Raw genomic sequence first — 72,089 nt, 5'->3', positions numbered from 1 at the left:
CCTAAGGGTCAAGATTTTTTGAAATTTTTAGATTATGGTCCAATTAAGGTTCCTATGGACCAATAAGATTAATCCAAATGTAGGGAGGAGATAAATTGAAGAATAAAAGAAAAACCCCCCAAAAATGAGTAAATACTCACATAAGATGAAGAGTGGACTAAGGACCAAAGAAAAGAATTAAAAAACTAAATTTTGACACCTCTCAGAGAGTGGGGATCTCCCCTCATGAAGTAGGTGCCTTTTTCTCATCATTACCCCCAATTCTTAATCAATAAAATGAGATATTTTCATCTCTCATCTCTCCTGTTTCAAAACTAGATCCAAAAAGTAAGCTGAATTGACCCAAAAATGGTCAAAAATTGACCAAACTGATCTGGAAAATTCTAGAATCAGTTTGCTTGGTTAGAGGCTCACTTTTTCCTAAGCCTCCCCTTTTGTAAAAGCTTAATGGTGTTTATGCACTGATACTCTACTCCTGTCCTCCTGAGCCATCTATAATAATTTTTTAATAATTCAATTGTTTTTAGCCTAATCCTCTCCAAATTGAATTGGTGGCCACTATTGCTTCAAACAATAGTAGAACCCTCAATCCCTCAAGCCAAAGGGGAGCTTACTGTAAGCTCCATGTAAGCTAATTTTCTTACTTTGTTTACGAATTTTAATGAAAAGTCTATGGTTTTCTTGATTTTTATGTTTTGTAAATGTTTGAATTAAATTCAAATGCTATGCCTTTGATGAAAAGGCCACCCCCTTCTCTTCTTTACATTCCAACCTTTCTCAATCCTAGAAAGATTAACTAAGGGATTAATTAAACTCTTCTTATTGTTTACTCTCTTGAATTTAGAAAATTGTGTAGATTAGAGTTCTATAAATCTAATTTGGGTTAATTTAAAGTCAATAAAGAATGATAAAAATGAGAAATGGTCAGCCATACAAAGGAGGTTATGCCAAATTTTCTAGAATTTTGTGGAAAAGAAAGTTTATTTTTATGTTATTCCAAAAGTGTAATTCCCACCATTTTTGCATCTAAAAGAAATATTCTAATTACTCCATGTACATATTCACCTATGAATATGCATGGATATCACTGATATTAATTATTAAATTTGATTTTTATGCATAGAAAGATGCATAAAGAAATTTTTATTATTATAAAAGTGTTATTCTTATTAAAGTTGATTTTTATGCATAGAAAGATGTATAAAAGAATTTTTTATTAAAGTTGATTTTTATGCATAGAAAGATACATAAAGGAAATTTTTTTATTATAAAAGTATTATTCTTATTAAAGTTGATTTTTATGCATAGAAAGATGTATAAAGAAATTTGTTTTATTATAAAAGTGTTATTCTTATTAAATTGATTTTTATGCATAGAAAGATGCATAAAAGAATTTTTTTATTATAAAAGTAATATTCTTATAAAAATTGATTTTATGCATAAATAGATGCATAAAGAAATTCTTTTTATTTTAAACGTGTTATTCCTATTAAATTTGATTTTATGCATAAATAGATGCATAAAAGGATTTTTTTAATAAAAGTGTTATTCCCACCATTGAAGTTGATTTTTATGCATAAATAGATGCATAAATAATTTTTATATCAAAATTAGAATTCTCTTAAATTCTATGTTTAAATTCTATGAGTATGTGATAAATGAATAATTAAATACTCTAAGAGAGAAATTTCTATCGTTTTATATTCACACGGATTGTAAAAAGAAAATTCAAGAAATCTATCGAGATCAAAATATTCAGATAAATGATTAATTTATTCTTCATTGGAATTCGTAACTAATTTAGAAATCAGTTAAGTGAATATTCAAAGAAAGAAATTCAGCAAAATAGTAACTGAATTATCAAACCTTTTCGAGAAAGTTCAGGAAAAATCTTATCCGACTTAAACCTTGAATCAGACTATGACTAAGACCAAACTCTTTCGTCAGTTTCGAGGAAAGAAAATGTGATCAGTTTAGAAAAATACACTCAAAACTCCTGCCAAATCTGAAACTAAGTTTGAGACCCTTCGAATTGATATGTGGATCAAGTTTATAGAATTTAAGGAATTCTGGTATGAAATTTAGAATTTCGATCAAGAAGTTTTGGGGATACTTGTTCAAGAAATATCCCTTGTATTCAAAAGAAAATCAAACTGAAAACTTGTATAGAAACCTTGTTTTCTTAAAGGACTGTCTTACGCCAGAATGCTGGAGGGAGCATTTGGTATATGTTTTTCTAAGGGAAGTTCGATTGCAAAAGTTGGCGGGGAGTGTTCTAAGGACAACTCACGTGGCAAAGCCTGCCCAGGTTGAAAGATCCCTGTCCCCTCAACGCAACGAATTTTGGGGTGCTAGCAGGCAGAAGTAGCACTTCTTGCGGGGCAGGGTCCCTCACTTGAGGCCTCACCCACATATATCTGGACAAGAGACTAATCCCTCGGTTCTTCCAAAACCGAGCCCGAAAAAACTTCCCTCGCCCGAAAAGTGTTAAAAAATATGGCAAACACCTTCACTAAAATGATGTGTAGGGAACATACCTTGTAACTAGCACTATGCACTAAAGTCATAGATTATGGGCAAATGGATACAAAGGTTATTATGCAACCTTACCATGATGTAAAAGAGTCATTTAGGAGCTCAACATCAGCCAAAGGGGTCGTGATCCCTTGATTAGGTAGCATTGGTGTGATTAGCAAGATTCTAGGGTTGGTGGTCACTTTTAGGTGCTTGAATCTAGGAGGGAAGGTGGAGATGATTTAGATGATGATTAACACCTAATCTTGAGCTTAATCCTCATGTACTTCAGCCTATATAAAGAGGCTCTCATCTATTGAAATCAACACATTTTATTGCCCCTCACTTATGTTGTCATTATGCTCATCATTATGCTAATTACTTCTTGATTAGTAGCTTAACTTCATCTTCTTCATTTCTATTCAACTATGCAATGGAGCTAGTGTTTGATCCTCCTTAGGATGGTTTTTTAACATGGTATCAGAGCTAGTACTAGCCCATTCATCTAGAATCAAGCCCCATCTTATTTGCTTAGCAAGAGATTAGTGAAAATTAGGGTTTCATTAGCTTTTATGGGTTTCCTAGAAAATAGGATCTAGAATAGCAGCTGAGTGGAGGCCTTGGTGCTCACAAACCACGTAACCATTGCCAAAATCCTTTTGTGGGCACTTCACCAGCAATATTGCTAAGGGGCATGGCACCTCAATTGCACCATTCATAGCTCCACGTCGCCGGCAACTTCGTTTTCCCCAAAACAGGCACGTTTTTGATAGGCGACCACTAAAAGTATTGTTGCAGCTCACACACATCAAATTGGTCTAATTCCTCTGAGGTGTGGCTTCATTGGAACCTAAACTTACTCCTCCTAAGAGGGTTTTGCAAATGATTGAGTGTGCTTCACACACCAAGCAAAAAACCAGGGTGCTGTCCAGAACTGCCATAGCCAGAAAAGGTACTTTGGTAAATTTGAGATTACTCATTGATTAAGTTGCTTAAGCAAGTGTTTGTGGGCTCTAAAATTATCTAGACATACTGCTATTCAATGCCCTTGAAGATTTTTAGCTTATTCTTTGTGCAACTCCTTCAAATATTGACTCCAAGTGAGCTCATTTCTCTGCATAGTGAGCAGAATATTCAACTCCACTAATCAATGATTAATCTATCATAATCCTTATCATTTGGTGCAATAAGTGGTTCATACATGTCATTAGGGACTTGCTACATCCCCTTATTACTTCACACTTAATTTGCCCCTTGATTAGGTGTCTCCCTTGCTTCCCACAAATCAATATATTTTTTGGTTTTATCTTTTGGAAAGCATATGCTAAATAACTTGATTTAGCACTATTCTTTGGTCTTAATCTCTCTTGTAAAAGGGTAGACACTGCCTCAATCATCAGAGGTAAGACCCCCTTCATTCCATATCATAATGGCTACCAAGGATTCTCCATCAATGCGCTTTAAAGGTCATGGTTTTCACACATGGCAAACCCGCATCAAGTTAATGCTCATGAAAAAGGGGCTCTTTAACATAGTAAATGGGAATGAGAAGAAGCCAAGGACTCTTGCTGATGTTCCTTGTTGGGAAGTAAGAGATGACAAAGCTCGTGCCATCATCACATTGGAGCTTGATGACACTTACATTCATCATGTGGATGGATGCGAAACTTCCAAGGAAGTTTGGGACCAACTCACAACTCTATTTGGGGCTCGATCTAAAAGTTCAAAGTTTGGTTTGCTCATTGAATTTTTTAAGCTAGAAATGAAGTCTGGCACATCCCTAGCCTCACATTTGAACTACATGAAAGGCCTATTAACACAACTTGCAGGAATAGGTCTTAAGATGGATGAAGATGTCTCCATTGGTGTATTACTTAAATCTTTACCTGAAGAATATGACCATGTGGTCACAACCTTGACCAATATGCCAATATCAAAGCTTGTGGACATTGAAGCATCTCTTCTTGAGGAGGAGAGAAAACTAAAGACCAAGCAAATGGAGTCTCCATCGTCATCAACCTTGTCTACTGAAAATGCTTATTATGCAGGATCTAGTAGGTATGGCAAGAACAAAGGCAACTACAACAAGGGCTACAACAACAACAATCTCATTTGTGACTTTTGTCACAAACCTGGCCATGTAGAGAAGAATTGTTTTGCCAAGAAGAAGATGCAACGAGTCTACATCATGGAAGAAGTGCAGCAGGAAGAAGACCAAGAAGAAGAAAAAGATGAAGACAAGGGCCACCATCATGAGGCCCTATCTATGATTAGATCAAATCATTTATTCTAAAGTGCTAAAAGCAAGGGCATGCCCTATACACATGGGTGTCCTCTTCACTCATACATGTAGCCACGTCTTGTCACACTCTTCTAAAGTCGTCCCATACCTCTTTTGTACGCATGACTAAAGCCTCTGAGTTCACATTGGCATAACCTATGTATGGCATTGCTAGTCAGACCACGCTCATGCATGCTATCACTGAGCATTGGGTGGTTAATTAGGCTCATGAGAGTCAGCATGACCAACTGCATCATTGAGTGGATTCAGTGTTTGAGGAGGGGTGTTAAAAAATATGGCAAACACCTTCACTAAAATGATGTGTAGGGCACATACCTTGTAACTAGCACTATGCACTAAAGTCATAGATTATGGGCAAATGGATACAAAGGTTATTATGCAACCTTACCATGATGTAAAAGAGTCATTTAGGAGCTCAACATCAGCCAAAGGGGTCGTGATCCCTTGATTAGGTAGCATTGGTGTGATTAGCAAGATTCTAGGGTTGGTGGTCACTTTTAGGTGCTTGAATCTAGGAGGGAAGGTGGAGATGATTTAGATGATGATTAACACCTAATCTTGAGCTTAATCCTCATGTACTTCAACCTATATAAAGAGGCTCTCATCTATTGAAATCAACACATTTTATTGCCCCTCACTTATGTTGTCATTATGCTCATCATTATGCTAATTACTTCTTGATTAGTAGCTTAACTTCATCTTCTTCATTTCTATTCAACTATGCAATGGAGCTAGTGTTTGATCCTCCTTAGGATGGTTTTTTAACAAAAAGCACGGGCGATTCCTCTGAAATAAATTTACACTAACGTAGTCAAGAGTCTTAATTAACTGGAATGATCTGACTGAACCCATAAGTCCCATAATTAGATCAAGGAAAAGACTTGCACTTGGATCATAGAGACCAATGCTTTTTTTCTCATTTTGAGAGGCACAGCCGTTGATTCTTTTTCATAGAACAAATTTTATCCAGGATTTACTTCATCTATCATACCATAACAGAATTGAGTCTCATTTTAGGGATCCATCAGTCCAGCCTACTAACCCGATCCAGTCCCGTGGGTTAGCCAATCGCCCAACCACTGTAGTGATGGGATCCATTTAAGAATTTGGTTAGGTTTTGTCTCGGGTACTAGGGAAAAGAGTTCCCAGGCCCCCTAGCTAGATATTCATGCAAACTTCTTACAACTTAAATCGGGCCGAGTATGAAACCATCCGTGATGAGGCTACGGAAAAAGCTTGTAGGGCCATGTCATTAATGATGTAGGTGAATCCCATGGACAGCTATACAGGGTGCCCTTGAACGGAATTGCAAAGGTACATGAGGAGAAAGAGGAGGACTAGGCCTATTATGTCCATAGAGAGATGGAGAACTACTTGAAGGCCCACCAATCCAAGATTTGTAACTCGTACCTACTCACACAAGTTCTAAATCATGTAGCAAAAAGGCCTCTCCTAGAGTCTAAACCAATAGAGCACTTACAGCTGGCACTGCTACTAGAACAACCAACATTAATATAGTTGAAGATATGCAAGAGGGGCGTGCTCTTGATGGAGACCCAGGCAATAATGAAGGAAATCAAGAAGGGGAGAAAGAAGAAGACAGATAAGAAGATGAGGCGAGTAATTCCAGATATAGCTGACAAATCGCAAAGATTAGAGGCGGAAGTGGCCCAGGAAGTCCAAACATATCAAGCGGCATTGCAAGAGACCACTATCAGCCAAGACACACCCCCAAACAAGAAGCAACAGTACACACGCTGAGGAAACACAAGGCGTTGAGGCGGCCACATCTCAAGTACAAGAAACAGAGGCCCCCAATGAAGCAAGAAAAAGACAAAGAAGTGCAGAGCCCTATAGTCCAAGCAAAAGAAGGTGGTTGGAAGATGAAGAAAGAATACCCCAGCTGGCCTCCCTATAGAAAATGGACTATCAACAACAATTCTTGCAAGAGACCATAGAAGGACTAGATGAGCTGCTCAACCAACCACAGGCTGGGCTCAAAGAAGAAGCAAGCGCAAGTGCAATCTAGGAGCACAAGAACAAAAGGTCAAGCAGTGCCACCTCCTCACAATGCACATGCTCCATGATCGTAATGCCGACCTTTGGAAGCAGGTTAACGATGCATGCACACAAGTGCAAACATTAAAAGACCACTTGACAGCAACTAAAGCTACCCATAAGGATGTAATCACATGAAAAGTTTGAAGGCCATGGAGGAGCAAGAGAACAGGTATAAAGCCCTAGAAAGCAATAACATGATCCTTAGCCAAACAATTGTACAAAGAATCAAGGAAAATGTGGACCTTAAGGCAACATTAGAACAAGCTAAGGAGCAGCTTTAGAAAGAGGTCACCCACATCAATGAGCTCACTACACTTCATGCCCAAAAAGTACAAGAGCTCCAAACCAATGCCAGGGACAAAGAAGAAGAATTGCAAAGCTGTCACCCACATCAATGAGCTCACTACACTTCATGCCCAAAAAGTACAAGAGCTCCAAACCAATGCCAGGGACAAAGAAGAAGAATTGCAAAGCTACATCTAGCAGCTAACCTCACAGCTAAAGGCAGTGGAGGAGAGGGCAACTCCCTTACAGCAAGAGAGGGAACAAACAAACAAGGCCCATGCAGAAAAGATTAGAACACTTAACGACACAATGAGTGCAAGACAGGTTGAAGTACAAAGGAAAAAGTTGGCCCACCAAGAGGAAATGACACATCTTACACAATAACTACACAACATTCAGAGGCTGGCTTCCCAAAGGCTCCAACAAATCACCGAAGCTTAATAAAGAAAAGCAACGGCCAGGCATGCCCAAGAGGACGCAACCAAAAGATTTAAGGAATTAGATGCTACAAGGATGGTTCAGGAAACTGCAATTTCAAACCTCCTCAGCAACACTTACTCTCGCTTACAAGAGTTAGAGCGTTGGCTGGTGATCCAAGATAGAAGTCAGCGGCCGGAGCCTAACGATGATCTCCGCCTCCTCCTTGAGCGTGCCTCCGAGTTGGGTCCGTGTTGCCAGTAACTCCTCGGGCCCCCCCTCAAACTCTCACCTTGTTTTTGTCTACAATAACCATCTCTTTACTTTAGTATGAAATAAATCTATCTGAAGATATAGGCCTAGGATTACTAACCCTAATTAAACAAAATACTCAAAGAGATGTTGACCCTACCATAATAATAGGAGTTTTGTAGGGAGACTTAGTATTAACTAATCCACAAGACATCTTCTTCTACCCTTTACATCCTATAGTGATAAACCTTCATAGTTGGTGTCGGGTCCTCCAAAATTCAGAAATTTAAAATTCAAAAATTTTGGACAACAGTGTCAAAAAATTAGACTTGTTTGTCCCAGATGACATTCCTGAGACACCGACCAACTATGAGGTAGTAGCACATAGTTACCTGTGGATTATAAGTCATGGGTGGCTTGAAGTATATAACACTCACCAGCATCTAAACTTATGTAAGTCCACTTTATATCATCCTTTTGGCATTCTAAAGTTATACTCTAATACCTACAAGCACTTAGAAGCCATGTTAACAAACGTACAATACAATTTTGATGCTACCTACATTGAATATCCCACTATCAATTCCGAAGAGATCCTGACTTACAAGAATTTATAAAGTCTTACAAGCCTAGCCACCCACCCCCTAACACAGGTTAGGGTCAAGAAGAATCCTCTTCCTCATCTTCAAAATCAACTTACCCTGTTTATTCTAATGTCGCCTAGTAACCTACTTAACCCCTATCCTAACACGCCACCTACTAACACATCTCAAGCTAACTGCATTTTCTCAAACTTCATTCCTCCACAGATTTTCCCACTAACCCTCTCATCCCCGAGCAGATACTGGCACCTCACCCATCTCCACAACGGCACTCTCAAGAGGTACGAAATCCTATTCCACATGATAATATTGAGGCCTTCACTGATGACACCATTTTGGAATCTTTGTTAGGAGCAGAGTATGAGGGTTTCATTTTTGCTCGCAACCCTCTTTTGAAGCCAAAATTAATGTTCAAAGTCCTCATGTAGATCATTCCATTCGAGCCAACTAGATGAATCATGCCAGAAGCCTACTCTGAGATCACCCCAACAAAAGAGCACAATGTGTCATACCCTCTCTAATCTCCACACCCTGATTTAGAAGAATCAATTCCTTTGGCTGGAGAGGGCACATTATGGGAAAATGTGGCCAAGCACACAAAGTTGGCAAACCCCTAGTTAGCTGACCTGTTGGAAATAAGGATCGTTACCTTCATGATCAGCTACTGCTTTTGCAGCAGGTGGAGGAAGGCACACCCTGTACACACAAGAGGCGGGTATGCCACCACAGTCACCGCTGTTGTCTGAAGACCCAAATTGGAAGATTTTGGCATACAACCGACTGGTGGAAGGAGTACCCTGATAATTCCGGAATACAACCAGGTCTATATGGACACGCCACCAACACAGCGGGGTCGATCCTTTATACATGCCAGTTAAGAGAAGATGGACACCACTGGAGTTTCAAGAAGCCAAAAGGAGCGACTCACATGTTTGCTACAACTTCCCAATCTTCGTGCCCGCAACATTTGCAAACATAGAGGAGCAAAGATAGCAAATGCTTACATGGATAGGGGCATGGAATTTTAGACCCATAAATTGTGGCTAGCGTCAGATTTTTAAAATTGCTAGTGGTGCTGATTGATCAACCCAAGGAGCCCTACGATGACTTTGAAGTTGAACAATTGAAGTTTGAAATGAACCAAGGGCCATTTGGCAGGGGCATAATGCTCTACTACCACCATCTAAGATGTCTTATGGGCTACATGCATGTAACATTCGAAGACATGGGGAACAATGCTCGAATACTCTCTCTCTCTCTCTCTCTCTCTCAAGACACAAGGAAGAGCTCCCTATAGCACAAAGGGGTTTGTTTCTTTTCATTATGAGAAAATGTCTTATATACATTTGGCCCTTATTCACACTTGGGTGCCCAAAACTTACTTAACTAGGCCTTGGGTGGCTAATATCTCATAATTTATAACTTTTATAGTGCCGTTTCATGACACTTATTAATGTCCTCAATTGGTGGATCATGTTTGTTAATCCAAAATGGGATTAACATCCCCCCTTTCCTAATGTAGGTTCTGTACATAGAACCTGGTACCGAGGTCTAAAGACCTGCCAACAGAACTCATGTTGGTAGAAATTTCTTCTTGATTGGAGCTTTCAGAGTGTGCGTCGGAACGCTGAGTGGGATCGCCAAAATCGTGTATCCATCTTCTATGCTTGTATGATTCATGCGTGTGTGGGAGAGTGATTGCCTTATGCAACGGTGCGAGCGACTCTACGTTGACAACGTGGAGGTGGAGCTTAGAGGTTGGAGCTTAACAAGTGAGCTTGGAGGCCTCACTCAAGGGACTCAATTTTGAAGCATTGATAAGTTCCCCTATGACATTTGTGATCTATTACTCATCCTTTAGGTGAATGCATTGAGTTGTGGTAGCCCATAAAAAAGTTACAAAAGAAATTTGGTAGCAAAACAGTCTAAGTAGAGAATTTAAGATTTATCGATTATTAGTTGTGAATGTTACCTTTACAATTGCAGTATAAGAGGTGTGTATGGCACCATGCTATTGAAGATTGCAAGTTTCCTATAAGTGGAGAAGTGTTTACAAGCATTATTTGGTAAGTTGCTACAATCATGTTTAACAGTCTATCCTAGATTGTCACAACCGAGAAGCTAGACAAGAGTAACTTCCAAGCATGGAAGGTCAAGATGACCAATTTCCTTATATGGAAAAAGTATATTGGGAGTTCATCATCACAGGTGATGAAAAGAGTCAGAGATTACCGAAAAAAATCCCACCCCATAGCAAGGATGGCATGAAAGAGCTAGAAAGGTGTTATATTAGTTGTCTGTTAGGAGGAAGAGGCCACTTTAAAGCACAATGGGAGCCAGAGAGGCTGAGGTGGTTGGTGAACAAAGAAATCAAAATGTAAATAGCATGGAGTGCTATTACTATGGCAAACTAGGGCACATTGCAAAGGATTCATATAAAAAATAGAATGATATAAAAAGTGGAAAACTAGAATAGGGAAACTAGATGCATCATCAAGTAAATAAGGTGATGACAAAAGTGAGCATTTGTTTGTGATGCAGTACATGTTGAGTTCAATGACAAGAGAGATGTCTCAGGTTTGAGAGATATTTGGTATGTGGATTATGGCATCTCTAACCTATGAAAAAACCAGGGTACGTGGGAACATGTGGTAATATTGTGCACCACATTACGCACGTTGGTAAAGTGCCATTGTCTATGCAATCACAAAATGAAGTAACTAGTAGATGTACCTCATGCTCTCAATATTACAAAAACCTCAAGGGTCTATAACAAGTGAGGTTCAATCCTCAAGGGTCTATAACAAGTGAGGTTCAATCCTCAAGGGTGCTTTGTGGAAGACTTTAAAAATAGTGTTGCTTGGTTGTAAAGAGTAACATAAATGGCATGATGTTTACTTTGGGTGTGACATATGTCATTGCAAATATTGACATATGATGGCACAAATGCATTGGTTATATGAATATACAACGATTGAAATCTATGATACAAGCTCAAAATATTGTGTACATGTTTACTAAAATGTAAGGTTGATGGTACGCACAAAGTATGTGAAGCATGTTAGGTTGGTAATGTGAATATACAACTATGCAAGCGCATTGGTCATGTGAATATACAACAATTGAAATCTATGAGATGCAAGGCCAAAATATTGTTGTAGGTTGTCAACTTGGTAATAAGTAGGTTAAACAATCTTACACATAAGCACATTGGTCATGTTGTAGGTTGTCAACTTGGTAATAAGTAGGTTAAACAATCTTACACATAAGCGCATTGGTCATGTGAATATACAATGATTGAAATCTATGATGTAGGCACAAAATATTATTGCAAGTGTATCAAAGTTTAAGGTTGATGGTATGCACAAAGTATGTGAAGCATGTCATCTTGGTGAGCAAGCCAAACAAGGCCATTGTGGATGTTACACATACTAATGTATGAGGGACCGCCGACCAAGACTACAACAATTGTAGGTTGCAACAATTGTGATGAACACATTAGGAAAATGTGGGTTTTTTTCATGAAAGAGAAAAGTGAGGTGTTTGCTAACTTCTAGAGATTTAAAGCCTTGGTTAAAAAGGAAAAAGGTATGTAGATTCAATGCCTTGGTCAAGAAGGAAAAGGGTATATAGCTCAAATGTCTAAGATCAGATGGTGGAGGAGAACATTTCTCTAATGAGTTCAATTATTTCTTGAGAAAGTAAGGAATCAAGAGGCAATTCACATGCAGGTACACTCCACAATAGAATGGTTATTTGCAAGGGTTGGTCTTCACATTAGATAGATGTAAAGAATGTGTTCTTGCATGGTGATTTGCAAGAAGAAGTTTACATGATGCAGCTATTGTGCGAGGTTATGAGAGTGATGCACACCCAGATTTTGTGTGCATGTTATGCAAAGCCTTGTATGGCTTGAAGAAGGCACCTCGAGCATGGTCAAACAAGATCAAAGAGTGTCTTGTTTCCATTAGATTTTAGATATCCAATGCAGATTTTTCACTTTATGTGAAAAAGGCAAGTAGAGGGGTTATGTTGTTAGTCATTTATGTGGATAAATTGAATAACACTGGTGATAGTGATGTTGACACACAAGATGTCAAAATGCTTTTGAAGCACAAGCTTGAGGAGGAAAAGAATTACATGTAGAAAGTACCATACTATAATGTATTAGGCAGTGACTTATACTCAACTTAACTTCACACAACAAGACAATGCTGCCATACATGCGTTTCATACACGCGATAAAATACGAACGCGTGTATGGTCGCGCTTGTATTTGAATAGAATCGGGCGCGTGTATTTTAGCATTTAAGTTCGCGTGTATATTTGCATTTATCAACGCGTGTATAAACGCGTTTATATACACGCAGTAATACACGCATAAATACACGATAATATTCACGGGGTAATACTCGCTATGATACACGGATAAATACACGCCACTATACACGGATTAATACACGCATGGCAGAGAAAAACTGAATTCCTTAACAAAATTAAAAACTATTTTCCTTAAACCATCTCATAGTACATTACAGTATACATCATTACACAATCCCACTACATGCATTTACAACAATGAAATATATTCAAAAATAAATCATGCATATGAGATGATAGAAATGTCATCAATTTAGAACATACAGTGACGGATTGGTTAGGGTTCGATCTCATCTTCAATAAGATCCATCCTTGCCAAACGATCAACATCAATATCCATTTGATCAATTGGTAAGGCTACGATTAAATTTATTCCACTATCGATATTCTGTACTCCATTGATAATGGTATCGATGTCCTGATCATCCTCATCAACATCACCATCATCCTCAATGGTAGGGTCATTCTCATGATCATGAGAAATGGCATGCTCATCCTCATTATCACGATCATCTCTTATTTCTTGATCATCAATCACAACATCTTCAATGGCATGTTCGACGTCATCTTCATTGTGGCTTGTTACATCCTCCATATGCTCCATATCAGTGAATGTATTATACATCACTTTGGAACGTGGTGCAATAGGGATGACGTACCACCATTTGATGTCATGCACCATTGGTAGATAGATAACCTACTCAAATACACACAGTACAGTAATTAATTAGCATATCAAAAGTCAAGGAGTACACGAGCTTAGATATATATGTACATGAAACACATTAGTAAAAAAATGCATACCTGCTCACATTGTTGTGGCAATACGAGCCTATCTTTCTTTGTTTGCCAGAACTTTGTAGAGTCAATAGTTACATATCCACTTGCATGGCGTTTTATCGTTGCATCAGGCCCTTTTTCTACCACGTTCATTTGCCATTTGACATCCAAAACATACACAAAGAAGCGACGAAAGTCAAGCCTAAATATGTCTTGGATTATGCCACAATAATCATCCATTTTTCCATTAGCTCCCTCAAAGCTACTAATGACACCGCAATCTTGTGTATTTCTCTTTTCATCAATTCTTTGTGTTCGAAAATGCTTGCCTTCACACCATATAGCATTGAACATAGTGCACTGGACCAAAATAGAAGCAATATTTGTGTAAGCAATGTGAATAAATATTAAAAGCAAATCACTTACAACTAATGCAAAACATTAGTTCTATGTACCTTTGACATGCATCCTCGTGCATACTCCCATTCTTCTGCCGTGATATGCAGCCCCTCGTCGCTCTCTGCTTTCTCCATTTCCTCATGCAACCAATCAACATGGATATCATTCGGAAGTGTTGCTAGATGCTTAGGGTACGCCTTCCGAGAGCCATGTTGCCTCCGAAAGAGAGCTCTTTCTGCTTGCCTTTTTGTCTTTGCATCCTCATATCTTGTAACCCATCTGCTCATCACATCACTATTAAGGATACAAGTGAAATTGAGATCATCAATCAATGTTCTGTCAATTACTTTACTCTGTCCTTTTCCTTGAGGCACAATAGAGGTCATCCTCAAGTCCTCTTCATTGCTCCATAGTCGTGGCAAAGAGCTGTCCACCTGACCAAGAAATTCTGAAATATATACAAGAGACTCTTGTATCAACCAACCCTCGGCCATGCTTCCTTCAAGCCTTGCACTTTGCCTCACAAAGTCTTTTAAGGTCTTCATGAAGCGCTCTAGGAAGAACATCCAACGTGCATGCACAGTACCACATAAAGCAATTTCGTCCACTAAATGCACAATGAGATGTAGTTGACTTGTGAGAATGGTTCGCGGAAAAGTCTCCTCTACCAAACAAACCACCTCCACTGCCATAACACGCGCATCATCCAACGTGGCTGGATCAATTGCTTTGGAACTAACATATCTGAAAAATAAATAAATAGTACGTTATACCTCATGCACGTTCATTTTGCAAGGTATAATGAAGGGTGATCTGAGCATGGGTTTTACATACCTCACAAGCTCGCCCATCTTATAAATACATTTTTTCAAACTCTTATTCGCACAATGGTCGATGCTAGTAGGTAGTATGAACTGCGCACATAAGAGCACATTTATGGTTTATGGCATTACAAAATTTAATTTCAACGTACGTACAAGACTTGGAAAACACTTACTTGAAGCATCTTGTGCCAATCGTGGGACTTCAACCCATATAGTTGCTCAACGCCTCTTTTCTTAGTGGTTGTAAAGGCTCCCTTCAATGATCTCATGCATCCAGTGGGAGTACGCAAAGTGGTGATGGCCTGCTTTACCTGCTTCTCCTCTTTCTTTGATATAATCCATGGTGCAGGCGGAAGACGAACGTGCCCACCCACCTCTCGTGGCCAAGCTTGACGCATACGTCCTGCGACCCGCAAGTCCTCACGTACGCTAACATTGTCTCGTTTACCAGTAATATGTTCCCAAATACCAGATCCCACATTCTTGAAGATGTGCATGGGATCAAGAAGATGGTTGATCTTAAGATGGATCCAATATGGCAGCCAGAAAAAAATGGAGTACCTGCACAAGGGATTGCTCTATGTGACCTTTAATCCAATTAGAGACTACACAAAACAAGATTGAAAAAACATCACTATACCTGTTCATGCCATCTGGAGGAAGAATAGTTGTAGACTCCCAAATACGCTTCCAATCTTTTGCACGAAGTGTTTGTGGAGGAATGTTACTCTTACTAGCAACATATTTAGGATGATCTGAGGGGAGAAATCGATGATGATTATTGAATATAGTCTTACACAAACCATCAGCATACTCATGTACTAACGAAGGGCCACAAACAGGACATGCATGTTTACCCGATGTTTTCAAACCTGTTAAAATATAAATAAAAGTTAGAATAATAAAGTCAAACCGTCTAATTAATATATATAGCCAATAGTAATAGAGTAGGGAGGTAATTAGAATTCTTACCAGAACAATCGCTGTATCCTGGAAAGTCATGCATTGTCCACATCAACACTGCTTTTAAGTCGAAGTGTCGAGAGGAGGGAGGCCTACTAATGTCCACCACCGCAACACCTCTCCATAGTTCCTCCAACTCATCAATCAGTGGTTCAAGATAAACATCCATATGCTTGACTTTATGTTTCCCTGGAATTAGAAGGGATAACATAAGATGTCCCTTCTTGATCGCCATTGATGGTGCAAGGTTGTAATTCACCAACACAACTGGCCACACGCTGTATGCGGTGCTTTTGAAACCAAATGGATTCACTCCATCCATACCCAGGCCAAGTCTTAAGTTTCTGGGCTCTGTTTTAAAGCTGGGCCACTCATCTTCAATATGCTTCCAAGCAGGAGTGTCTGCGGGAATTCTCCACATGCCATCATCCGATCGATGTGAGGAATGCCATGACATGAGCTCTGCTATGGATTTGCACTTGAACATGTGTTTGATGCGAGGAATTATAGGAAAGTGTCGCAAGACTTTACGAGGTACATCAAAACTCTTCATATCTGTTCTGTACCTTGCTTCACCACAAGTGGGACAATGTAGAGCCTCCTTATGCGTCCCACGAAAGAGAATGCAATCATTGACGCATGCATGTATTTTATCATAATCCAGTCCTCCAAGAGATGTCACATAGCGCCTCGCTATGTCTCTTGAGGTGGGTAGTCTATTTTCCTTTGGAAGCATGTTTGATAATAGCCTGCATCCAATATCATCAATTATAATTAGTCTTAAATCTAAACCTTAAACCACTAATTCAAATTTGTAAGTTACAATGCTTACTTCAACAATGCGTCAAGACTTGCATTGCTCCATCCATAAACTGTTTGTATATTAAGTAGTTCAAGTGAAGCACGTAAAACTGAGAATGTGCACCCTTCAAACACCGGTGTCGATGAAGCCTTATAAAGATGCTCTTGTTCCATATCATCGTCGTCCATACCTTTGGGATCATCCTTAAAAAGATTCCGCACCATATCATCAAGCACCTCCTCTTCCACAACTTCGTGGGGTGCAGGGCTATTGTCGTCCCTTTCCCACTCATCTCTGACAATAGATCCCGAAGCTCCAGCATCATCTCGTCGACGCTTTACGTGCTCTCGTCGCGCGTAGGGTACCATGTTAGGGTGTGGTACTGCATCCTGCTTCAATTTATCAAATTATATGTTACAACTCTATTAATTTAATTTGGATCGATGTGAGTCATTTGAATACCATCAATTTACATCTACTCACCTCTAAACCTGTTTGATTCCATTCTCCATACATGGAGATGTGATTCAAGGTAATTCGACGTGCTCGTACAATGCATCCTTGACATCGATTACACATACATTTGATCCGTTGTCCCAACCACACATCGCGATTACGATGACGCATTGTCTCATCTTCCCCAGAACTGCTTGAAGAGGTTGATGACATCCTGTGTACAAATCAGAAAACACAAAATCATTATATGTTTTTAATGAAAGCACAAAATCGCGTGTATTGACGCGGCTATCTCCTAAAAATTGCGTGTATCAACGCGGCTAATTCCTAAAAATCGCGTGTATTCACGCGGCTAATTTCTGCAAAACGCGTGTATCAACGCAGCTAAAATAACATACACGCGAACATACCTGCGCTCATAAACGCGAATATAAACGCGGCGGTATGTTTAAACTAAAAACAGCCCGCCTTCCCCAAATATAGATTTTGAACTGAGAAATCAACAGTGCATGCGTTTTCGCCTATTTTCGCCTCTTCCAACAGCAAGGAGGGAGCAGAGAAAGGAGCACACACACGGGAGAAGGAGGGAGCAGAGAAGGAGCAGAGAAGACTCACTTTTTCAGAGGTGAGTCACTTTGTCCTGTGCCTTGTCTCTTTTGTCAGATTTGTTTACTTTGCTCTTTGCTCTTTGGGTTTGTCTTTTTGCACACTCGTGGGTTACTGCATCCTGACAGGGGCGACAATGGCTGGTCCTTTTATAAGGACATTCTGTCTTTGTCGGGGGGTCGGTCTTTTCGAGAAAGTTTTTTCGCAGGTCGCGTGTAAGAACGCGTGTAGAAGCGCGTGTAACCTGTCTGCAGAGCAGAGTATGTTCACGCGTCTATACACGCGTTTCTGGACGGGTGTATACACGCGTTTTCTGACGGGTGTATACACGCGTTTCTGCAGACAGAAAACTGTGGCGTTTCAGATTTCATGATTTGCAAGCAACTGACTGGAATGATTTATTTTGTGTGAGTCAAGAGACATGAAGATGTTTGTTGCAGGTTCTTTATGGATATTCCAGGTTCTTCATCCGATCCATTTGCGTACAGCAATTGGTTGATGGAGATGATGAATCACTTTGGGCGCCAACCTGGTCCGGTTGAGCTTACAGAGTATATGTATGCCCACCCCCCTCCTTCCCTGCCTGGTGTCTATACCCCTACCGCGAGTATCCAGGGCACTCCAGTGCCGTCTATTCCTCCGAGTCCGACGAGACGGCATGCAGCTTCTCCTCTTCCACGTCCACCGAGGAGACATACCTCGTCCCAGACACACTCACGTACACCCTCACAGCCACCATCACGTGCTCCCTCAGAGCCACTGTCACGTCAGGGCTCACAGCCACCGTCACGTAGACAATCTCCCAGTCGTGACTCCACCCGCAGCAGTAGGAAGAGTGGGAGTGGAGGATGCGGCGGGTGCTTTGGTGGGGGAGGTGGGGGAGGTGGGGGAGGTAGTAGGGCACGCGGTGAGAGAGGAGATAGAGGGAGAAGAGTTAGAGGAGACAGTTCGGAAGAGGAGGAGATGAGAGAGATGGAGAGAGTGGTTTGCTATGATGTGACGGATAGGGGCGGGATAGTGATGGATGCGAGGGGGAGGGAGGTAATGGAGTACATGCGTGGGGTAGTATCAAACTCATATAGAAATTGTTTTATTAAATTTAAAGATCAAAATAGCCGATTAGTTGGGGAGGTGATAGAGGCTGTACATAGTCGGTACCCCAATCCCCCACATGCTACATTCTCGGATGTATGGGGAAGGACGCGAATAAGGGAGATCTTAAGTAATAAAAGATCTCACCTTAAAAAACTCGCGTACGATGACCGGCTAAATGTAGCTGCGGGTGGCTATCCTGCCGAGAAACCTGCCCCACTGCGCACAAACGCGAGTGGAAGGAGGCAAAGAAACGAGCAGAGGGTGGCGTGAAGAGCAGGCAGCATGTGGAGGCACGACGGATCCAGATGGAGACCGTTGGATCTTCGCATTTCGGATCTGGCGGCGTCGAGTCATGGGAGGCAGAGTTCGTAAGTATCCTGCCACTTTATTTGATTGTTTATTTAATTCATTGATTCTATGAATTGTTTTAATCTTACAAATTGTGTTGATTATGATACAGCGACGGGTTACGGGGAGGAAGCCCACAACCCACGATACTGCGTATGCTCGCCGGCATAGCAAACGTGACACGTGGGCCATCTTCAGAGCCGAGGGACGTATTAAGGACGCGCAGTTTGAGTTGGCCATGAGACCATACGGTCGACAGGTACTTGAAAATTCGTAACGAATGGTTTTGGTTTATTGAATTGCATATATATATACTTATATACTATATATTACTTGAACAGGCACAAGCTGCTGATGATCCACCGGCCGCCGCTGCAGAGGGTGGACGTGAGCACTACTCCTCGGACATTCCGACCGATGTGAGCTCATCTGAGCATGGGGGGAGCACCGAGTCATCATCTGGGTCTGAGTAGTACTCAGACTTGTAGTATCACATTCCATATTTAGGATGTGATTGTATATATTTTTTTGTAAACTCAAGCCATGGGCTACTTCGAGATATGGACTCCCTTGTATACATGTATGAAATTTTGATAGTAATATTGAATTGATTGATCGATAGTATTACATTCATGTCTGTCTTGAATCGTGCAATGACAATGTATGCATTCATGTCGTTCTTGTCTTAATCTCCCTCGTGTATATGTTCTTCGTGGATGGTCTAATGGGATGGTCTAATGCACCAAAAACCCTAAACCAGAGAGTGCTATTGGGTGCTGGAATGCTGGAACAGTATTCAGGCACCAAATAGCACTCTCTGGATTTTTTTTTTTGCTCTCTGTTCGCGTGTATAAACGCGTCAAAACTACTAAAATTTGCGTGTATCTGCGCGGATACCCTGAAACTTACGCGTGTATTAATGCGTATTTATAAACTGGCAATAACGCGTGTATAAGCCCATCTAAATTAAAGAAACGCGTGTATAGACGCAAGTAAAAACGCGTCTGGGACATTGAAACTGAACAGGATGCGGCTATACACCCGTGTATAAACGCGTCTAATATAATAAGAAGCGTGTATAGTGGCGTGTATTAACGCGTCTGTATAAAAAAACGCGGCTACACACCCGTGTATACGCGCGTCTGAGAGGTACTGTACACGCGGTTTTACACGCATGTCTCTGGCCGCGATTATACACGCGCTGATACACGGGCCCGCTACTTTTTTTCACAAGTCATTTTTAGCGGCTAAGAGCGCGGGTATGAGCCCGATCCCTTGTAGTGTCACTACTACTGACTTTTTATCAAGGTTTATGGAGAATCTAGGCACACCTCACTCGAATTCTCTCAAGAGGATTCTCCACTACCTACAACATACCAAGGACTACACCGTTAGCTAGCCAACAATCCTAAAGAAAAATCAAAGCACATAGTGTTGTGTCGGGACCGCGTTGTCCGGAGCAACCTGTTGTTGAGTGACTCTAGTTATGCACATAATGTACACTAGTCGGATATGGATCAGGCACAAGACAAATAGACATAGTCTATCGGCTATAGAAAACTGTGCAATGGAACCAACCATTAAGAACTGAACGACTCGTGTAGATGATCCTAATCATTACAAGACAAACTAAAAGACTTAACATATAGAAGCGTCGAAAACAATAATAGACAAGACGATTAAACAAAAAGACAAACAGACTCGGCAATGTATAGAGATGATACAAAAAATGATCTTCCTTTATTCCAAAAAGAGAGAATATATAAAAACTGGCAAGCTTACAAGAGCCTTATCAACACAACCTTTAGAATGTTCGGCTTAAATCCTTTTATACTGCTCACTCACAGTCATAGTGTAGGACAGGGATACCGCCGTGCTGTGAGGAGGAGCACGGCTAATTTACAGGTATAATGACCTATTACTAGTGTTAATGTGCACAGGCTCTGACATTCTAGTGGCACCGCTTTGGCGCAACGGCTACGGCTGGGCGGTAGTCCAACAGCCTGCAGTTGCTCGATGGCTATCTGGCCTGCGCGGCCAACACTTGGCACGCTCGATGGGTGCACCAGATTGCACATCGCCTTCATCATTCGAGTCGGTGCCTTATTTTGGCCAGATGACTAGTTGCTTGCATGGGCCGATGAGGATCAGGTGGAGCGTGTCCATGATGAGTTGGTCCTAGAGACGGCTCATCTCATCTTGCAGACTATCGGAGAGGTTGGCCAGGATGCCGATGTCTATCTAAATGGTATCGGAGGGGTTGATATGGGACTTGAGATGCGCGTCAAGGAAGGCAATTTGGGTTTTCTCCTTGAGGGTTGATAGTTTCTTGTAGGCAAAGCGCTTGGGCTTCTGCTTGGTGGGCGTCGAATGGGTTTTCTCCTTGGAATCACTGGGCGAGGTACTTGGTGTACTGTCGGGTTGTGGGGACGTCGATGGATGGCCATTGGCTTGAAGGAGCCGCGGTGCTGGAGGCTACCACGGACTGTGTTGGGGCGACTGGAACAGGTGGAGGGTTCTCCGGCAGGCTGAGTGGAGTGCAACTCTAGCAGGCCGTGCTACTGCTTCTTTCCTTTGGAAGCCTTGGAGGCTAAGATCAGCTTTCGTTTGAATTGGGATGCCATGGCGGTGGAACAGGTGCATCTCATCTCGATGTTGAGGCTGGCAGTGTGGTCCAAGCTGACCACCACTTCGATGGGGATGGGTGCGGGTTGGTCCTCTGGGTGAGGAGGGTAGAGGGTTTTGCACTTCTTGAGGCACAACTGTAGGCAGGGGCCGTGCCGCAGCTTCAACGGCGGTCAAGGACGGGTTTGGCACAGGCGTGACGCTGAATGGAAACAGTAGTGTGAACAGTTGGCCCATCTTCGTGTGTGTGTTGCTCTTTTGAAGGTAGTTGGTTTCTTGTGAAGGTAGTTGGTTTCTTTTTGGAGCTTGGTAAAGGACAGGGTTGCCAGCTGATGTCTTCGCCCTTCTCAGCCTTGCGGAGCCAGCCCATAGCGGCTACTGAGATATTTTGGGTCTTGTTCTACATCCAGATGGTCTCCAAGAACATTCAATAACATAGAATATTGGTGGGGCTCTTGTGATTGCCCAGTTTGTGTTCACTGCTCACGTGGTCACCGAAGTGTCGTACCATGTATTCAATCTTGGCCAAGGAGACTTCTGTGAGGCCGACGAGGGGAAACTTCAGGCGTGTAGCCACCAAGGCTTCCGTGAGGGTAGTTTCATCACCGTGCAAGAAGGTGATTGTTATGCTGGCTGTCGTGCACTAGGTGTTCTAGATCGGGGTGTACAGGCACTGTGCCACGGGATGTTGAGGAATTCAGCGAGGCGGGTGATGCCAGCCATTAGTGCACTTTGGCGTTGTCGATTATGATACTGGTGAAAGGTTTGAAGGTCACCATGGCTATGGACAAGGTAGGCAAGAGAGAAGAGAGAGTTGCACGTGAAGCAAAGGGTTTCACAGGCGTAGGGTCATGGTTGTTAGCGAGAGAAGAGGGGGGATGCATGCAAACAAATAGATACAACAAAGTTAACTATGTAGTTTGTGGTAATCCAAAAATATTTACCGTGCTTCAGGTCGTGCATGATTGCCACACAATCGTCAAATAATCGTGAGTGATGAAGGGGTATCACATCGCTCGACTTCCCCAACGAATCTACGATAATTGTTCGGAGAGGGGCACCCGAATTAATGTGATGGATTCCAAGGTAGTGGGTTAGTGGTACCATCACATAAATGAATGGATTAGGTGGCATCGACATGTTGTACGGTTGGAGGCTGTAGTCGTTGACAAACTTCTGGAAGCGCTCTCCTGTGAGCATGCCTAGGATGAATGTTCTATCATAGAACTTTTCCACGACCCAGAACGTTCCAGTCCACTTGAGCTTTAGCTTCCTGGATGCGGACCCATCCGGGGAGGACTAGAACAACAAGACCGGATATTCTTCCTTGAATAGTCGAAACTTGGAATGGCAGTCGACCCATTTCTTCCTTCACTTATGGATTACTGTAGGGGATGAAGAAGCTCTTGAATCGATCTTCATCCAACTTGAGGAGCTGATCCAAATGATGCTGAACGGATTCTTTGGGGCTTAACTTCTTTGCTATGGCGATCCGAAGGCTTGGCTCCAAGAACTCCATTGGCACCACTGCTTCTGTGCGGTAGATCAGTTTGAACAGGGTCATTCCTGTGTGGAGACCTAGTAGGCTATACAGAATGCCCATAACGCTGAGTATAGCTTCTCATCCCAATTGGTGTGATTTTCATTAACTAGTCTTGTCAGGATCCGCTAGAGTATTTTATTGGTGGAGTCCACCTGACCGTTTGCCTATGGATAGTACACTATGGATCTTTTGAAATAATGAGGTGCTACGTGACCAGCTGGTGGATGACATCATTGACAAAGTGCTTTCCCTGGTCATTGATTAGTTCGATTGGACAGCTGAAAATGGCTGATGATCATTTCATAGAGAAATTTAGAGGTTGACTTGATTGAATTATCCCAAAGAACTTGGGATTCCACCCACTTGTTGGTGCTATAGTAGGTTGCCACCACCAGTAGGATATACTTGTTATCGGTGAATCGGGCTAACGGCTTGAACGGGACCACGAAGTTGACACCCCATTTTTGGAATGGTTCGAGGGGAAGGATTGGATTATACGGCATTCGGTCTTTATCAATCGGCTGGCTGAGACGCTGGCAAACATTACATTGTTTGGCCCACTTATAGGCATCAATGATTACCAAACGGCCACCAGAGACCGGCTTGGAGGATCTTTCGTCCTGTTACTTCTCCTGCAAAGTGACCTCTGCTAATTCCTTGATGGGCTTTTGTTCCATGAGGTGGAATGCACCTCCGGAGGATTTGATCAATGTCTGTCTTGTACAGCTAGCCGGCTATGACTTGGAAAGACCAGCTTCGGACAATAATCCGCTTTCGTTGATCGCGAGAAAGGCTATCCTCCATCAGTCCTGTGGCCACAAATGCCAAAATTTCATCATGCCAGGTCTGGGGAATCGGGATGACTGCTTCTGCTGTGAATAGCTCTGCATCGAGTGGATCATCCGCTACACCGATCGAGGCTTCACTAGATTCCAATCGAGACAAGTAATCTGCCCACTGTATGGTTTGTGCCTGGGGTGTGCACTATGGTGAACTCGAATTCCTGTAGGATCAGCATCCACCTCGCCATTTTACATGCCAAGCTTTGCTTATCCACAAGATAAAGTAAGCCAAAATGATCCACCATGGAAGGTGAACTTGTTGCCCAGTGGTGAAACTTTCCAACTGAATAGATCATGCTAAGGGCTTCCCTATGAGTGGTGGAGTAATTCTTCTTGGCATCTGGCAGTCGAGTTGCCAGTGGGGCTGGCGTAGTAAATAGGCTGGAACCATTTTTTCTCGACCTGCTGCATCAGAACACTTCCTATTGCCACGTCTAAGGCATCAACTAGGGGTGCTTCAGACAACATCAGCTTGAGGCATCGGAATGCAGTGTCACATTCCTCCGTCCAGCCAAGGTTGGCTTTGTTCAACTGATGGGTCAATGGCACTTTGATCTGAGCCATTTCTTGGTTTAATGGGACTACCACATGGGCAAGATACCGGAGCATTTGGTTGTGCCATCTGACTTGTCCCAAAAATCTTATCGGTTCCTTTGCACTATTTGGAATCGGAGCTTTCTGGATGACTTCGTAAAAGGAATTGGCCAAGGGAGTAAATGGTTACTTTACTCTTCATTGCTTATGGTATACAAGGCCAATCAACTAGTACATAAGGTACTAAAAGGTAATAGAACAATCTTAATAGGGAATTGTGTCTCACAGAAAGGAGTTTATCCGTAAGATTGGTTCTAGTTAAGTATATACAAGTGTGTCCTAGGAAAAGGTTGATAGTAACCAGGTAAAGCTTCTGAGTGATCATGACACTTCAAAAGTAAAAAAGAGTAATGAAAAGTCATTAACTGCATACAAGCCTCTGATCAAGGACATATGCAAAGTTGGTGGACATAATCATATTGGTTTTTCCTCATGTTTAGCATCAACCAAAGTAAAGTATTCATCTTAGAAGGTGTTAAAGCCAACCTCATTGTTCTAAGGGAAACATAATGCTCAATACCGTGTCAGATCTGTATGGTGTAATGACACTTACATGGACATTAGGTGTTCTTAAAAAGAATAAGATAGTCTCTCATAGAAAGGGAGTTTAAGGGCACATGAATGAGGAAGTAATATTCCTCTACTAAAGGAAGTGTTTCTCTAATTGAAATACTTATAAAAGAGAACTTATTCCAATTTAGAGACTTGTTTAAGTTTAATTTAAAAGGAAAAGTTAGAAATCTTTAAACAAGATCTCTATTATGATTATAAGCATGCTCTAGTATAAGAGAGTAAAAGTACTCTTGAAAAGAGGTGACGTATGAGACCTTTAAAAAAGAGAAGGTTATCTTCTAAGATAGCAATAAGGTGAATCAAAGAGTTCAGGAGAATTCTGTTTCTTTTAAAAGGGGAAAAAGGTGAATCTAATCTTTTTCCAAAGTATTGTGCTTGAAGGTTTTTAGATATTTGACAATACTTAAAAGATTGAGTGTGATCAAACTTTAAGAGAAGGTTGGCATACTCAAAAAGAAGTTACCCAGTTTTGTTTTCGAGGACGAAAATGTTTCTTTCAAGGGGGGGAAATGTTATGAGACTGACAGGTAACACTAAAAGGTAAAGAATATTTATATGTAAAAGGTTGCATATAAATAAGGTTTAGGGGATTTCAAATAGGAAATACCTAAGCAATGGTTAATAGGTATTAAAGTTAAAGTAAAAGGGAAGTAGATGGTGCACAATGGATGCCCAAGGGACACAGGGGTAGTTGAAGACGCATTGTATAAGGAAAAGGCAATGTCTAGCCAATGAAAGGTCAAGGGACTAAAGTTGGAAGGTCATGCACCACTTAGGCCTATATAACCCATGAGGTAAGGGACTATTTGGGGTATGGTTGGGTGGATAATCAAGGTTCTAGTCTTACAAGTCCTCAAGCTTATAATGCAAGGAGCATTACACCGGGTCTATTGCAATGCCTTCTTGAGAGAGACAATGTCGTCGAGGAGCATACTGCTTTGGATGGAAAATGCATACTTAGCCGGATTCAGTCTCAATCTGGAAACTTGGCATTTGGCCAAGGCACGGCTGTAGGTGTGTCAGATGCTAGGATGATTTCCTAAAGAAACTGAAATCAGCAATGAACACCCGCATGAAGGTGGTCAAAAATTCGGCAAAAATCTCATGAACCATCCGCTAAAACGTGGCGAGAGCATTCTTGAGCCCGAAGGTCATGACATTGGATGCAAAGGCTCCCCATTTAGTGATAAAATCTATCTCCTCCCAATCTTTGGGTGCCATTTGGACTTGGTTGTAGTCACTGAATCCATCCAAGAAGGAGTGCATTTCATGGCTGGCTACAACATCAAGTAAGGAATCCGTGAACAACAAAGGGAAGGGATATGAGATTGTGGTGGTATTCAGCTTCGTGTAATCTACATAGACCCTTAGCTTCTGGTTTTTCTTGGGAACAATCACAATCGGGGACAACCAGGTCACCCGATTAATCGGATATATGAATCCGACTTGCAGCAGTTTATCCAATTTCTCCTTGACCCTTTTGGCATAGTTGGGATTTATTCGGTACCTCTGTTGCCGGATAGGGACTACATCTTCCCTCAAGTTGATCCAATTATTGATAGCCCAAGCTTATAACATCATGAGCTTGAGAGGGTTTGTTGAGATTACAAGCTCAATGACAGCTAGAGAGCGAGGCACAATATGTGCTAGCATAGTAGAAAATAGCATGTGTGTGACAATAAATGGCCGCATCTAGTTGGCCACATGATGTAGGATAGGGTTATTTGGTGTGTGAACACAACACATTAGTGTGTGGTGTGTAGTTCTCTTCTATTATGCATTGTGTGAGAGTGGATATGGCTTCCCTCTATGGTTGAGGTTACAATAATGGATTAAGGTTTGCTCTCTTGTGTGTGTGCTCTCTCTTTATTAGTCTTTTATCACCGATACTGGTAGAAGAGGGGGTCGATCCCTTTCATTTTGGTGTAGCTCCATGCAAACACATCTTTGAAGAAGGAAATGAGAAACACTTGGAATTCCTCCTAGAATGAAGGGTCTAGCTTGGCACTGACTCTAACCATCTTCGGGTAGACATCGGTTCCCAAATTCATCTCCATCAGTTCATCTCCCTTCACTCTTTTGGATTACTTAAGGTCCCTATCAAAGGCTTTCTCTATTGCAATGATCTGTTGTTGCAAACTCAAGGTACTGTGTAAAGCTTCATAAAAATCTTTGACCTCGTTAGAGTATTGCCCTTCGCTCAGCGGATCAGGCTGATCCCTGGTGACTTCATTGTTGTGCTGACGATCGGATCTATGTCCATTATCTGGACCACATCAACCTCGAATAGGCTTATTAGATTGGCATTCTGCTGGAGATACTCTTCCTCTTCATCGAGGTCTAATCCTTCTCCAACATGTTTACTCCCTTGACTACTTTCGGTCAAGATAGATTCTCCACTTTTTGTCGACTGGCGAAAATCTTGACTTTCTTCCTTCCTCACCGAATAGTTATCCTATCAGCATCCTAGTCTTGCTTGATCCTTGCCTGCCTGAGCTACGATCTGCCGAGTAGCATCGGGTAGGCACCTTTGATGTCCTCCATTTGGAGCACCACTACTGTGATCTAGAAACTGAATCCAACGACTTCCAGTGTGAGCTCACGGATTAATCCGAGTGGCTACACTCGCCACCACTGATCCACCATTTTTACGGCGAACGGGGCGGGATCTTATCTGCTCAAACCGAGCTTTCTACATATCGTATCCGACATTATGTTAACTCCTGATCCACCATCCAGTAGTATTTTTGCTATATCCACTCCAGCCAACTTGACCTAGATCATTGGGATGGCTTCATCATAAACTCGGGCTTCCCTCGGCGGTGTTTCTGTCTTTTCTATGTGCATGGCCTCTAACTATGAGGGTGCCAACTTTTCTTCCTGAGGCATCAAGCGGCACAGTAGTTGCTCCTTGAAGTTCGGTACCAGTGTGAGAAGCTGTTCCATTGACATATGAATCGGCTGTCATTTTTTATCTTCCCACAGATCGTACGGTGGTTTTTTGGCTTCTGCGACCCTACTTCGGCTTTCTTCCTGCTTCAGTGCGTCCGCACCTCTTTTCGATTATGGTGTCTCTACACCTTTCTTAGGCCTCAGTGTCTCCGTTAGCGAAGACACTTCACCTTCCAGCTCCAGGTTCCTCACCGGTAGACTGACTTTGGGTTCATGCCAACAGATTGGCCTGAGCCTTTCTGGCTTCTTTTCCCACATCACCTCTCTAGCCTGCTGCTTTTCCACCTAGTCAAACACTTCCGTCTGTACCTTGTTGTGCTCATACCAAGTGACAACTTTCTACTTGCCCCTCTTATCCAAGGCTAGCTCTTTCTCTACCTCAAGAGACTCGGGTTGCATGGATCTTGTCACCACCATGGCTGATGATTCATCCTGCCTCTGTGGTCGGTTTAACGACTTCTTGCTCCTCTAGAGCTTGGATCTCTATGGCATTCACTACCGGTGGTCCGGATGTTGAAGCATGGGCTCCTTCCACTTCGGCCCTATGCTTCCTCTAAATGTCATATTTTGACTTACGATGGCCTGGGGAATGGCAATAAAACACGTGAAAACAGGCCGTTGTGCACCGGGCACATCTGGGGTGGAAAGTTTCCACGGGGACGGAATTGTGGCCTATGGTATGGATCGAGCGGAGCCATCGGCAAGGCGGGCTACACGGGGGCTTCGATCACACAGGCTGGGGAAGTACTCTCTTCTCATTGTATCTGCATGCTTCTATGGTGTGCGTGGTAGTCCTGCAGATGGCACACCAAAGCTCATTCAAGCCGCACTCTTCAGCTCGGTGTCCATGATTTTGACACCTCGAACACCAAGTGCCTGACCGGACCTTGGGATGGTACTTTGTGCCTTCATTGAGCCATGGCTGCACAACCAATTCCTTGGTTGTCTTTCATGCCTTCTTGCTCTTCAGGGATTTCATATTCACGTGATCACAGCCTTTTTTCTTGTGATCACAGCTATTGTTCACAAATCTCAATGTTCACAAAATTCACAGTTCTCAAATCCTAGAGGGTGGGATGACCTGGTAACCCACAATTGGCCCGCCGGGCTACAAGTCTGGACCGCCGGGCCCGCCGGGCGCGCAGAAGCCCGCCGGGCCCGACTCCCGGCCCGGCGGGCTATATTGTGGTATAAAAGGGTGGTCCAGGGGGTCACTGTTCACAGAATCTTCCTTGTACTTGGTGTCAGTGGTGCTAGTGTGATCAATTTGAGGTAATTTTTAAGTTGAAAGTGTTGGTGTCATTTAATTTTTTGCATACGCTTAAGTTTAAGGTTGTTTGTGATGCATGTGCATGTGTCGTTAAATGTTAAGAGGCCCGCTGCAGATGGCCGAGCGATTGGCTAGGTCTGCTGATGTGCACTCTTAATATTTAACTTATGTAGAAGTTTTCGTTGTGGCACGGTATCTGCAAATGGTCGGTTTACTGACTAGGTTTGCAGTTACCAAGTTACAATGCGGCTTTGTTTTTGTTAAATGCTTTGAGAGCCCGCTGCAGATGGCCGGTTTACTGGCTAGGTCTGCTGATGTGCGCTCGTAGCATTTGACATGTGTGATGCTTTGCTACTTAGTACGGTATCTGCAGATGGTCGGTTTACTGACTAGGTCTGCTGACACCAAGCTATGTGGTGAAGTTTGTTTTTGTTATTTGGTTTGATAGTCATCTGCAGATGGTCGGTATACTGACTAGGTCTGCTGACGATGTGTCAAAGCATTTAACTTGTGCCATAGTTTTCATCTTAATGCGATATCTGCAGATGGTCGGTATACTGACTAGGTCTGCTGACGTCAAGTTAAGTCGTAAACTTGTGTTTTGTGTTTGTTTTTGACGATGACTGTGATTATTTAGTTTGCATGACATGAGTCATAAGTGTGTTGGATGTAGAAATCCTTTAGTTAGCTTACAAATAGCATTTTTTGTGGTTATAAATGTTGCAACTATTTGTCAATTATATTGTGCAGATTGATGGCGACGCTTGCACTTACTCCTGAAATCAAGAAATCAATTCGTATCAAACTCGTCACCCTCATTAGTTGCTTGTCACCTAATCACATCGAGGGTATTGTGTCTGATAGGAATCGATTTGAGCAAATATTAGGTGAGGTTGTCCGCGCAGTGAAAAATATCCATGAGGGTGCTGATGGAGCAGCCATCAAGCATTTTGTTACTAGCATTGTGGGCAACATGCCTAGATGCGCTGTTGACCTAGGTGACGACAGACCAGCGGAAACAAATGAATCCAAGCTGGAGCACTTCCACACAAAATGGAAGGTAGAGAAAGAGAGGTCCAAGCGTGCAAAGGCCATAGACACCCAAGCTATCCTGAGCAAGAGAGCTCGCAAAGAGCTGGACCGGCCTGCTGATGAACAAGAAGATTTATCATCTGGTGAACGTGAGGTCTCTAAAGGCACCCACTTGCAGCGCACAATGCATAATACTAACTGCAGCATGACAATTGGGTTGCCTGCAGAGGCCATCATCACAGAAAAGAAGATGGGCTCTGGATCGTACGGCGTTGTACATAAATGCCATATTCAAGGTGTCTCCTGGTTTCCAGAAGGCATTTCTTATTGTGCAAAGCAATTCCTTGGTAGCCGAAGGGCTCAATTGAAGTCTTTTGCTCAGGAGGCTTCAATCGACCTAACCCACAGGGGCATAGTGCGCGCCATTGGGCACACAAGGAAGGAGCCATGGATACTGCTCTTCCCCCTCTTTAATGGGGGAAGTCTTGGAGATATAATGGAGTGTGTTCCGCCTCCTAAGGGGACCCTCAGTTCCATGCTTGCTGCAGACAAAGGCAACAGATACAAGAAAAAACAAGTGGCTCCTCATGAAATGGAGCGATACAAGTCTTTGATTTTTCATGCTCCCGAGCTTATCTGTGCCCTTGTGAATACCATGGCCTTTGCACATGCTGAAGGGATCATCCACAATGATTGCCACCCCTGGAATATAATGATAGATTTCACCAAAGAAGGGGTGCCACGGGTAGGCATCATTGACTGGGGTCTTGCATTGAGGGATGGGATTGAGTTCAAACCCACAAATATCGCCAACAAAGCAGAGCACGATCAACGCCCCTGGAGAGCCCCTGAGCTCGCAGATGTAAGGTCCCCTTGTCCATGGAGCAAGGCATCAGATGTCTTCTGCTTGGCTTGGGTGATTGAAAAGTTTACATTATTTTGTGCTGAGTTTGCAGAAATGACCAAAGTGCCGTGGGTGGGTAAAACTGCCATCCACACAAATTTGATTAAGGAATGGACGGCTGCCTATATGACGCCATCAAAGGAAGATAGGAAGACCATGGCAGATTTTGAGGAGCAATTGAAGAATTTGGAAGTGTCACCTGCTGCATGCTTACGTCCACTATCTGAGATGACACCACACTTATTATAAAGCCTCTTGTAAATGATATGTTTTGGTTGGCTATCTATTCCATGACCTGCCTTTAATCGACTGACACTATTTTGGTCCCAATTGTTAAATATTATTTTGATCCCAATTCTCTCTCTCTCTCTCTCTCTCTCTCTCTCTCTCTCTCTCTCTCTCTCTCTCTCTCTCTATGAGTATTTGAAAATAACAAGTTTGCAGTAAATAAACATTGATTTTATAAACTTATACCTAACATCTGAAAATAACTTTAAAGCTATTCCTAAATTAACATTGATTCTATAAACTTAAAGTGTACATACTTTTTCTCAGATGGCTGATAATAATGAAGCCGCAAAGAAGGCATTTGAACGCTTAAAGCAAATCTCGAGCAGTGGCACTGTGAATGATGCGGCACGTATTGCCGGACGCACCTCCAAATGGGCACCGGCCCATGGATTACAGTATGCCCAAGTAAACAAGAATGTGTCCAAAGAGATGGTCAAGAGCATCTGGCCTGACGTCTCCAATGATGCCATAAAAAAAGGACGCTTGAAGCTGACACAATGTAGTGTTCCTTTAATTATCGAGCATGCGGAGCGCATTTTTGTGGATGTCATGGCCCAACCCATGCATCACGGTGACTGTCCCCTCTGGTTTGCTAAAATGCTATATGCACAATTTGTGCAGAATTCAGTTGTAGACTTTAGCTCTCGACCTCCTCATCTACATGTGGAAGACATTCGGAGTGAGTCAATCACTATGCCTCGAGATGAGTTGCAACTGGCCATTCTTGGAGCCTCAATGGAAGTTCATCACACGGTTGATGAGCTTCAAACTCAAATCAACCAAATTAGAGGCACCCAAGGCCCTCAACAGACGGAAGCAGCACCAGAGCGCGGGCAAGCACCTGAAAGTTCAAGCGCTAGAGATATACTAAGAGAGAACAAGCTCTTGAAGAGACGCATAACGCAAATGGAGGAGCAAGGCCATGCAAACTCTCCTATGACGGCATTTGAACACCCGAATAGTTTGGAGCAACCACCTCTACATGGGCACGAAAGTGGCGGACCATGCCCTATTTGTTATAGTTTCTTTCACTCATGGTCTGGCCACTACACTGTCCCATGTGGGCACATGTACCACTTGACCTGTCTTTTGCAACACATGGTCAACAGTACTACGTGTGCTTTGTGCGGCAAAGAATTTCACAAAAATTTGTATATATGTTTTAAATTGGGTGCCGACCATGATCGGTTGACCAATGCACGACACATGGACGAGTTAGAGCCGCATTTAAACTTATCTCTCTCTTAAATGCAACCCTGGAATTTAACAAGATTCGGCAACTTTGTTCAAAAGATTTCCAATGCTCTCTCTCTCTCTCTCTCTCTCTCTCTCTCTCTCTCGCACACACACAAACACATGCACACAGATTACTTTGGAGTGTGTCAAAACTAACATGATTTCGTATTCTAAGTTTAACATGACATGACTAAAAACCATACTCTCTAAATTGACACTAACATGTTTGATATCCAGTTGTTGCAAGACGGATTACTTTGGAGTGTCTCAAAACTAACATGATTTCGTATTCTAAGTTTAACATGACATGACTAAAAACCATACTCTCTAAATTGATCACCAACATGTTTGATATCCAGTTGTTGCAAGACGGATTACATTGGAGTGTGTCAAAACTAACATGATTTCGTATTCTAAGTTTAACATGACATGACTAAAAACCATTCTCTCTAAAATGTTCACCAACATGTTTGATATCCAGTTGTTGCAAGACGGATTACATTGGAGTGTGTCAAAACTAACATGATTTCGTATTCTAAGTTTAACATGACAAGACTAAAAACCATTCTCTCTAAAATGTTCACCAACATGTTTGATATCCAGTTGTTGCAAGACAGATTACATTGGAGTGTGTCAAAACTAACATGATTTCGTATTCTAAGTTTAATTTGACATGACTAAAAACCATACTCTCTAAATTGATCACCAACATGTTTGATATCCAGTTGTTGCAAGACGGATTACATTGGAGTGTGTCAAAACTAACATGATTTCGTATTCTGAGTTTAACATGACAAGACTAAAAACCATTCTCTCTAAAATGTTCACCAACATGTTTGATATCCAGTTGTTGCAAGACGGATTACATTGGAGTGTGTCAACTAACATGATTACATCAAACGTGACGAGCGTCTGCGGGTGGCTTTACTAACACCAAAATCGGGTTGCAAGTTTTCTTCTATCTCTTCAATAAAGCACAAGTTATCGCTCGTATGTGGGACATTAGGCTCTACATCTCCATTCTCTTCTGCATCATACTCATACTGAGTAATGTCATATGTCCACTTAGGCATCTCTTCGTTGTAATCATCTGACTCAATTGACTTCACCAATTTATCATTACAATACATATACACCAACTTCTCAGCTCTATCACTCAATAAACGATTTCTGCTAATAGAATGCACATACTTGTAACTGCTCCAATTACGTTCAGAACTAGAATTTGAAGCACATTGCGCAAGCACTCTCACAGCTAAGCGTCGCAAAGTTGGAACACTTCCCCCATTCAACATCCACCATTTCCAAGCAGGCTGTTCCTTAGCAAGCTTTTGCACAAACTCCAAGGCAAATCTACCTTCTTTCAATTTATACTTGGTTAGCTCAATTACCGCTGTTGCTTGCTCATCTGGACCTTCATAAAATCGCTCCACAACATCATAGAAATCATCGATTACCTCCTCATCTAGGGCATTCACGTCCATATGCCAGTATTCTGGGTCAAGACAATATGCAACACTATGCAATGGACTATGTGCTCCTACCCACCGAGCGCTTACATACTTGGCCAAGATATTTCTCCTTGCTCTGGTGAATGGAGGACTCCAATGCTTGACAACAGTTTTAGTGGGCTCCTCTGGGTTTGCGAGGCTTTCTTGAATGGACCACCACGCCATCCAAACCTTCCCGATATTTGGCAATCTAGAATCCAACTGGCGCAAAGCAAGCATAACTGGCATCATAACATGATAACAATCTGCTGCTTCCTCCCATAAACTACGATCCGATATCAAAGATCGCATGTACCTCACCTTTTCTTTAACCTTTTCGGACTGGTCAACCTCCCACTCAGAGAAGCCAGCACACACAAAGGTTTCCATCACTGCATTCCTATTTCTTAGGAGAGATTGAAGCATATAAAAATTAGTGCAAAATCTGGTTTCACAAGGCAACTTTAGCATAGTTTCCATGCGTTGACGATACATATCTAAAACACGTTGCCGTTTGAGCACAAATTTGACAATCTTACTTGCACTATCGATAATCTCCTTGAACCACTCTGTATCAGCATTTTTGTACCAATCTTGTAACACCAAGTTAAGGCTATGAGTGTTACAACCAAATGTATAGATATTGGAAAATCGAGATTCCAACATATGACCTGCTGCTCGACAATTAGCTGCATTATCCATAATCACTTGAAGTACATTTTCAGACCCAACTTGGTCGATAGCATCACCAATGATATCGGCGATAAATTGACCAGATTTAACTTCCCCGGAGCTATCAACAGCTTTGATAAAGCATTCCCCACGAGGACATACCAACATTACATTTATCAATGGACGTCTTTGGGCATTCGACCAACCATCACTGACAATTGTGCATCCAGACTGATTTGTGGTGTCAATTATGAGTCTTTGAACGCTTTCCCGTGTGTTGTCATAGCACTTGTCAAGTAATTGATTTCGCATGTGGTGATAAGTTGGTGGACAAAACCCAAGTCCATATTCTCCAATCTTCTTCCAAGCCATCTTCCATGAATCTTTCGTGACCATAGACAATGAAGAACCAGTAAAGAAGATCGCTTTCGCTAATGCAAGTTGAGCATCCTCTAAAGCAGTGGCACGAAAGCTGTCAACTAGATTAGTTTGTCTGGTACGAAACATACCCACCTGAAACTCAGGAGATGCATCCATCGGTATTGAGACATCTGGACCTTGGGTGTCATTTTGGCAAGTAGTATGTGTTGGAGTCACTCCTTGGTTGGAGATCCCTCCACTTGATGCTGCCAAATTCGGCGATTGGTGATTTCTTGCACAGAGATTGGGCCTCTTGTTTTGTGATACTTGTTTACTTATCAAAGCTCTAAGGCGCTTTGCAGCATCATCAGCTCCTGCACCCTTGCATTTACCTCCGGGATTTTTTGTGTTAGTGCCAAGCAAATGCTCCCTTATTCTGGGAGCACCCCCAGATTTTACCAAGCCACAAAAATTACACTTCCATTCGACAAATCTAGAAAGATTGGAAGCAAATTGCCATTCAGGTCCCGGTGATTTTCCTCCGCTCCTCCTCTTGCCACTTTGAGACGCAACATTCAAAGTTTGTGCTGTCATATCTCGTTGCAAGGAAACTCCACTAGTTTCTAATGGTCTGTTGCTTCGTTGGGTTGATGTGCCGCAATTAGAAGCAACCATTGTAACACCTAAACAACAATCATGCAAGATTTGAGATCCAAAACAGCCTGAGTAAAACCAAAATATGCAATTATAAAGTCTAAAACCCACTTCTTGCCAATGCAACCGAACGTTTGGTGAGATGCATTTGAGGCAATCCATCCCTAAATAGAGATGATGTCCCGAACATCTCACCACCTATATCCTCCTCTAGAGAAGCTCCTACCCAGACCAAATGGCACTCGAGTAGACCACCCAAGAGGAGGTAATTGCTAGTCGACCTAAAGAAATCAAACGTTTGGTGAGATGCATTTGAGGCAATCCATCCCTAAATAGAGATGATGTCCCGAACATCTCACCACCTATATCCTCCTCTAGAGAAGCTTCTACCCAGACCAAATGGCACTCGAGTAGACCACCCAAGAGGAGGTATTGCTAGTCGACCTAAAGAAACCAAACGTTTGGTGAGATGCATTTGAGGCAATCCATCCCTAGATAGAGATGATGTCCCGAACATCTCACCACCTATACCCTCCTCTAGGGAAGCTCCTACCCAGACCAATTGGCACTCGAGTAGACCACCCAAGAGGAGACATTGCTAGTCCACGTAACAAATACGATAAACCATTTACAATCAAAATCTTATAAAATACAAAATATTATTAACAAGCTTCAAACAAAAATCCAGAATATTTATACTCACCTCTTGTGTCTTTTAGCCTGAGGTGAGCCACCCAAGTACGTTGGTAAAGTACATTTGGAAGTGAGGGGAAACCCTTTATATAGGTCTCTCCAAAACGGCGAAATTTTTGGCGCAAAAAAAGGCCCGCCGGGCTAGATAAGCAGCCCGCCGGGCTAAATAGTGGCCCGCCGGGCCAAGCTAGTAGCCCGCCGGGAAAACCGGGATAGCAAGTTTCTCCCGGTTGTGTGAATATCTATGATATTAACAAGTGTGTGAGAGTGTTATTAACTAGTGTTATTACCACTTCGCGGTTAACGTGATCACGTGAATGAAATCCCTGTTGCTCTTGGACCGTGCCTTGCGATCCTCTTCATGTTCCTCAGATTCCTCACTTGCTGTTGAGTTATCAGAATCATCCTCCTCGTCTGAAGATTCGAAAGTGGACCTTTTGGACTTCTTCTTGCTCTTGCTCTTGTTCTTGCTCTTGCTCTTTCTCTTGCTCTTGCTCTTGCCCTTACTCTTGACAGATCCTACCAACACATGCTCTGCCCTTAGAGCTGATTTGACCAGCTGCTCTAGAGTCATGGTGGCAAGATCGGCACCGGCACTACTGCCCTTTGAGCTATTTGTTGAGGCCCTTTATGAAATAAGAATTGAGGATCTCCTCTGCGGGCCGATTGGTAGCATCCAATTTGCGAAGAAGCTTCCGAAATTTAGCAGCATAATCTTCCACTATCATGCTTTTCTGATTCATCCGGCACAACTTGTCAAGCACATGCAGAAAGGTCTTGTCTTCCTTGAATCGTTGAAGGAATGCATCTCTGATTGCATCATAGGTGGGAAAATGGGCATACTTGTACTGCTAATGACTGGACACAACAACCTGGACATGCCACCCTATCCACAGCAAGAGAATATCCTCTTCATGTCATACATGGCTTTCTGGTGGTCTGGTAATATCCCCATACATGCAAGCTATAGATGCAGCAGCAATAATTACAAGCATTTATGAGCTGCCGGCCTCAAATATTACCTCGCTAGTTCAAGCCCATAGGTGCAGCTATTTGCACTTGCAGATGCCAGTTCAATTCAGGGAACAGAAGATCTCCAGCATGGTCTCAAAGAAGACATGACTCATAGCACGGAACCACATACTCGTTCAATTGCACCATTACTGTCATACCATCACTGTCAACCATATACCCCACTCTCCACATGTGTGGGTAGGGCACTCATCTCAGGTCCATTTCCCATGCTAGACATGTCTCTCTAGGGGTGAACATCAGAGATTTGACTCCTTGAGCTATTGTCTACAGAGTGTACAAGGTACCCAACACGATACCGGCTGCCCCAACTTTTCACAGCAGCAAGGTCATTTTTAGAGCTCTCAACATCCCACACTTGGATCCTACTTTGGCATTTATCTGAATGCCATCATCCTCTCCATGGATGAAACTCTGCCTCTCATATCCACCAAGAAGCTCTACAGTTGCCCCTATCTCTTACTATGGCACATCCTCATGGACACAATTCTCCAAGCATCCACCTAGATGGAGGATTCTAGTGAAAAGAAGCACAAAACCAGTCATAGCAGCACTCTGCTTGCTTTGTTGCATCATACACATGCACCTTGCTCATAGGTTTAGCAATAGTTGCTTAGCATCATTGTGGTACCCTCATCAATAACCTTACTCCATTTCTATTAACCTTGGTAGTTGATTTTCATTGAAGTGAAGTGATCCTCTCCATGCAAAAGGTGGTAATAAGGGTGGCGCCATATTCTATCGACTAATCGGATTTGGTGATCAGGATATTAGTGAAATAAGAGAGAGAGAGAGAGAGAGAGAGAGAGAGAGAGAGAGCCTTTCGAGCCTAAAGATACACTGATAAGGCTTACCTAACTATAAGCCCCTTATGTGTGAATAGATGCCATTTTATTTATTGTTACAAAATTTCTTGTTTTAAATTTGCATTTTGCTTGGGTGTTCACTTAAGAATATGTAAGTGTATCAATGAGGTCACTAGTATTTTGCTTGGGTGTTCACTTAAAAATATGTAAGTGTATGTTTAAGTGTACATGGAGTTCATTAGTAGGGAGTTTTTTTAATACACTTTTTTTAAGTGTATATTTACAACTTTTATTATAGGTGTATTAATTAAATGACACTGACATAGCATTTAATTAATACAACCTTAGTATATGCGCCCCTTCCTCTCATCTTTCTCTCTCTCTCTCTCCCTCTACTCGCTAAATGCCATTTGAGGTCTTTTATAGAGAATTGTGAGACCTTAAATAGAAAAGATATGGGTGAATGCATGCAAATAGAAAGCATATGGGGAGGTCATCATTTCATTGCCTTAAATAGAGAGGATATGGAGGGGTGAATGCATGCAAATATAAAGTATATGGGGGGTCATTATTTCATTGCTTTAAATAGAGAGGATATGGAGGGGTGAATGCATACAAATAGAAAGTATATGGGAGGTCATCATTTCATTGCCTTAAATAGAGAGGATATAGAGGGTTATCATTTCATTGACATTTTCAAGCATTACTCATTACATACTAAAATGAAACCTTAGAAAAACACTCTTATTCGTGAAAATCTCATAGAATATATTTAATGGATATGCAAAAAATATTTTGGTGCCTTATTAGGATAAATTTCACATGAGGGTTTTTTTTTAATGGGTTTTGAAGACAAAATGCAAGTTTTTATAGAAAAAGGGGATCATTTTAGTACTCAAATTCACATATAAGGGATTTTCAATACTTCCATTGAGCATGTGATATACATGCTTTCTAGAACCCTTGAGGTATTTTTTATGATTTCCATCAAGGTGAAATTTCCTACCTTAATCATAATATTAAAGCCTTGTTTTGCTAACAAGTTTTTAACCTTTTATAAAAAGAATGTACAATACGTATGCAACCATGGTAGTGCACTTGATACAAATTATCCTTAACAGATTGCAAGCCTTTTAACCTCACCAACTTAATCACATGCAAAGTGTAAGAGTTGATTGATATCATGGATGTGTGATTGTAAGTTGTAGATAACTAGCAAATAAACATACAACATTTCTATGCAATAAAGACTAAGATGATATGACATGATTGTGGTTTAGAATTTTATTCTTATAGAAAACCAAAGAATTATCACTAAACTAGTGAAATAAAAAACAAGGACATTCTATAGAGTAATAAATTGCATCTGAAGCACACTTCACAATATGCTAAGCATGCTAAGTTTCTTATTATTAAAAGAAAAGATCCAAATAAGAAAAGTTCCAAATCAAAACCATACCCAAGGAAGGCAAAGACGAGGAGAGAGAGAGAGAGAGAGAGAGAGAGAGAGAGAGAGAGAGAGAGAGAGAGAGAGAGAGAGAGAGAGAGAGATTGATTTAATTTTTGGATCCAATAACCCATTCTTGAGAAGTCGAGTGCCTAAAGTTTCCCAAAAAGGAGGCATTGGTGATACCAAATCCAAATTTTTTGATCACCTACCCTTGGAATCTAGTTACAAAGAAACTTTGTCAGAGCCTTAAATGACTTCATTTGAATTGTGTATATTTATATGCAACACTAAATGACTTCATTTGAATTGTGTATATTTATATGCAACACTAAATCTATTTAAGGTTTATTAAGTAAACTCATCTGTATTTGTATGCAATCATAAAGCTAGCTTAGTTTTCTCAAGAAAAATTATATGCATTGATAACTACAGCTTGGTTTTTATAATAATCTTAAGTAATTTTAAGTATATTCATATGCAATAATAAAGCTAGGTAAGGTTTATAATTGTAGTTCCTACACAAAATCGAAGGTAGAGATTCTTTACTTCTGTATAATCAAAAGAATAAAGGAACATATCATGATATATAAAGATATATATTATGAAATAGACAACAAGGGCTATTATAAAAGCCTTGTTTACATAAAAGCACACTATCAAGTGTAGCTTGTGGTATGGCTTTTTCTTTGAGTATTACTTCTTTAATAATTCAACATGATGGCATGAAAAATTCTTGAGCAAATATCTTTTCATTTTGCTGTATAAGTAGCATATTGTTCTTAGTGTCAAAATTGCATAAAAGTATAGTATTACATTTCTACTTACAAATTCCACATGTTGTTTTGCCCAGATTTCAGGTATTACTTCTTTGACATCATGGATGTTCTCTATAACATAGTCGGCCCCCTTGACTTTTTGTGATTTCCCAACCTTCAAAGTAATATCCAATTAACATTAGATGGTGGGCTCTAATCTCACTAAGTACCCATTTGGATTTATACTACTATTTAAAACCTTGAATCTCATAAATAAGCAAGTATAGTGATATTTATCTATGAATCTTTAGTAGAGTGTTTCTTCTAGCGTCCTACATACTAGAGAATTCCTAGATAAATTATGCATGAGAGTAAGTAACTAAGTGTCTATGAAAATAAAAGCACTACATATTTAAGTTTGTCAAATTATACCAACTTTTGATACTTTGTAACCTTTATCACAAGATGAGTTTGAAAAGTACCAGACAAGTCCACAAACCAACAACTTTTGCCGCCTTTATATTGCGAGAGCTATCATCAAAAAAAATCTGACATGCAAAAAAATCACAACATAATGTGTAAGGAACATTAAAATCTTCTTTCTAACCTTATAAAATATATATTGATTAAGCATAAACCTTTACATGTTAGATAGCACTAAATAGTATGCATGATGTCATGTTGTTTTGTTGAGATGAAATGCATGTAAATGAAATAATAAAAAGTGCATGTTAATAAAACATATCAGATGGCCATACTGTTTTGTTTGGATCAGCCCTTGCGATTTCAAGGGCACGATGGAAGGCCTTTGCTAAAGGCTTACACACTATAGGCATTGAACTATTGAAGTTATTCTTTGGGTTAAGGGTATCAAAGCAAATGATTTGTTCAAAGCAATCTTTAATTCCAAGCTTGTTGAGTGCTTTGAGAGCATGTGCTTCATCTCCATTGGTAAACACCTAAAAGACCAAGATTTCAACCCATTAGAGGATCGGTCGCAAAAGATGTATTGGAGATCATTCCTCTTTTGAGGCTTTCTTAAAAAGCACAATCATAAAGCAAAGAGGTTCAAAAAATGAATATTAGTATCTAGTATGGTTTTAATATTTTCATGCAGCTTTTTAAAAGTAAATTTGATCAATTATAATGATTGGGAAAAAAACTATTTTAATATATGTGAATATTTTTCATTATAAATTTATTAAGTTTTTAATATTTTACCATTTATTTAGATGAAGCTTCAATTATTTTCATATAGTTGTAGATAATAGAAGCTATAGTAGTGGTTAAGAACTAGATATAATATTTACTTATATGAGGTTTTATATTCAATGTTTTTGCTAATGGCTAGGACTTGGACATGTAAGATTACAATCCATGTTATTAGCTAGGGCTTGGACATGTAATATTACAATTCCATGTTATTAGCTAGGGCTTGGACATGTAAGATTACAATCCCATGTTATTGGATGTTTTTGCTAATGGCTAGCCCTTGGAAACCCAAGATTATAATTCCATGTTATTTTCATGGCTAAGATTTCTTCATCAAGTTAGCTATAGACGTATGTAAAAAGAGCAAGAGTCTTGATTGAAAAAATACCTAGTCATATCTTATTATATTCAAATGCTTTCTTTAACTACCAAAAAAAATATTACAAAATACCTATTCATAAATAAAATGATCGTTTCTTACTATTTTTCTTTGTGGCATGCTCAATAGCAAGTTCCTTAGCTCTAAATCTGGTTTTAATACATGGTAAGGTAAATTCCCATGCACAAATCTGAAACACAAGAATTACAATTGGAAAACATGATTAGATGTTGTGTATCCTTTCATAATATCAAGTGTATCAAAGTATAAAAATATAGAGCATAGTAGTAAAATTTTTGTTTTCTCCAATGCCATGCATCCAAAATATACCTGTGGTACTCGTTGTAGTCACATTTGTAGCCCCTTGACTACACGCCAACCAAAAATTATTACTCACTAGAATGAGTCTCAAAACACTTCATAAATCAATCATCAAAATAAAGAGAAGGGTTATAAGAAAACATATGACTATGAAACAAGAAGTTAGACATGGACACAAAGGGGAGAAATAATTTTTTTAACATAACAAAGGAACCCTCGCCTAATAAAACTCCAAGATGAGTTAATCTAGTTGCATTTAAAAATATTGTAGTTGGCTCTAATATTTGGAGGTAAGAAAAAATAAACTTTTATGAAAACTTAAGGTTTTTTTGGGGCTTGGTGTATCTTCCTAGAATAGATAATGTATTATTTAACAAACATAGCATGGCTCAAGAAAGATGGTTTTTTGTTTTCTATCCATACAAGACTAGAGCTAACTTAAATGCAAGAGAAGACTAGGACATTCCTAGTTGTAAGATCAATTTTTTGTTACACTCTCTAATGCTTTCCCTCATAAGTAATCACTTTTGGTGTGTGTTAGTTTATACTCATCATGCAATGTTAGGGATTGCATCAAAAGATGCTTCAGTGCTCTTGTTGATGGAGAATGATGGCATTGGGATATGTTAATCTCTCTCTATTGTATCCTATATAATATATGTAGGTTGGTCCTATTAAGCTACCCAAGATTAGAGACTAGACAATGTCTCTCAAATTATTGCCATTAGAGGGTAAGATGGTGAGGTAGTGCTTGTGCGGAATACTTGGCGTTGCAACTCTAGAAGAGGGAATAATGTAGGATCTTAAAATTTTATCAGAGAGACATTAAGTAAATTTGAGAGCTCTAAGCTTATAATAATTGATTATGGGTATGTTAATGTGAATATGCAACTTATCATGTGAATAAATATAAACATAAAATAGCAAGAAAAATAATAATGTTAAGAATCAATATGAAAAGAGCACAAATCAACACAAAAGACTATAACATAAACCAATGAGAATAGTGGAATTTCCTTCTTCAAATACGAAAATGAGAAGTCCATGGTAAAAGATAAATAGAATTAAATACTATGTAAATTGAGCAAAAAGCTAGAAAACTAAAATATAAACCCACATGAAGGAGACACCTCATGTTAAAAGCTAATGTGAAAGCAAGGTTATATCTCTACATATTTTTTCCTAAGAAAGAATCTAATATTGAAGAGTTACAAAGTTATACCACAAGTCCTGCTAAAGTGGATCCATAGCTTTTGTAAAGCTCAGTACAAAGATCTGAAGCAGTTATTGCGTCAATTCCTAGATTTTCCATCACATAACCTAGTCACCATAATTTTCATAAAATTAGCATAAAGATGCATGTTTTCCCACTGTTGAATATGTGACAAAATCTTCCACATCAAATAAAATCATCATCATATATTTTAATAAATTAATATAAACATTGTTTCAAGTGCCTACTTTCCCATTATTGAATGTGATTGATTGTGGACCAATATATGATCAATGGTTATTATTGTGTGTGATTATTAGGTGGCACTATTGTTTGCCTAATGGTTTTGATGAGCTTTTTTTACTTAGGAACTAATGTATGCTTAGTGATATTGAGAGTAGGATTGATAAATGATCATGTGTGCCATGCACATTTTATTATTGATTACTCCAAAGATTCATGTTTATGGAATCATTAATAGTAAGCTATGCTATGTATGCCAATTGATTATTGTGTGGGATTAGTGTTCTCATGATCAAAAACAAGGTTTTTTCAACAACTATAAAGTGAAAATATTAATATTGAAATGTCTTTTGAAATTTGATGATTTATGGAGAAAAGAGAGCTAAGCACCTTCTATATAGTTAACACATTCTTTCATAAGGCCATTGCTTGAAGGGTACAATGTGTCATCCAAATCTTACCACACAAAAAATGAAATTAGCATAATGTGTTTACTTATGAGATAATTCATACAACATAATATGTTTAATTGATGCAACCATTATGTATATTGACTTTTAATATTCATTTAATTAATTAATTTAAGAAGTATATAATTGATGCAATCATTATTTATACTGACTTTTAACATTCATTTAATTAAAGTAAGAAGTATATAATTGATGCCAATGTTGAGCATGTTGTCCAACTTAATTCGTGATTATGTAAGTATCCTTATTCTCTCTCTCTCTCTCTCTCTCTCTCTCTCTCTCTCTCTCTCTCCCTCCCCCCCTCTCTCTCTCTCTCTCTCTCTCTCTCTCTCTCTCTCTCTCTCTCTCTCTCTCTCTCTCTCTCTCCCTCCCCCCCCTCTCTCTCTCTCTCTCTCTCTCTCTCTCTCTCTCTCTCTCTCTCTCTCTCTCTCTCTCTCTCTCTCTCTCTCTTTAATTTCTGTTTCCATGTGCAACTTTAGTTTTCCTTTTCTTAAAGATAACTAATTCTCTTTTTAGCCCAAACCCCCACATTCTATGTATGTCTTTTTACATCCCCCAAACCTTAATTTATGCATGTGAAACATCTCTTTTGCATGTAAGACCCTTTTCTCACCTTTATTTTGAGCTTCGTATCCTCACACACATGATTACATTCTTATGCATGAAAAACTTTATAAATAAAAAGGTAGAGAAAAAATGTTATACCCGTTAAAATAAACACTTGTATATAAAACTTTGTAGAAGCAATACACAATGCTTCTATTCATATGAAAGTACAAAAAACTTGGATGAATCTTTCAAATTTTCCATCTAGAGAGCTAATAGGTAGTATATTTTTTGGAGAGTTGTCTTCATAACCCACTCAAAACTGATAACCACTAAAAATTGATAATTTTGGGTTTGTTTTTTTTTTAAGACAAAAAACATTGCTTGTAAAATAGTTGAGCACTTTTTAAAAGACCTCGTAAAATAGCCATTGGGCTAAAAGTAGCCTTTATTTTTTTCCTTGTTGGTTACTTTTATATTTTTAAGGCTAAAATAACTACAACATGAGAAACCATGCACACCTTCCCATATCTTAATATTATTCCCCTTTATGGTTGTCTTGATGTAGGGATTCTTTATGATCTAAAAATTCACAATGACATGTTTCAAAGAATGTAAATATCAATTCAGATGCCTAGAATGTACTTATTTTCAAGCTTTGAAAGTGAAATTTGAGAGGGTAAGGTTATGTCCAAAAGCAAGCTTTTCATTTTATTAGAAAAACTCTTTCATAGCTATAAAGAGTGGTAGAGTAATTTACTGAAAAGAAGGCATTCGAATTTAATTAGCAAAACTCTTTTATAACTTTAAAGGGTGTAGAGTAATTTACCGAAAAGAAGGCATTCAAATTTTGATTCTGCTCCATTAGCAAACGTTCCCCTTGCATTCATTGTGCAAAAATCTGAGGCACACATTTTTCAAGAGTTAAACTAATTATTGGATGTGTGGTTTTGTAGCCTTCATGGCATATTTGCTAGGGAATAATAATTGAATGATTTTAAGCACAAATCTTATTATACAATTGCTTTCTGTATTAAAAACATTGCAATTTTGAAACTAAGAGTTTCTTTGTAGGAAAACATGAGAATTCAAGATGTAACTAGGAGTGGAGATGATAATTAATACAACTAAGAAAGAACTAGAAGAAGATGGTGAAACTTAAGAAAACAAATAATAAAACATGGAAGAAACTAGGATTTGAGCTCCAACTTATATAAATTATTCCAAAGTTTCTACTTAGGATGGGAGGAAACAAGATATAGACTACACAGTGCTATGACATTTGTTTCTACAACATCTTAAAGGAGGAAACAACAACATGAATGAATGCTCTCTTGAAACCTACCTAAGTTAAAGAACAAAAAATATATGTTAAAAATTGAATGTGACAATGTGTGTGTGTGTGTGTGTGTGTGTGTGTGTGAAAATTTTGAATGTGACAATGTGACTTAAGTACACAAAAATGGAGGGACTTGAGTACACAACAAGGTTATAAAAAAGGGGACTCAAAAGACGTATTCTTCTCTCTTTCTTTACCTTTTACTTTGCTTTCACTAGACCTTTCTTTCACAACCAAAGAATTCTCATCTTGCTCACACATTATCTCCTCAGCCTCAAATCCTCAGATTCCACTAATAACAATGGAATTATGGGAAACCATTCTAATAATTATGGTTGGTCAACCACATTAGTCTACTTCATAAGTTGAATTTGGATCCTCGAGAAAATCTACAAGAAATAATCCCTTTAGTTCCTTGTTATGGCTCATTTACGTTTAAGGAACATTTTGCACCTTCCATAAGTGATTCCACTCTTAAACTCTATCTTTGTCCTTTTCTCAAGGCAAATCATCACCATCACAAAAACACTCCACTTTCACACTATTATCATGACTGATACCCTATTAAAATCCACTAATTCTAGTTTCTTGTGTACTTTTTTAGATTCCAGCTTTTATTTATCTCCATAAAAATCCACAAGATCCAAAACATCATTGTTTAACAACACCTAGCATAAATAGGTTGCTTCTCTCTCTCTCTCTCTCTCTCTCTCTCTCTCTCTCTCTCTCTCTCTCTCTCTCTCTCTCTCTAATCATGATTTTCCTTGTATACCCCTATTTTTTATTTCCCCTAAGAACCCCTACTTCTCTTTCTACCCCAAAGCCCCTCATTCTATGTCTTTTTCATGTCCCTCAAACCCTTATATTTGCCTATAAAACACCATCTTCTTGCATCATGTAAGACCCTTTTCTCACCAAAAAGATGGGTGTTCATTGGAAATTTCAGTGTAGCATTATGAATTACGTACACAAAAATGAAGGGACTTGAATACACTAGAAGAAGATTGTCAAAAAGGGAAATAAGAAGATTAACAAGAAGTATTCTTTTCTCTTTCTTTACCTTTTTAAAATATTTCTTTCACAAGCAAAGAATACTCGTAGATTCTTTCACAAGCAAAGAATACTCATGGATTCTCCAATCTCAACTATTCTAATAAGTATAGCCTACTTCGTGTGACTTGAATTGGGATCCTCAAGAAACTCTATAATAAAGGAACAATCCCTAATCCCTATAGTTTCTTGTTATGGCTCATTAACTTTGAAAGAACATTTTGCAGCTTCCATCCTTTATCAAAGTGTTTTCACTCTTAGACTCCATCTTTGTCCTTTTCTCAAGACAAACTGGTATCACCACCAAAAACACTCCACTTTCACACCATTATCATAATTGATACCTTATTAGAATCCACTAATTCTAGATTCTTGTGTTTTTTTTTTCAAATTCCAACAACCCTCATTTATCTTCATTGCAATCCACAAGATGCACACCATTATATGTATAGCCTTTTTTTTCTCACACTTTAAAGATACTTATCTTGCAAAAAACTACATGAATTATGGCTTGCTTAGAAGCTGTGACAAAACCTTTTGAATCTTGCATATCATCAAAGGCCTTACAAAAAGTTGAAGCATACTAATACAAAGTGGTTTGACCTTAAGTTTTCTAGCACAAAATGTTTTCAAGTTTGGCATCTTCACAAGCCACGAGCATGATAGTAGGTATGCAAAGAAATGCTAGAAATGAACTATGCATATTCTTACAAAGTACAACACCACCTTAACTTTTAGGCCGTTATCAAAGGTTTTTATGATGTCACTATACAAACTCATGTAAACTAAGGGGGTGCAAGAATAAAAATGGTGTGGTGCAAGAATACAAATGGGGGGGGGGGGGGGGGGGGGCGGCGGGGGCGGGGGGTCTGAGTAAGCGGAGAGTTTGGAGAGCGAGGAGGATTTCCGTTGCACATGGCGTTATTGGGCGCAGGCCTCTCTTGCGATTCCTGGCCGCCTTGCCTCCTTCCCTGTATGGGGCCTCTTGGCGGGGCAGGAGGTGCAGAGAAGGAGGAGGAGGAGGAGGAGGAGGAGGAGGTGGTGGAGGTGGAGGTGGACGATGCTACAGAAATATGGAAATGGATAGCTAAAAAACAAGTGAATGACCTCCGGAAAGAATTACAGATCTTGGTATTTGCCGACTGAAGGAAGACATTTATTGCTGAATATATATATCTATATATATATATGTTAGGTGGACAACATAAAATATAATAATAATAATATGTGTTTTCGAGGCCTCAAAAGTATCTCGCTCGCACGTGTGTTCAATGTCAGCTTCACGTGTCCATCAACTTTTTTGAAAGTACTCAACTTTTCCCCCCTTGCCACATCATAGTTGCTTTTTGATGGGCATTTTTGTCGTAAAATACTCACAAATTTTGAAAATGCCCATAAAAGGTTGCACTAAAATACAAAAAAAAGCTTGCTATATTTCACCAAACCTATTGATTTTTTTTTCATTGCCATCATAGTTGCTTTTGGACGGCGTCACGCCCATTTTTGAGCATTTTGGCTATTAAATACTTGCAAATTTTTAAAATGCCCGTAAAAAAATACACTAAATTAAAGAAAAACTTGCTATATTTCACCCAACCATCGATTTTGAAGGGCAAGGGTGCCTGTCAAAAAGCAAGCATCTCATAAGAATCAAGAAAGTTGAAGGCACATCATTTGTAGGGGCCCCTTAGGCCTCTAGGCTACACAAGTAGGGCCCCCTAGGCCTCTAGGTTGCACAAGCTGGTATAGTAAAACAACATAAATTTTTTTGATAATAGCCTAAAAAAACAAGTCCATTTTCAAAGTTAAGATGGCTTTATACTTTATAAGCATATGCATACTTGATTTCTAGCACTTCCAAAACACCCTTTTCTTTGGGTACTTGTTATCATGCTCCTCTCTTGGGAAGATGTTACTAGCTTAAAAACATGTTATGCTAGAACTTTTGATGTCAAATCATGCTTCTCAAATCACTCCTCGCCTTTGTAAGGCTTTTGGTGATATGCAAGATTTAAAAGGGTCTATGTCACATCTTCTAATCAAGTCATAATTTATGAGTTCTTTGCAAGAGAAGTATTTTGTCTTCTTGCGAGTTTTGGGATTACATAAGAATGAGGATATGGTAATGCATCAAGATCACATCCAAGAACAAGTTGAAAATGTTAATGCTAAGAAATAGAGCACTTTAAGGAGACCGAAAGAATTTAGAGTTGTTGTTTGATGATCAAATTATTATTCTACACAATGGGTACAATGGTTGGATGTAGACTCTTCTTTTTGGAGAAGCATTGTCAATTTGCTAGTGGGGGAGTTGTGGGGGTAGCCATGTTATCAACAACATCGATTGTATTCCTGGATAATCATTGTGGGGACATTGTTAGTGGGAGTTGTAGGATGGCCATGTTATCAAACAACATTTATCAATTATACATTGGGCTTTACTTTACCCACCTCCTCTAAACATTATTTCTTCTTTGATTGTACATATAGGTGCTACATAAAACTTGCATTACAAACAAAAACACCGTAATCTTTAAATTTTGTGGTTCTTTCTATAGCATGCACATGAGCATTGGTCGATTCAAGTCTTGTTTGACCAAGGGACTCCCATGAAAATATATTATGGCTATAGCTCTACATAATACTTGTATTGTAACCTATATTTTGCGGTTCTATCTAGCATGCACATGAACATTTGTCAATTTAAGTGTTGGTTAACCAAGAGACACCCATGTTTAACTCCCATATAAATATATTATGGCAAGCTCTAGAGTTGCTAACTATTCTTTGCCTTTTCAAGCTCTAGAGTTGCTAACTATTCTTTGCCTTTTCAAGCTCTATAGTTAGCAAGCTCTAGAGTTGCTAACTATTCTTTGCCTTTTCAAGCTCTTCCCAAATGCCAAGGTCTAGAGAAACCTTGATAGGTGGGGTTTCCATGGAGGCATTCTCACTCATAATCCATTGAGTAGTGTAACGTTTTAGTAGATTTTATGGCTTGAATCCCATTGATGGATTCTAGTGGGATTGTTGTTAGCACTTACCATGTTGATGATCGAAGTTGTTGGTATATCCCTATTGGTATATCCCTAGTCTTTTCTATATCAAGATACTTTGTGCCTACCTTAGGCACCACATCTATGGTGACCAACAATCACATTCAATCCTCACTAAAGTTAGAGTTCCATAGTGGTTTATATGTGATATCATCTTTGGCTTCACTTATGACATGTTTGACATACTTGCACAAGCAATGTGGTTAGTTGTGTCAAACTTATCTCTAAACAATCCTCTCCACTCATGGGATTAAACTTCCAACTCTTAAGATTAGCCTTGAGAATTTGGCTACTTTTTCTTAAGTACACATGATTTGTAGGACCCGGCTAGATTCCCTCATAAAGGGTCATTCCCAAAATAACATTATAAGAATTGGGCCATGACACAATTATGGTGATGAGCATGAAAACATTTTTGTTTTTAAGCCATGGAGGATTCCCATTACGTGGATATTGTTCCATTTCAATTTTTACAATAAGGCTAGTATGTTCCAAAGGAAAATTTCCCCATTTCTCCCCCACAATTCCCATCAATGGTAATTCTGACACTAGCACTATCGTCTAGGATCACTATGGCTTTCCCAACCTTTAGAAACTAGCAGAAATGTGCCATTGTGCTTAAGTTAGGAGCTTACCTTAGCCTTGCTGAATCAAGAATTGTCGTTGGGTCTTGCCTTCGAGCCACAAATGGAACTTCTTAATGTGGGTGTGCTAGAGCCACCTCCTCACTCCGTTATTTCAAAAGCTTTTTTTTATAATAAAAAACTTATTTTTTTAATAAAAATAAAAAAATTAAAAAAAAGCTTAATTAAGCTTATGTAAACGTTTTGATTTTTTTAGGGGTGGGGCGTTTTTCGCCCGGCGGTGCAGCGCAGCTCCCCCCCTTGCGTTGCGCGCCTGGTGGAAATGAGGGAGAGGTAATTCTCCCTCTCCCCTCTCTCCCCTCCTTCTTCATCATCTGTTAACTATTAACAGGTGATTAACTTTAATCTTTTGATTAAAGTTTTTAATTAAACTTCACTTAATCATAATTAACATTATGATTAATGTTTTAAAAAATCATTTTTAAGAGAAATTCTCACGGAAAAAGGAAGGAAAAATCAGAATTGAGAGGCGGAGAGAGTCCCACGCACACGGGAGAGCATTTTATGCATCAACATGCTGTCCCCTACTACATTTCAGCAGAAAATCGACAGAAATTTGATCGCATACCCGCGGAAAAACCCGCAAAAATGTATAAAAATACATTTTAAAAAAAAATTCAAAAAATTTCTAAAAAATTAGAAAAAATTTCCTAAAAATTCTAGAAATAAAAAATGCTTGATTTAAACCATAAAAAATAGGAATAAATAGCATTAAACTCACGGGATTCCCCCGCAACGTCGATTCGTCCATTAAATTGTAGTAACATACGTTCCAATCACCATATTGATGATCCACGTGCAATTCATCAACACAAATCAACAAAATAACATTTTTATTAGTAAATATTAAAATTTACTTAAAAAAATCAACAACAATTAAATAGAGATTGCTCTGATACCACTGTTAAAACCCTAAGATCTCTCTAGATAATTGTTATGCATAAACATGCATAAATCAGGCATAAACTCAACCACCCAACCACCCCCGAGCCCAAGGGATGCACACATGAATTATAAATGAAATACATCATACCTCTACCTTGATGTCCCATACTATCAAGAGGTATAACTCAAATCCAATAGCATGTAGCTATAGGGTGAAATGGTAAGTGAGTAGATATGATCCTCTACACAAGAGAGTATAACATAGCCTTGGCCTCACAAGCCCAAGCCTCCCTTGAGTGTGTCCCATGCCCCTATTATATAGGAGGGCCCTCAAGTGACTCTTGACTTTCCATTTCTCATGTGTGACCCTTGGATGCCTGACCCTAACCTTAACCCTTAAGGTTAGTCCTAACCCATGCTCCACTAGAGCTTGTTCCCATGCTTCCATGCTCACAAGCCTAATGTGGGTTAGCCTCCTAGTATATGCACACAAGCCTAATGTGGGTTAACCTCCTAGTATATGCACACATAATGTGCATATAACACATACTTGCAAGTTCCATGGAAAAAGAGATGATACTAGGGCGATCTTGGATCTGTGCCAGTAAATGCGATATCCAATGGGAAGAAAGAATAGCATTGCTATTAACAGATGAGAAGGTTATGTCCATACCCTTATGGAACTTGACAAACAGATGAAAGCACATCATAAGTGATAAACAAACAAACGAGTGCAGTGGCAACACCTCAGAGAATAGAACCAGCATCTGTTCTGAAGCTTGCCCCCATAATACCCAATATCTAAGGGTACACAGAAGTGGGTGCCAAGAATCAACTTAAAGATCAACCAGACAAGAAGGACACCATGAATGATATAAAGGCCCCAAGAAGAACCTGCAAACAATTCAAAAGTCATACCTTGCTGACTCGAACCAATTGGCAGGACTCCAAGCATCTGAAGAGACCTCAAGGATTCCGTAAGCAATGGGTTCAAAGGGACTTACTACGAGCACAAGGATACTATCAAGGCAATACAGCAATATGGATACCCAAACCCCACTCAGTGCCAATACCACAAACAGTTCGAATCATCAAAAAGAGGGTGGTAAGAGCGTGCAACATCAACATCATTCACTCATCATGTGCATGTTTGACTGCTTGAGCATATAGGAAAAAATGAAAAGTATTCGATCTTATGTATTCCACGTGAAAGTGCAGAAAACCGTTCACGTCGTGAAAAAGTTCAAAAAATTTCACTCCGTGAAATGGTAATTTCTCACAGGCCAATCACGTAGTGCCATGTGGCATTCTTTATTAAGATAGCCGCCCTGTCCAATGATTGCATTATAAATTCAATTTTCTGTCCTCTTTTTGTCATTTTGCATCGTGTGCGTTGTCTGATCGTGTTCGAATCGCTTCAACGTGCATCTCCCAAGGTTGCCTTCTGCCTACAACCTTCTCGACTATCCCCTTCGAGGTGGGAGCTTGATCCTCTTCTTTTCTTTTCTTTTTTGTTTTTGTTTTTGTTTTGTTTTGTGTTCTTTCAAAGAATAGTGACATCTTGAGAATATACACATTAATTGGTAAAACAAATGATTTGTAGCCCTTCACTTATGCATCATTCAATAAAGTTAACAATCATACACCAAACAATCATAATCAAACGATTAAAAATACGACTTGCAGTTTCACGAAAACTACGTTTTCATGGAAACTGACCCTTTCACGCCTGACCTTTTCACGGTCGCACCTTTTCACGGCCATACACCTTTCACGGAAACTGACCCTTTCACACCCGACCTTTTCACGGTCTCACCTTTTCACAACCATACACCTTTTACAGAAACTGACCCTTTCACGCCCAACCTTTTCACGATCGCACCTTTTCATGGTCACACTTTTTCACGGCCATACACTTTCACGCCTGACCTTTTCTCACGGCCATACGCTTTCACACCTAACCTTTTCACGGTCGCACCTTTTCTCGGCCACACCTTTTCACGGCCATACGTTTTCACGCCCCACCTTTTCACGGTTACACCTTTTCTCGGCCACACCTTTTCACGACGACCACACCTTTTTATGAAAGCTGATCTTTTCACAATCGCACCTTTTCACAGCCATACACTTTCACGAATGACTGACCTTTTCATGGCCATACACTTTCACGCCTGACCTTTTCACGACCATACACCTTTCATGGAAACTAAAATTTTCATGCCTGACCTTTTCACGACCTCCTGCACATTCACCTACTCACTCCTACCTTGCTCTTCTATGCCATGAACTAACTATTAACACACCAGAGGATTTCTCCTACACTAACGAACTCTACAACTAAACTAACCTATTTCCCATTATTAAAAAGAAAAAAAGAAAAAAGATGATATCAACCCCACCAGTCGTTAGACTGATCCTATGTGCCTAATATAGATGTCAGCCTCGGAGTCCAAAGCCCACGAGACCCGAGCTGAACTCAAGCCAGCAATGCTACTAGATCCCCAGCTAGTCAGAGAAGAAGGACAAGAACTTCTTGGTGGGTCCTTATGCCCAAACCTTCCATGGTACCATCATCAGCACAAGGAAGCTCACACAGCCCATCTATAAAAGTTATACATTATGAGATATTGGCCAGTAAGTAAGTTTTGGGCGCCCAAGTGTGAATAAGGGGCAAATGTATATAACGCATTTTCTCATAATGAAGACACAATCCCCTTTGTACTATAGAGAGCTCTCCCTTGTGTCTTGAGAGAGATTGAAGGAGAGAGAGAGCATTCTAGAATTGTTCCTCTTTTATGCTTGTGTGGGAGAGTGAGAGAGAGAGTGATTGCCTTATGCGACGGTGTGAGTGACTCTATGGTGACAGCGTGGAGGTGGAGCTTGGAGGTTGGAGCTTAACGAGTGAGCTTGGAGGCCTCAAGGGACTCAAGTTCGAAGCATTGGTAAGTGCCCTAGACAGTTGTGATCTATTGCTCATCCTTTAGGTGAATGTGTAGAGTTCCCTCTTGGAGGTGTGGTAGCCCATAACACTTGAAGAATTAGGCATCTCTAAACCAACGCCCCTCTATATCTATTGTGCATTATACTAGCCAACAATCCTAAAGAAAATCAAAGCACATAGTGTTATCGGGGACTGACCGCACTATCCCAAGCAACATGCTAGTTGTTGAAAATACAAGTGAATAGGGTGTGTGCGGGAACAAGCCCTTGGTTAGAGGCTGTAAAAGAGGATGTGTAAATGTGAAAGAACCCGTGAAAAGGTGAGAAGAATCTACTGAGAGAGAATAAAGGGTAGCATGAGAAGATTTAGGAAGTGTGGAGATATTCTGGGAGATATTCTGGGAAAAGTGAAGAGGTGGAGAGAATCAGGGAAAAGAGGTGGAGTGAATCATGGAGAAATCAGTGGGATTAGATGCTTGATGTAAACTCTATAAATTGAGGCATTGCCCTAATGAGAATTTGCTGGTTTTTGAGTATCCATGCCTACATTAATCTATTTGTTAATTACCCACTAATTACATCTTAATTACCCATTAATTACATCTTAATTACCCACTAATTTATTAATTATCCACTAATTACATCTTAATTATCCACTAATTACATCTTAATTACCCACTAATTACATCTTAATTACCCACTAATTACATCTTAATTATTTGCTAATCACTTTGTTAATGATGTTGATTCTAGTGTTTGATCCACCATAGCTCATCACAATGCCCTAATTTCAACATGGTATCAGAGCCATGCTAATTTGTGAGCCCATTATCTTGCTAATTATTTTGCTAATTAGGATTAGTAGAAAATTATAATTGTTCCTCCTTTTTCAACTAGCCTCTGTACCCCCAGCCAGTGGAGGAGTTCATTCTCCTTGCACACTTCAAATTAGGCCAAGCCCTTTTAGGTACTTAAACTACACTCAAGGGGCTACAAGCAACTCAAAGCAATTGAAGATTCTCAACGTAAATCGTCGGCGGCAGCCCGAATTACGGGCGCGTTTTTTTATGAGAAAAATTGACATTGCAGCTTCCACAAATCAAAGCTCTCTAATTCCTCTTAGCCCAAGGTGTTTTCAAGCATGCTCTACAAGCTGGTGAAGACAGAATTCAATTTCATCAAATTTGCAGGTGACTTTGGTAAAACAGAGATTAAGCTTTCAATATTTGGTCAAATCTTGTGTTTCTTGGCTTAATCCTCTACTAGACTCATTGCTATTGATGCCTTTGAAAGCATTTGAGCTCATTTGAAGTCTAAGGCACCACATCTGGACTCCCAGCATACTCTGTTTTTTGCACACAAAACAGTGGATTAATTTGCTAATCAGTGATTAATCAGTGCTAATCACTGTATTTTGGTACAATTGAGGGTTCAAATTAACCATTAGGTATCTGATACAGATCCCTATAACTTTAGATTGCAAATCGGAGTTGGTTTGATACTCCAACCATCCCGTACAAATTGGTTACCCTTGATTTAATGTAATTTCTGGTGATTTTATGCTGATAAATTTGTCGTAATCATCTATTAAACACCAGATTGAGTTGTAAAAGGGTAGACACTGCCCTTGAATCTTGAAATTGGATCAAGAGGTAAGACCCCCTTCACATCACCATGAGTTCAGCACAAGAAATAGCCAAATTTAATGGGGAGCAGTTTTATACATGGCAGACAAAAACCATGTATTTGCTCATGATGAGGAAAAATCTGTGGGGATTATTTGAGGGAAGAGATGAATGCCCAGAGAGAGGAGAAAATGAGTGGAAGAGTAGAAATGAAAAAGCATTGGGACTTATTGCACTCAGTTTAACTGATGAAATCATTCATCACATCACAGGGATACAATGGGCAAAAGATGCATGGGATGAACTCAATAAATTATTTGGCACACAAGCAAAAAATTCAAAGATAAATCTGTTAATGCAATTCTACAAATTGGACATGAAGGAAAGTGAACCTTTAATCACACACTTGAACAAATATAAAAGCATTAAGCAATAGCTGGCAGCTATTGCTATTGGCAAAAAGGTAGAAGATGATGAGGCACTAGCAGTGCTTCTGAAGAGTGTGGACAAAGGTGAATATGAAAACATTGTAGCAACACTAAAGAATGTACCTGAATTGAAGCTACACGAGATCTAAGCAGCTCTACTAGAGCAAGAGAGCAGAGGCAAAGAGAAGAAATGGCTCGACTCAACAGCAGGAGAAGAAAAAGCATTCTTCACCACCCGAGGAGGATTCTCTCAAGGACGAGGACGAGGAAGAGGCAGAGTAGGAGGAAGGACCTTCACTTGCCACAAATGTGGAAAGCCAGGACACATAGCGAGAGAGTGCTACAGCAAACCCAGTGGAGAAGGAACGACATCGGCAAACTTCATGGAGGCTCCAAAGGAAGTGGATTCGGATCATCTTTTCTGAGAGAGAGAGAGAGAGAGAGAGAGAGAGAGAGAGAGAGAGAGAGAGAGAGAGAGAGAGAGACCCCACAACCCAATGTAACCTGCCCCAACAAAGTAAAACCACCTCTGAGCCACCGATGATGTAGGCCACGTGGTAGATAGATGTATGTGTGAGTACTTTAGTCAAGGTCGCGGGCACTTATAGTAGCCTTGGACACATAGAGAGAGAGTGTGTCAAGGACTATGGAGTTTAGGGACTTGAGGCACTGGTTGCGGACTGTCAAGTAAGAAAGAAACTTGATACAGGGTCCAGGTGTGCTAAGATAACTTGAGGGGAGGTGTAGGCACTAGTCACGGGCTATCAAGTAAGGGGAGGCAAACTTGGTATAGGGTCTAGGTGTACTAGGAGTATTCACTTGAGGGGAGGTGTTGAAAATACAAGTGAATAGGGTGTGTGTGGGAACAAGCCCTTGGTTAGAGGCTGTAAAAGAGGATGTGTAAATGTGAAAGAACCTGTGAAAAGGTGAGAAGAATCTACTGGGAGAGAATAAAGGGTAGCATGAGAAGATTTAGGAAGTGTGGAGATATTCTAGGAGATATTCTGGGAAAAGTGAAGAGGTGGAGAGAATCAGGAAAAAGAGGTGGAGTGAATCATGGAGAAATCATTGGGATTAGATGCTTGATGTAAACTCTATAAATTGAGGCATTTCCCTAATGAGAATTTGCTGGTTTTTGAGTATCCATGCCTACATTAATCTATTTGTTAATTATCCACTAATTACATCTTAATTATTTACTGGTTTTTGAGTATCCATGCCTACATTAATCTATTTGTTAATTATATCTTAATTATTTGCTAATCACTTTGTTAATGATGTTGATTCTAGTGTTTGATCCACCATAGCTCATCACAATGCCCTAATTTCAACACTAGTAACTCTGGTTATGTGCATAGCATACACTAGTCAGATATAGATCAAGAATAAGACAAATAGACACAGCCTATCGACTACAGGCCAGTGCGTAGCGAAATCGACTATTAAGACTAAATTACCCGTGTAGATGATCTCGATCGTTACATGACAAACTGAAATACTTAACATATAGAAGCAGTGGAAACAATAATAGACAAGACGATTAAACAAAAAGATAGAGACTCAGCAATGTACAGAGATGATACAAAAGATGATCTTCCTTTATTCCAAAAAGAGAGAATATACAAAAACATCTAGCTTACAATAGCCTTATCAACAACAACATTTACAATGTTTGGCTTACATCCATGATGGTGATATTGGAAGCATGGATTCAGGAGATGAAGGACAACTTCCTCAAGTTTGAGCTACTATGGAACATAGATTCTAGTATGGCCAACGACCTTCCGTTGGGTCGGGGGCTAGTCGAGGTGCCCACCATTGCCATCATCAATCTGCACACCTCCTCTTGGGTCGCGTAGCTTCAGTCTTCGACTCCTCCTAACTCATCATCATCATTGCCGGGAGGTGGGTTGGGGGCAAGGTTGGGATTGGGTGTTGAGGCTATGTTGTCGTAGAAAGGCATCCATCCTCCTCTAGGCACGGGGTTTGGGTAGGTTGACGGCGGCAATGATATCAACGATAAGGATTAGCTACCTGGTTTTGAGGATATAGGTCACCCGGAGTATATATGTAACCTTCGTAAGGCTTTGTATGGTTTGAAGCAAGCTCCACGAGCATGGCATGACAAGATTGCTGAGTATCTTGTCACTATTGGTTTTTATATGGCAGATGCAGATCACTCTTTATATGTGTGCAAGAGTGATAAGGGTATTGCGATCATCACCATATATGTAGATGATCTTATTTTTGGGGTGACAACTTGGATGAGATTGAGCATGTGAAAAGTCTTTTCAAAAGGAAGTTTGAGATGAAGGATTTGGGAGATTTGCGCTACTTTTTGGAAATTGAGGTCATTTGCACACCTGACAGTATTTGGCTGTCATCACAGAGACAGTATGTATTGGACATGTTGTCCAAGTATGGGATGGCTATTGTAATTCAATCTCGGTGCCATTAGATCAAAATGGCAAGCTTAGTGCGGATGCAGGTTATGTGTTGGAGGATCCCACTATGTACAAGACGATTGTGGGGAGTTTGATCTATGTCATGATCAGCAGGCCAGATTTGAGTTACACTGTTGACTCAGAGAGCCAATTTATGCAGGTTCCGTGCAAACCACATCTTGACAGTGTACGATGCACACTTTGATATTTGAGGGCTACTGTTGATTATGCATTGTTTTATGCAGTAGGTGTACCATTGGAGCTATATGGGTACACAGATGGAAATTGGGCAAAGATCTACCAGTAGATTTATGTTTTCATTGAGGAGTGCTACTGTGACATGGAGAAGCAAGAAGTATCCCACAATTGCCTTGTCGAGTACAAAGGTAGAGTACAGAGGAGCTGTGGTGGCAACATGTGAGGTAGCTTGGTTATGCAAGCTACTTGTGCTGATTTGGGGTCGTATGTGGAGAGAAAGGTTGTCATATATTGTGACAATCTTAGCAGTATAGAGTTGGCCAGGAACCCAGTTTTCCATGTGTGGACAAAACACATTGAGCTACATTACCACTTCATCCTCACAGGGAGAGGGTCTTGGGGCAGGCGACATCAACTTGGCCTACATCAGCACACAAGATTAGGTCCGCTAACATCTTCAAGAAGGCCTTGGGAGATGAGAAGCTCCACAGATTTCAAGATATGTTTGGAGTTCATGAGCTAGACTTGAGCTTGAGGGGGAGTGTTGAGATGTCAAGCTCAACATGAGCTGACACTCACGAGGCACCTGCATGACCGTTCGACATTTATATCATTGGTGGGTTTGGTAGCTGGCACCGACATATCTTTGCTAGAGATTTTATAGCTGTGTGTGGACTACACTGACTAGTCCACACCTACCCACTCCACTTAGCATGTTCACATTATGGGGCTTGTATATACTCTATTATGTGTGTGTCACTTTATTCTTTTTGTAGACCTCTTTTGTTATGTGAAGAAGAAGAAGAATTTTTAGCCTCTCACCTTGTGTGTTCTCTTCTAGGTTTTGTGTGATTGTGTGAGATCCCTGCCCCCTCTGCGCATCATCTCTAAAGTGCTGGTAGTGGAGGTAGCAACCTTGCACGCAGGGCAGAGCTTCCCACTCGGGGTCTCACCCACGAATGTCCGGACAAGAGACTAATCTGGTGGCTCTTCCAAAACGAAACCCAGAAAAAACTTTCCTCGCCCAAAAAACATAGGCAATTCCTCCAAGAAAATCTTCTAACGTAATCAAGAGTCTTAACTATCCTTTTGTATTCCGACCGAACCCGCGGGTCACATGGCCGGATCAAGGAGGAGGATCAAGGAGGAACTTGCACTTGGTTCATAGAGACCAACGCTTTTTTCCCCATCAAAAGAGGCACAGCCGCGTTGATTCTTTTCCATAGAACAAGAATTATCCAGTGACTTACTTCAACTATCATAACTTGAACAGAATTGAATTTTATTATAGGAATCCATCAATCTATTTTGGTTATGTTTTGTCCCGGGTACTAGGGAAAAGAGTTCCAAAGCCCCCTAGCCAGCTCTCATGCAAAAATTAAATAGACACACCACTTACGCACCCAATATGAAATTGCCCTTCCTTAGACTGAACTATTTCCAAAATAGCATTGCAATAAAACCATAGTGCGGTTTCTATCATAATCCTCAGTATTCCATTTTCAGGTCCAATTTCCAACTTTTCTACTTTCCAACCATAAAATCTAATTTTTAGTCATCCCTTCCTCGGCGTACTTATGGCATCATTGGCACAACCAGAACGCTCACCACCTCGTCCACTCAGGGGACTTTTCAATAGTTCCTAGCCCATAGTACCTAGGAGTAGAATCACATAAAATCTCTCCGTTGAAGTTCAGCTAGATCAATCAACGAGATCCATGTAAAAGAGACATGAACTCATCCGTTGAAGACGAGCAAGGCCAATCAACCAGATCCATACTCGTGTTCAGAAAACAACTCCAACTGAGTTTCTTCCTCGTCGCACGTACCCAGAGCCCAAGCACCGTATGGTCAGCACCCTCTAGGTTCCTTTGCACAGGTGACGTAGCACTTCACTCATAGGCTGCTTCCTTGGTCCCTCATCCACCATACCGGAAGCTCACCATTTTAATCGAGCCGAGACTGGTCAAGACCTCAGCTGACCTTGCCATGCGAGACGTCCTTCTTTGACTCTCCGTCAACTATTTTGCAACCTTTTCACTTAGGTCCCCAACGACCTCATTCCACAAGATAGTCAAAATGCTTCCCCCAACATTCTTGACGTAAAACAATCCTTTAAAAAAACAAGTTTCATATATAAATACAGTTTCCAACAAAATTCCCATCTTTCCTCATCATTCCAGATCCTTTCTCATCATTCCATATCATTCCATGTCATTTCTCATTATTCCACATTTTCTACATCAATTCACATCACATCATTTCCCATCATTTCACATCAATACACATCAATTCACATCAATCTCACATTTATTCACATCATCCCACATCTTTTCCACATTCATTCACATCATCCCACATTCATTCCATATCGTTCCCACATTCATGCACATGATCCCACATCGTTTCCACATTCATGCACATCATTCCACATCGTTCCCACATTTATTCACATCATCCCACATCATTTTCACATTCATTCACATCATCCACACATCATTTCCACATCATCCACATTATCCACACATCCATCCACATCATCCACATCAATGCACATCAACCACACATCACTTCTCATCACTCCACATCATTCCACACATTACCCACATTATTCTACTCATCACTTCTCATCACTCCACACATCCCATACATCACCCACATTATTCTACTCATCACTACACATCACCCCACATCACTCAACATCATTCGACCCTCAGTCAAGCTTCCACAAACAAGATGGTCTCTTTTCGCTTTAAGCGAATCAGGTTTGATTATCAACTTTCCTTGATCTAGTTATCAGAACTTTTATTCCACAATCAACCAGGTTAAAAGTACAGTTACTCTACTTTTCATACTGACAGAACTTTCTAAGTCTCAGTTTCTTGGCTTAGTTAAAGGTAACTTTTTCTCGACTCAATTTAATTAAGTCTAAGTTTCCGTTTACTTTTGGATCCTTGATCCTTTCAATAATTCTAGGTTCCTTTCCCACGGAGTCTAGGAATAAGTCAGTCATCACAAGTATTTTACATTCATCCAACTAAGCGTGTTTCTGGTCTTTTTTATAGGAAATCCTTTTTTCTAGGAAATCCTTTTCCCGTTCAGAATGTACCAAGATTCTAGTTCTCGAGAATCTAAACATATACTTCAATTTCCAGAAGTTAAATATGCTCGTGATTCCTCTTTCTGATTAAAATTTTATCCATGATTTCTCGATGCATTCTTATGAATATTTTCTCATTCTTATCTCAAATTTTTCCAAAATAAAATATGCTCAATATTCTTCTTTTTGAATAAAAGATTTATGCATACGATCTCATGGGATTTACAAAATCAATTATACCCGGTATTTCCTCTTTCAGCATAAACACTAAATCATTTTATCTAAATGAATCATTTTCATAATTCTCATAAATTGAATGAATCTAGAAAATTTGTGCATAACCTTCTTTATTTTTCTAGTAAATGAATAATGCTCAAAACTCCACTTTTAATATAAAAATTATTTATGCTTAAATGTCATTTTCTAATGATAAAGATTTTACCATAACTTTCCCATATTTTCCATGAAATGAGAATGCTTAAAATTATGCTTTTAATATAAAAATTAGTTTATGTATAAACCTAAGCTTAAACATAAACATTAATTCATCATAATTTAAGAATGCATGGTTTTAAGAGAAAAACCCATAAAATAAAATGCTTCCCAAGCATGAGGGAGGTTGGGAAGAAGATTACCATTCAAAAAGAGAGAAAAACACCATTGTTTTAGGCTTACCCTTGGTTTTTGGCTTGATTCTTTAGGGGAAAGTGAAGACCTCAAAGAAGAAGTTTGGCCACCAAGTAGAAGAGGGTAATCTCCAAGAGAAGAGGAGGATTAGTGAAGCTCCAAGGCTTCAGAATGGAGAGGCAAGGTAGAGAGATAATGGAAATACACTAAACTAAAAATTACACTAGCATAGAGTTACTCTAAAATGAAAATACAATGGAATGGGGGTCTATTTATAGGTGAGGGAGGCCACCAACCAAGTCCAACTTGGATCTAGAGGCTTCCAGCTTTAGTTTGATCCATTTTGGACCAGTTTTGGACCAGTTAAGCCCACTTTTCTGATCTAGTTTGAAAGAGGTGAGAGGAGAGATGAAATATCTCATTTTTTAATTAAAAATTTAGAGTAATCATGAGGATTCTAGGTTCCTCCTTCATGAGCTCCACTCCCCCTCCTGAGGTATCAAAATTCTATTTTTTTACTAATAAAATCTTATTTTTTTACTATTAAGTCCTGTACTAGTCAACTCTTCATCTTATGTGAGAATTTATTCCTTTTTGGGGGATTTTCTTTTATTCTTGCATTTTTCTTATTCCAACACTTGGATTAACCCCAGTGGCCCTTTAGAACACTCTTTGGACCTTAATCCATAATTTTCTGAAAATGTAGACCTTAGGCTGGCTAAGGTGTCTAATGCACATATTCAATTAATTTCTAATGCATATTGGAAAACTCTTTTTGAACTTCTGTTTCAAGGAAATTCATATTAAATAAAAGGGATAACTTTATATCCAAAAATATCTCAAAACTGTATTACTTCTCTCTAGAATATTTTCTCTCTCTAGGCCAAAAACAAAGAAAAACACTGTTTTCTTGCATTCTGAAATAGGGGATGATTACAGGGTACTGAGAGGAGAACTTATACATATTTTTGGGGTTTATAAGGAACCTTACATCTATTTTGAAGGGAGAGAATGATTACAAGAGACTGAAGGAGAGATTCTTATATCTTTACATCTCAAAAACTGGACGGAGGAATCTTACAATTCGATTTTTCTATGAATGATGGATGAAGAATAATGGGGAGTGGACTCCCTTACAATCAAGTGAGGGTGTAGATACACCCATAAATTTATCTGTGACTCTTCCTGATGTTTCAATTGAGGTGGTGAATGCAAGCAATAAATGGAGCTTAGGAGATGTCCGAGAGCATTTGCTCATTCTGGGATCTTAAGATGTCCAGGAAGCAAGCATCAAGATTGGCCGACGAAAGGTGAGCTTTGATATTTGTAAATTTACGTTGCTTTGTGTTTTTTAAATATGTTGTTTTATTTATTACACTTGAATTTCCTTGTTTAGATTGGAAGACGTTTGGAGAAGAGCTTAAAGGTTTGCAAAGACTGTAGTAACGGTGGATGCAAATTTCAACTTCAGAATTAGTGTCACAAGTCGTCGAGGGGCTATTTGTCTTTTTTTTTAAACTAAGATGGTTTTGTATCAAATCTATTATAAAGTGATGGTTCCTTTGTGAATGACCACTTGTGTTATGTCTTGTCAATTTAATTTATATTTTTATATAAATTTGCGATTATTTACTGGTCACTTATGTTATAGTCTAAAATCCCCAATGTTTAATTTTGAGGTCTATAAATATAGGACCTATCTCATTTTCTAACACTTTGTTTTGAAGTTCCTCTCTCTTTCACCACTCATCTCTCCATTTCTAGCATTCGTCACTCCCTTCCAGCAGCATGGACCCAAACATGGCACACGAGAGGTTTCTCGAGTTCTTGAAGAGGACCAAGTGGCTTGACAGAGAGGAACTTTTCTTCATCTTCTCTCGCGAGATTAACTTTGGAACAACCATCCTCTTGGCAGAAGAGGACTACAGAGGTACTCTTGACTACATGGAGGAGTACATGAGGCCCTAGACTGTTAAGCTACTGTGACATGAAAAATTGATATCTTTCATTTTTAATTTTGTGCATATTTTGATGGTTTCTCACAATGGTAATAATGTGGAAGCTTGTCCAAGAAGATTGCGGCGCCCACAATGAAATAACGGTGTGGTGATGCAGCGGCTTGGCGGCTACCCTGATAACAGCATTCTATCTTCAAATATAATGGTTTTACTTGATTTAGGGTGCACACATTGTAAATGCCACAAGTATGCTTGATAAATACTTTGTTATGGTAGATAGGCTAGTGATGTGGAAAATAAAAGTGGGCCTTCATGCTCACATGGATTTTAATTGTATTATTAATATGGTATTCACCACAAGGCTACAAGTTGGGGAGTGTGGAAGGCATGTGGAGGAGTGTGTGTAGGTGCATAATTGGGAAAGATTCTTCTAGAATGCCTACATGGAAGAGGAGAATTCCGCCATGTGTAAGTGGGATCTCCACCTACATGCCACTTAGACTTGGCTATTATCTCATCACACTTTCAAAGTCAAAAAGTCTTCAATTTAATAATCAATAGAAGACTTAGCCTAAGAGGACAATTGATGGTGACATCTACCCTTATGTCACTGAAGGGTTGAAGATTTTTATGTTGTAATTTGTAACAATGGAAGAGAGGGTGATTCTCCACCTATAAAAGGAGCCCTCCTCTCCCTTTCAAATCAATGAATGAACTCCTCAATTGAGCATTTTTTGTCATTGCCACTCTCTTATCTTTCAAACCCTTATTCAAACACTCTCTTTACATGTGAATATCTCATTTAGCATTAGCTCCTCATGGTGCTTAACCCAATTTTGGACCTCTTTGATGATTCATGATAAGTGGGATAAGGAGTTATTATCTTGGTGGGCCTGTGACTTCTCAAGGTAGCCCTCCTTTGGAGGTACCAATGGTTTTAGCGGTAATGAGCATGTGGAAAGACTTTGGGGACCATAGGTAAATCTTTACAATTATCTGCTGAGCAATGTTAACCCTTACCCTCTAGCTTGAATCATGAAGGAGATGAGAGGCAAGAGGCTATGTGAAAATTGAGGTTTCATGCAAAGAGAGGGAAGTGCAGTTTTTGTGGTCCCAATACCCAAATTTCAATCGGTAATTACTCATCACTCGGGTATTTGGATGTGTAGCTTATGTCCATGTGCCTGATGAAAGAAGACGAAAGTTGGATCCTAAGGCAGAGAAATGTGTATTTGTTGGTTATGCACAGGATCGAAAAGCCTACAAATGTTATAACCCTCAAACTAGACAAGTAGTCATCTCACGTGATGTGGTGTTTGATTATGCTCTTTTCAATCATGTAACTAATTTCTTAATCCTTTACTTCATTGATGATCAGAATTTCTCCCAAAGTTGCTAACTTTTAGGCAAATTTTGGCAGTTTTATAGTCTTGTAGTAAAATGCTCAAAACTTTTCGCTCGGATGTCCGTTTTTGAAAGTTTTTATATAGGCACAAAGCTCTCTTCAAGCTCTACGCACCTATTAATCCACTTTTGCATAGCCTATATGGATTTAAAACTACAATTCTCTGTGTATCTCTGTTTTTATAGACTTTTGGCCACTATTTCTTCTTAATCATGATTAATTCCTCCTAATCTCTTATCAAAAGGCAAACCCCATGTGTCTTATCCTCTTGTAAGTGATTGCTATATTCTTTTGCTTTAATATGTTCCGTCCAAATCGTCCAATTCGAATGGATGAACCTTACCAATATTCCCCGTATGTTTTCGTTCACATAATCCTGAGAGTCGGAAGATTTTCTTCCAGCAAAGAATTGCCCTCTTGTTTGGAGCTGCCAGACTGGCAGAAATTCTTGCTTCTCCTGAGCCTTTCATCTTTCCTTCCATGAATTATGATCTCACCTTTGATGTGTATATCTTTATCTTAACCTAGGGAGAGAAAGGGAGGTGAGGAGGCTGTGAGGTTTCATACAAGTGTGTTTTGATTCTAAGAAGTGACCGAAGTCAAAACCCCAACTTTGTGTCACATCTTTTGGTGGAGACGGCGGGCAGGTTTTACTTAGAATTATTCTATTTTAACCTCAAGGTCCCGCATGATTAAAGGAAAGTTATTTTGAAATAAGTAAATTTTCCTTGTTGCTACTCATCTTTTGGTGCACGATGTTCAACATTCCGGTGTTCCAAGGATCGGAAGGAGAAGACACGGGGAGTTATCTCCGAGAGTTTAACCGAGCATGCCGCTTGACGGGTTGGTCTATGAAGGAGAGGGCAGAAATACTTCCAAATTTCTTGGAGGGTGTGGCCTTAACTTGGCATGAGGCTTTGCCAGAGGAGTCCAAGAATGATTGGGAAAGGTTGACCAAAGCAATGAAGGAGAGATTTGGGACAGTGGAGTCACCAAACACTTTACTATTGCAATTGAATCAGATTTTCCAAAAGGAAGGAGAGTCAGTTTTTGCCTTTTCAGTGAGGTATGAAGCCTTGTCAACAAGCTGCTTTACATATTGTTGCTTCTTCTTCTTCACCTTCTATGGGAGATTCAAAGAGCTCTTTAGCAATGGAGCACCTTAAGATGAGCAAGTTTATCAGGGCTTTGGATCCCCGCTTGCATGGAAAAGTTCTTAGCAAAGATCCCACTAATTTTAAAGAGGCTCTTCGTATTGCTTTGAAGAAGGAGGCCACTCTTCATATTGAGTCCACATTCCAATCTTCTCCGAGAGTGTGCCGACCCCACCACGAGTAGAGAGAGAGTAGAGATAGCCTCAACATCTTAGGTACAAGCTCCATCCTTGGATCATAACATTGCACAACTTATGGCAGAATTTGCTGATTTGAAGTTACACTTAGTCAATGCAAGGCCACCTAGGGTTCCACGAGTTGAGGATAGACCTAGGGATAGAAGTAGTGTCACATGCTATGAATGTCAAGAGAAGGGGCACTATCGCACTAAGTGTCCAAAATTGAGAAAAAGAGAGGACAAAAGTTTAGCACTTTTAGAGGAAACATGCTCAGAAGAAGAAGAAGAGGAAACATTGATGCCATTAATGGCAAAAAGGGGTCGTAAAACTAGGAGCCAAGAAGAAGAAGAACAAGAAGATAAATCTGAAGAAGAGGAGAAAAATAAGAAGAAGAAGAAGTCATCTAGGAGAAAAATTGGACAATCTGACTTTCCTCTTGGGCAAGGATCTCTTAGTTATGACCTCTTAATAGATCTTAGGGAGAAAATGGCACAAATCACATTTGGGCAGCTTTTGGCACTCTCTCCAAAGCTTAGAAAGGAATGGGGTAAGCTGGCTAGCACAAGGGAATCTAAGAAAAAGAAGAAGAGGGATAATGGGACTCCTATGGTTCAAAAGGTGGATATTGATGTAGGAGACGATGTGCCTGTGATTGATGTCATCATTGAGGGACAAATAATTTCTAATGCATACATTGATGGAGGTGCATCAATCAATGTCATGAGTGAAAAAACAATGAAAGATGCTGATTTAAAGTTGTCTTCTACCAACTCTCCCTATCGCATAATACTAGGGTGAAAAGGAATTTGGGAGTGGATGTATGTGGTATTTCTGTGCCTACAACTTTTCAGGTCATTCCTACAAAGCCTGATGCTAGGGCTTACCCATTGATATTGGGTAGGCCATGGCTTCACCAAGTGAAGGCAATTCAAAAGTGGGAGACATGTGATCTTATTCTACAAGGTGAGAATAAGAAGGTCCACTACAACATCAAGAGTCGCAAGAAAGCGGTAAGAGGTGAACCTTCAACTTCCGAAAGTTCAGAGTCAGAGTCATCCAATGAAGAGGAGACAAGTGGTAGCTCCGAGGATTCCATCTCAGAAGGGGAGGTGGAGGGAGTTGCATTTGGTCTATCCCTGGGAAGGGATCGAGGGGATGCTGAAGACAATGGAGCCTTGGAAGGGGAAGCTTCTTCAACCATGTGCAAGAAAGGAGATGTGGACCTCGCTAGTCTTCACCAACAAAATGAACTTCTTCTTGATGAGTCCATAGCAGGTACTGAAAGGGAGAATTACTTAAAAATGTTGGATGGATTTCCTAACCTTTTTGCAAACAGCTACTCACAAGTACGCCAAGTTACCCTAGTAGAGCACAAGATTGATCTCAAGCCCCAAAGTAAGCCAGTGGTACAGCGGCTAAGGCGTTTGGGAGTAGTGCAAGCAGAGGTGCTTAAGAAGGAGGTAACTAATTTGCTTGAAGCTGGATTTATTTTTCCAGTAGAGAATTCAGAGTGGATTTCCCCAGTTGTAGTCACTCCCAAAAAGGGTGGAAAATGGCATGTGTGTGTGTGGACTTTCGCCCTCTAAATGCATGCACAAAGAGGGATTATTATCCTCTACCCTTTCAGGATGAGATTTTGGATCAAGTTGCAGGTCATGAATTATATTCAGTGTGTGATGGATACTCCGGATACTTTCAAATCCGGATTTGTGAAGAAGATCAAAGGAAAACCTCATTTATCACTCCTTGGGGAGTGTATGCCTATAGAGTGATGCCATTTGGCTTGACCAATGCACCATCAACTTTTCAACGCTTCATGAGTCAGGTATTTGCACCCTACTTGGGAAAGTTTATAAGGGTCTTTTTGGATGATTTTTGCATTTATTCAAGCCGCATAGATCACTTGGAAAAGTTGAGGTTGGCCTTGCAAAGTATTGATGATGCAAAAGGGTGTCTTAATCCTGGAAAATGCCGCTTGTTGGCACGAAGGAAGGTGGTTCTCTTGGGACATGTTATCTCTGAAGAAGGCATAGAGATGGATCCTGAGAAGGTGCAGGCAATTGTGGCCCTCCCACCACCTACCAATGTACGGGAGGTAAGGAGGATTTTGGGTAAAACAAAGTATTACCAACGCTTTGTTGACATGTTCTCTGAGAAGATGTATCCTATAAATCTGTTAACAAAGAAGAATGTTTCTTTCCAATGGGGGCCCGATCAAATTCAATCTTTTTGTTTACTCAAGGAATGCATGAGTCAAAGTCCAATTATGCAGCCTCCTAGGTGGGGGGATGACTTTTATGTGAACCCAAGTATCTCATCACATTCAGTGGGTGCTATACTCTTGCAAAAGGGAGAGCAAGGGCGTATGCAACCAGTGTATTATGCAAGCCGACAACTCACTGATGCCGAGGAGAGGTATGGTGAAATGGAGAAAGATGGTTTGTCTCTTGTTTTTGCAGTAGAAGTTCAGGTCATACTTGTTACCTCACCCTTTTTTCTTCCTCACCTCTCAACCTTCTTTACAATTCTTGGTCCGCAATCCCAATCCTGCAGGAGGGAAGTTTGCAAAGTGGATTATTAAAGAGGTAGAGGTTAAAGGGGATTCACAACTGGTCATCCGACAAATGAAAGGAGAATATAAAAGGGCAATGGAGTTAAAAGAAGCTTTTGAGTTTTGTAAATTTGTGCATGTTAACAGGAAGGATAATCAAAAGGCTGATGAATTAGCTACTAAAACCTTGGCTTCTTTCAAAGTAGCTACTCTTGCATTAATGGATACAGGTTGGCCTGAGCTCCAAGATGTTCAACACTATTTAGATACAAAGGATACTTCCCTCCTGGATTGAATCCTCAAAACAGAAGCAAAGGTTTACCAGGAAAACTCATCCTTACACAATTCTAGGGGATGTTCTTTACAAGCAAGGTAAGGATAAGATTCTTAGGAGGGTAGTGAGCCTAGAAGAGTCTAAAAGGATTATGGAACTATGTCATGAATGTTCAGGTCACTTTGCCTCAGCCAGCACAACTCGGAGGATCCTTAACACAGGGTATTATTGGCCTCAACTCAGCAAAGATGTCTATGAGTGGTGCAGAAGCTGTGAAGTATGCCAGGCATATGGGCATAAGCAATTGGTTCCCGGACCCTTAAACCCTATCCCAGCATATGGTCCATTTGAAAGATGGGGATTAGATTTTGTGGGCCCACTTCCTCGTTCCTCACATGAAAAGTATTACATATTGGTGGCCACAAATTATGCAACAAGGTGGGCAGAAGCAAAGGCAATGGTCAATAATAAAGCAGTGGCTGTGGCATCCTTTCTCAGGGAATACATATGTGCCCGATTTGGGTGTCCATTAGAAATCCTTACGGATGGGGGGAGGTCTTTCAGGAATGACTTGATTGAAGCTTTGGTACAGAAATTAAAAATAAAGCATGCTATGTCAACTCCCTATTATCCCCAATGTAATGGTTTACTATAAAAAACTAATGGACTGCTTTGTGGATCTTTGTCTAAGCTGGTGGATACTATGAAGAGAAAGTGGGATGTGCATTTGCCAGAGGTCCTATGGGCCTATAGGACAATCACAAACTCTCTCTTGGTTTCACAACTTTTCAGTTAGTTTATGGAATGGAGGCTATTTTGCCAATAGAATTGGAGATCACAAGCCTTCGCACATCTTTTGCACGCTTGAATAATGAAGAAAAAACACATGCCCAACGCCTAGCACAACTAGAGATCTTGGATGAGAGGCGACTTCAGGCACTTCAAAATTTGGAGGCTGCACAACAATGGCGCAAGGCAAGGCATGACACTC

General features: G+C 40.1%; 1 protein-coding gene across 5 annotated transcripts; it reads right to left on the bottom strand.

Annotated features, from left to right (window-relative positions):
* Nucleotides 1–40,156: 40,156 nt before the first annotated feature.
* Nucleotides 40,157–46,895, bottom strand: LOC147615515 (uncharacterized protein C24B11.05-like). 5 transcript variants are annotated; one of them, XM_086778936.1, is made up of 10 exons: nt 46,781–46,895; nt 46,074–46,145; nt 44,619–44,684; nt 43,995–44,092; nt 42,782–42,819; nt 42,554–42,641; nt 41,619–41,819; nt 41,343–41,408; nt 40,931–41,035; nt 40,157–40,323 (listed from the first exon to the last, which is right to left on the bottom strand). In XM_086778936.1, the coding sequence occupies exons 1-10, from the start codon at nt 46,842–46,844 to the stop codon at nt 40,255–40,257; spliced, it is 867 nt and encodes a 288-aa protein (XP_086635062.1). In that variant the 5' UTR covers nt 46,845–46,895; the 3' UTR covers nt 40,157–40,254. The 5 variants fall into 5 exon arrangements, with proteins under 5 accessions (XP_086635062.1, XP_086635061.1, XP_086635064.1 ...); XM_086778935.1 differs by lacking the exon at nt 40,157–40,323 and having other exon boundaries at nt 40,790–41,035; XM_086778938.1 differs by lacking the exons at nt 40,157–40,323; nt 46,781–46,895 and adding an exon at nt 46,590–46,646 and having other exon boundaries at nt 40,790–41,035.
* Nucleotides 46,896–72,089: the final 25,194 nt, after the last annotated feature.

The sequence above is a fragment of the Cibotium barometz genome, chromosome 40 (assembly GCF_041138505.1).
Source record: "Cibotium barometz isolate CiBa-2024 chromosome 40, ASM4113850v1, whole genome shotgun sequence".
Lineage (NCBI taxonomy): Eukaryota > Viridiplantae > Streptophyta > Polypodiopsida > Cyatheales > Cibotiaceae > Cibotium > Cibotium barometz.
This window is presented reverse-complemented; position numbering and strand designations above follow the sequence as displayed.

Coding starts and splice junctions, on each gene's coding strand:
- LOC147615515 (XM_086778935.1), bottom strand. CDS start 46,844: ATGTGTGAGCAAGATGAGAATTCTTTGGTTGTGAAAGAAAGGTCTAGT. Junction 44,093..44,618: donor ATGTGTTAACTATATAGAAG/GTGCTTAGCTCT, acceptor TATGGTGACTAG/GTTATGTGATGGAAAATCTA. Junction 41,036..41,342: donor TTGGTTTGTGGACTTGTCTG/GTACTTTTCAAA, acceptor ATTACTTTGAAG/GTTGGGAAATCACAAAAAGT.